The sequence below is a fragment of the Tamandua tetradactyla genome, chromosome 22 (genome assembly GCF_023851605.1).
Source record: "Tamandua tetradactyla isolate mTamTet1 chromosome 22, mTamTet1.pri, whole genome shotgun sequence".
NCBI lineage: Eukaryota > Metazoa > Chordata > Mammalia > Pilosa > Myrmecophagidae > Tamandua > Tamandua tetradactyla.
The window spans coordinates 3,263,882-3,335,970 of NC_135348.1; the positions used below are offsets into that span (position 1 = coordinate 3,263,882).

The 72,089-nt window shown below is 35.1% G+C and overlaps 1 pseudogene; it reads right to left on the reverse strand.

The window, feature by feature from the left end:
• Positions 1-9,115: 9,115 nt before the first annotated feature.
• On the reverse strand, positions 9,116-57,254 carry LOC143665958 (FMR1-interacting protein NUFIP2 pseudogene; annotated as a pseudogene).
• Positions 57,255-72,089: the final 14,835 nt, after the last annotated feature.

The following is a 72,089-nucleotide window of genomic DNA, read 5'->3' on the forward strand; positions in this document are numbered from 1 at the left end:
GCCATGTATATTTGCTGTTCAGAAAAGTGTCTATTCATATCCTATGCTCATCTTATAAATGAGTTGTTTGTTCTTTTGTTGTTTAGCTGTATAATTTCTATATGTACACAGGACATTCAGCCTTTATCCAATATGTGGTTTCCAAATATTTTCTCCCATTGTGTTGGCTGCCTCTTCACTTTTCTGACAAAGTCCTTTGAGGCACAAAAGCTATTAAGGAGTTTGCATTTATCTAATTTTTTTCTTTTGCTGTTTGTGCTTTAGGTGTAAAGTTTAAGAAGCTACCTCCTGATACTATATTTGGAAGATGTTTCCTTGAATTTTCCTCTAGAAGCTTTATGGTATTGGCTCTTACATTTTGAATTAATTTTTGCATAGGGCATAATGTAGGGTTATTGAGTCAATTTTCCAAGAGTTTCTAAAATAAGTTCCTAATATTCCCAGTTAACACTTGATTCAAAATGGATAACATTCATAATATATTTTTAAACTGTCATATATATCTTTTGTGGCTTGAGTATGGTTTGATTTAATGATGTACAAAAATTTAAAACTTTAGAAGAAACTATCTTGAAGCATTGTTTTTAGCTTCAGGTTTTAAATATTTCATTTCTCTGATGCTACTCTCAATCTTTTCTTTTGCTTGTCCCATTTCTTTCTCTGTTTCACAGAAAATATTAATTGTAGATAAAGTAAAATACTTGTCCAATAGCTCCAGAATTTAGATCACTTAACGTTATATGTCTATTGCCTGTATTTTCTCTTAGCTTTTGGTATTTCAGTACTGCCTCTTGGCAAGCCTACTAATTTTGTTGAATGCCAGAAATTGTTTGAAAATTATGTCATTCTCTTTCAAAGAAGAGTTAACCTTTCTCTGCTAGGAAGATAGAGTAGAAATTTGGCAAAATTAGGAGTTTGGTCATTCCTGCGAATAATCTGCCCACTACTGGCTTATACCCACTTCTAGGGCAAATCTCTCCATCCATTACAATTGGAAACCTGAAATATTTTCTGTGCTCGGTCCCTCTTGGTTCTGAACTTTGTCATTTTTGTTTCTTCAACAAAGCAGCTTGTTGAAAATTCTACTCTGCTTTTCAGAAATTTTGGCATACCTTCTTAACCTATTATCTATACAGCTTCTTAATTTTGCAAATGTCCTGGGAGGAAAATTGCCTGTATTTATGGTTCAGTTCTATCACCCTCATTTTTATCAGAAAGTCAGTCAATCCCAATCTCCAAATTTCAGGTTATCAGGCACACAAAAACACCAAAATATTTGTGATTTCTCTTCTTTCAATAGCAACCCTTTTCTTAGTCCCTTTGCCTAAAATCTTGGCCTGTTTCCATAAACCTAGATTTAGCAATATCCTAAAAGAAAATAACATTGGTTATAGAATGTTACATTAGCCCCTCTCTTCAGAATTTGGGTTTTACATCATCTCAACAAAACCCTGGAGCCTTTAAATACAACTAAGTATATGAATGCATTTTCATTTTACTTAGTTAGTTTCTCTCCATGGAAGGAGAATTTTAGCACTTGCTCCTTAGTCATAGCCAGAATCAGAAGTTTCTTGCTGACCTAATTTTAAGAGGGCCTGATTTCTTAGCTTAAATTAATAAGCAAGGACATTGGCCTACTGAATTTGAGGTATGAGTTCAACTACAGAAATAAAGTAAGTCATCTGCACAAATTTATTATTACTGCCTAGATGTCTTGCCTTCTTGCCTTCTATTTCCAAAGTCACAATATTATGTAATAAATCACCTGTATAAACAAGCATCTAGGTCATCTTTTAAAAATCACATCTAATTTTTGGTGATATCCTACAAAGAGATTCTTAAAAAGCATTGTTTAGTGGCATATAAGGAATTTAGAGTTTAAAAAACTGTAGAAAATCTTTTACTATATCAGAGCAATTAAGTATTTTTTTCAGTGGTGCTAAAAATTGTTCTTTGCTAGTTCTACATTTCTATAGTATAGGTAGAGATTGTGATTGATCAGATGAGCAGGTTTCATCACACAGTCATACTGTGAAAATTACAAAGTTATACAATCACTTCAAAAATCAAGGCTAGTAGTTTATGGTTCAACAGTTTCAGGTATTTCCTTCTAGCTATTCTAACACACTCCAAATTATAAAGGAATATTTATATACTACATAAAATAACCTCCAGAATGACCTCTTGACTCTATTTTAAATCTCTCAGCCACTGAAATTTTATTTTATTTCATTTCTCTTCACCCCTTTTGATCAAGAACTCTTTCTCAATCCCATAATGCCAGGTCCAGGTTCATGCCCAGGACCCATGTCCCACATTACCAAGAAAATTTACACCCCTAGGAGTCATGTCTCATGTAGTGGAGCGAGGGCAGTGAGTTCACTTTTAGAGTTGGCTAAAAGAGAGAGGCCACATCTGAACAACAAAAGAGGTTCTCTGGGGGTGACTCTTAGGCATAATTAGAAGTGGGTTTAGCTTCTCCTTTGCAGAAATAAGTTGCATAAGAGCAAGCCTCAAGATCAAGGGGTTGGCCAATTAAACTGGTAGTCCCCAATGCTTGCAAGAATATCAGGGATTCCCCAGGTGGGGAAGTTTAATATTTCCACTTCTTCCCCCATTCACCTAAAGGCACCCTCTAAATGCTGTTTTTTAATTTTCTGCCCAGATTACTCTGGGATCTTTTGGGGCATTACGTTAACTTGTAAGAACAACTACATTTAATACAGAATATCTATTTACCTACATATATTAATACATATATTCACAAATGCAGTACCATATCACAAGAAATTATATCTCATTTTCATCAGCCTACATAAAATTTCACATGCATGTGTTTGGCTTACCATAAGTGTATTCCTTTCTTATATGTTGATATTCAGTTTTGATTTTCTTGAGGCTTATGAAATCAGTTTTGATTGGGGTTGAGAGTGTCATTAAGCTACTTTATAATTAATAGCACTGTAGCAACTTTTATCTTTTACTTATTATTCCCAAGCAAATATGTTTTAATAACTACATGATAATGCTAATTTCAGTTGCTTCATGAAAATAGAAAACAATGAACAATATCATCATGGAAAATTTTGTGTTATAATAGCAAGTCACCAGATAAAATTATGTATAGAGATTATGGAAGAAAAGGAAGTAGAAAAAATATGAAGTTTAAAGCTTCTGTCAGATGGGTTTTTATTAGAATTCTTGCATAATAAAGGCCTTTATGTTAGCCCACTCATGCTACCCTTAAGACTCACTCAACATTTTAAGAATGTCATTCCTTTTAAAATGGTGAATAAACATGAGACTTCTGAAATAAGGAATACATTTTCTCTTACAAACATATAATAAATGTAGTGATTATCAAAAGTGAACATACTACTTTAATGTGACCTACTTTTCCACCAGTGTTTAATAAATGTTGAACCAGGTGTCTACAACAAAATAATCTATATCTTTATCATATGTGTTTCATCAGATTATAAATTTGATTAGCCCATTTTTCAAGAAGCCATGATTATGGAAAATATATTTGCTAGTCATGGTGGGACTGTTTATTTTCTCAATGGTTTTCTGATGATATATAAGATTAATGATTACTGGTTCTTGAACCATCATTATTAAACTGAGTGCCACCATATTCCAGATGCTATCGGATACATATTTATATATTGGTTATTTTAAGATCTATGAGTACACAGGTAGTTCAGTGGTGGAATGCTCACCCTTCATGTGGGAGACCCAGCTTCGATTCCCAGATGATGGATTCTCCCCCCAAAAAATCTATTAATAATTTCTTCATTTAAAAAATTCCTCTCCCACCTTGTGTTTCCAACACATCCTGTGTATTCTCAGAAATATATGTCCCCTTATCAAGAAGACAGGGATGCCTTATCATGTCATTTCAGTTGTACAGGCCATGTCACTGTTGTTAAAGTGTTTTCCCTGTAGAATACAAATAAGAGAAGAGATTTAAATCTAAATATGTCACCATGGGATAACATATAAAGCTTAACTTGAAAGAAGAAGATTTGAGTTATGCATTTAGACGAAGAAATTGAAAGCAAAGCAAACCCCCTGAAAGGTAGAAGGATTTATCTACCATAAAAATACAGCATGACAGGAGACATCCTGGTTGTAGCAGACACAAGATAAAGTACTGCTGATTTAAAAAGCTGAGGCTTTTAGATTTAATGGAAAATTTGTGGGCAGGTAAGCTGAAAGCTCATACGAGTACAACAACCAGCATTAATGTAGAATGGAAAGTTCCCTGCTGGTTAGGAGAGTTATGGGTGTGCAGAGGGAAGCATATCATCGCTGTGTCACAGTGTCCTTAAGGAAGACTTCTTATTAGACCTAATGTTTTGTCTAGGCTGAAAGGAGGGGCAAGCTTTCATTCTGTAGGAAGCATAAGAGCACTTCAAGAATGGAAAATGGATAAACCAAAACACAGCTATGAGGGTGAATCTTAGTGCATGACGGGAAGCATCTATAAATGAGGATGGGAGGTGAATTGCAGTCAGGTTGTCAGGGGTTCTGAATACAGACCAAGGTCTTTGACATCACAGAAGAAAAAAAGAACCTATTATTTGGGACTTTGTAACAGTATTCCTTAATAGCAGTACTTGCATATTCAGTTTCAGATGAGAGAAACATTGGGAATTTATTGTGAGCTACTGGAAATCAAAGGCTAGTGTGATAACCCAGGCAAAAAAACAAAACAAACAAAAAGCAATGATGCCTGAATTTGGGTAATAGCAATAGGAATGAAGAGGCAAAAAGGCCATGAGTGATTAATTAGTAGGTTAATTTTGCATATTACCTATATTTCCTCAGTTTGTCTTAAAATTCTTAATTTACTTATGTGCAATAAAGGAGAAAAAATATCAGGTAATTTATGACAGATAGTTTATGCAAAGTATGATTATATTTCTTAAAACATTTCTCATACAACCACAGACATTTTGCGGTTGAGGAAACCAAGGTCCAGGGAAGGGAAATAACTCCCCAGATAAATAATATGGCCAATATTCTAATTTTCTAGCTGCCAGAATGCAATATACTAGAAACAGAATGGCTTTTAAAAAGGGTAATTTAATAAGTTACTAGTTTACAGTTTTAAGGCCAATCAAATGTCCCAATTAGAAAAAGTCAATAGAAATGTCCAATCTAAGGCATCCAGGGAAAGACTCCTTGATTTAAGAAAGCTAATGAAGTTCAGGGTTTCTCTCTCATCTGGAAGGGCACATGGTGAACACGGCATCATCTGCTAGCTTATTCTCCTGGCTTCCTGTTTCATGAAGCTCCCCAGGAGGCATTTTCCTTCTTCATCCTCAAAGATCGCTGGTTGGTGGACTCTGCTTCTCATGGCTATGTTGTTCTACTCTGCTCTCTCTGAATATTCCCCCATTCTCCAAAATGTTTCCTTTTATATGACTCCAGAAACTTATCAAGACCCACCCAAATGGGTGGAGACATGTCGTCACCTAATCCAGCTCAACAACCTCTCTTGATTTAATTATATCTCCAGGGAGATGATCTGACTACAGTTTCAAACATACAGTATTGAATAGGAATTATTCTGCCTTTTATGAAATGGGATTTAGATTAAAACATGGCTTTTCTAGGGGACATACATCCTTTCAAACCAGCACAGCCAGTAAGCAGAATAAACAGTGCTATTTCCCTTCAAACTTTTTACATAATATTTTTGCATAATTCTTTTCCTCAGAAGCTCCATATATATTTTCCTTAAAGAAATTAAATGATTTTGTAAAAATATATTTTTAAAAATTTGACTTTAAAAGTGAGCAACTTTTTTCATCATTTGGTTAGCCACCTAAAGGCTTAAGGACAGTTAAATAACATGTGCCAAAAATAATCATTGCAAATAGCTAGCAGGTGGCAGTACTTATGGAAGCCTAACTGAATACACCATGATATAAAACAGCACTTTCAAAGTAATGAAACTATGACTCCAAACACTAAAAATTGATCATATTGGCAATAAAGAGTTTTAAAAATGGCAACTGGAAATCTAAGTGAAGAAAAATACAATCAGGACAAGAGAAGTGTTATAAAGTAAAAAAGGAAAAGTGAGGTGTCGAAGGTGGATTACCACTTCTGGAGGGCCGTGTCCTTGCTCAGAGTGGTGAATAATGGCTAGTTCCAAAGTAATTTCTCTTGAAACCAGAAATCAATGTGCTTCATTTCTGAAAAGCATTTTTTAAGAAAAATATGCTTAAATATCATGGTGTTTTTCTAGCTCTATTAATTTTTTTCTATTGAGATTATTAAGAAAAAGAAATGTGGGTGAATGTCAAGGGTATAGACCTACTGGGATTTTTCTGAGTGGGCTCTTGTCTAAGTTATTCTCAAAATTTAATTTCTACTTCAATGTTTTGGCTTGTTACTCTATTACACCAACATATGCACAAACAAAATGACTCTTACTAGTGTTTTATTGATATTCTTTCCTGTTTGGCTAAGGATAGGTTAAACTAGGAAAGGTGTAATATATTCCTTTTAGGGGAATAACTTGCTACTGGAAAATAATAACAAAAAGAAACCTGTGTGCCAGTCACTGTTCTAGGCACTCTGCATAAATTAACTCACTTCATGCTAATTATAATCCTTAAGGAGGAGACTGTTAAAATAAAGGAACCTGAGAAGCAGGGAGGTTAAGTAACTTTCTCTTAACTTCTGCAGGGTGTAAATGACAGAACTGGGATACAAAGCCAGGTAGTATAGTGCCATAATTCTCAGTTACTATTCCAATGCTGCCTTCTGAAATACTGCAACAAAATACTGCACAATTTTGGTAACTGCTTAATAGGGGGTAAAATGTAAAGATACCCCAATTTTCTGTTCCGAATTCTACTAAAGCATAATCGAAATGGTCTAATATATAATGGTTCAGTGAGGGAAAATTATCATAGAATAGGCACAAAGCTAATCCATTCTATTTTTTTCCCTATCAAAGTGCAAACTATTTGTCTTTGCAGCTGTTCATACCGACTATTTTATTCAGTTTTCTGTATCTGCTTTGTTTTCCTAAGACATTTTTTTAAACTTTTTGAAAATTTTTATTTAAAAAAAAAACACCAAAACACAGACCTCTTTCACTTCAGTATCCAGTATGCTGCATTTTCCAGCTTGTTCAAATGCTTTAAAGCTCAAGGATAGCTTTTAATTGTACATGGGACTGAAGCATCCTAGCGTTTGGTAAGCAGGCAGGAGACTCAACAAAAATAAAAACTGGAACATGGCAGATTAAATGCAGGGCACATCTGTAAACATATTATAGCTTTGAAAATTCCAATCTCAGTAAAAGTGATACAGTTTACAGGTGAAATGAAGCTATCTGGAACTGACCTACCATAGGTTTCTGAACCTACACTGATGCAGTAAGAGTAAGTTATTACATATATTATGATTACATCAAGTGGGATTGACAATCCGTGCTTATACTTTAAAATCCAAGCAAGGCATAAATAAAACAGACTAAAGCGATTGTTTTAATTTCTCTACTCTGTTGAGCTCAACAGCTTCTTTCATGAACTGCAAGTTAAAAGCCTCAACCAACAAAACAAGGAAATCCAGCCATGCTATGATTTCTCAAAATTGGATGTTTCTTAAGCAAAGGGGTAGAACAAAAGTAGTTGCTTTCTCCCCAGCATAGCCCAGGGGAGCCAGTCTACTTTTATTACAAGACTAATTTACACCCTGCAGAAGTTAAGGAAATTTTACTTAACCTCCTTGCTTTTCTCTATATAAATGCCCTGCTATTTTAACCTGGATTTGCTGCACATGGATATACTAATTTTCTCCGTTTTGATATGATGCTGTGTGAGCCCAGAGAACCTGTTTTTATGCCATTAACATCATCCAATCTTAAATCTTAGTTTCTAAACACACACAAAAAATTTATTTTAGCATGCTATACCCAAGCTTCAGTGCAACAGGATGGAAATGTGACAGGGTTTAAAAGAAAAATTTCCAGAACTTTACATTGTTTTCCTTAAAAAAATCATTTGCTACAGTAATAAAATATATTTGTTAAGATATAATTCAAAGCTAATAAGCTCAGGAGATAGTTTGAATGAAAACACACTTTATAGACAGGATCTATTCCTTATTTGGTTAAAAATAAAAACATAAAAGTTTTCATGGGCTTTTTCTTTCTTCCCATTTTAGATTTTTCTGATAAATTCAAAGGGGGAGAATTTACAGAAAGGTACAGTAGTTTTTCTTTAGATGATTGATGAAAATACAAGGAGAACAGCACATTTTGTATTAGTGACAGAGAGCAAGTTTGAAGCACCTACAGTCAAAAAACAGAATACATTTTTGCTCCCAGTTATACAATTATATTAAAATACTGGAACAGGGGTATTGTTTTTGTGCGTTGAATATCTAAGCCAATTGCTTGTTCTGTCACTTTTCTTTAAATGGCATTCATGGAATTTTCTGTTGTAAAAGTCCAATGTGTAACAGAATTCAAGTGAACTATGTACCACCAACTATTCCAGAATTGCAGAATGTCAGTGCCCTTCCCCAACCCAACTCCACAAAAAAAAAAAACCAAAAGGAAAAAAAAAGTATTTCCCAGATACCCCACAGAGGCTGCTGAACTTCTGGTAAGACATGCAAATCATATTCACTGAAAAAAAAAATCCTTGCAAACTCCAGCATTCTTGCAGGGTTCAATGTAAAATCAAAAGAGCAAGGGAGGAGTGTGGAAAATGGTGAATCATTCTGGATTCCCCATGATTTATGTGTCACTTTTCTCACAGAACAAGGTGCAAAGATCTTTTAAGTGATTTGCTTTTCTGGTGGATCATTTGTTGCCCAAGCTGATGACAGCATAAATTTAAGAACCACTCTTTTTAACTCTGTATTCATTGATCACTTGCGTTCACTCTTAAAAATGAAATAATAATAATAAAGAACTATTTAGTACCGGAGATTAGAAAACCTTGTGTTATTTCTTATAATAAATTTGCCTCCTTAAGAAATCTAATTACTTTCAGTTGTCTCTCTTTTCTGTTGTTTTTTTTTTGGGGGGGTGCATGGTCCAGGAATTGAACCTGGGTCTCCTGCATGGAAGGTGAGCATTCTACCACTGAACCATCTGTGCACCCTGCAATTTTTTAATAACTATACATGTGTGTGTATGTATATATATGTATGTATGTATCAGGTCAAAAGAAGCCCAGCTATTATTCCTTTCTGGGCCTCTCTGGGATCTCTGTTCTTTGGCAGAGACTAGCAAAGTGTTTGTAAGAGAGACCAGAGGATTTTCCTTTTCTGTCTCCTAGTCCTTTGAGAGACACACTAAAGCACCTTGACTACCGGTGTCTGCTTTTGGCAGGTCACCTCTGTGACTGTGCTCCAAGGATAAGGCTCCACTCTCACTAGTAGCTCTAGGTTTTAGAATTCTATCCAGAACTTGAGGTCCTTTTTCCCAGCTCATAAGCCACGGGAAACAAAGGATGTTCAGTTCCTAAGGGGATTATTTCAGCACCTGTGAAACCAAGTGACAGGATATTCCCTTGAAATGTCACCACCATCACTTTATGATGTGATGCCTTCTCATTAACAGTTTCAGGGCCAGTGTTGTGCTCATTTATAAATGATAAACTCCAATGATTCTGGAAGGTCTCCCCCAAGTTTTGTGATCTGAGGGGGCAGTAACTTGTGTTATACTCAACAGCACAGTTTGCATATTTGGAGGGTAGATAAAAAGGCTAGACTTAATTTTTTCAATAGCTGCTGAAGTTAAACTCATATCCTGGAGAACTGAATCAGTTCCAGAAAAGATGGGAATATTAGTAGCAGTAATACGTGGTGACTGACCCCCTGGAGAGTATCCACTTGCATCGGTTCCTGCTAAGGCAGGTCCTTTAGAAAAACCGGCAGACGCAACAGATTTCAGTTCAAACATAGGGACCTGAGATAACCAACTTGAAGATTGGATTTGAGTTTCCCCAGGGGATGATGAAGAGAATGAAGATGAAGATGGAGAATCAGAAGAATTCTGCAGAGTTTTGCTGAGCTTTTCCTTAACTTTGCTTTGCATGACTTATTTTGGGAACTACTTTAGCACTGCTGTTGTCCACTGGAAAAACTGGGGGTGGTTTAAATAGGGTCCACGAGTCCTCCTTGGAGGCAGCAGCTGAAGCATGTTTTCCTTTGGGCCAATCCTCAAAATTTTTGCTGCTCACATCAGGTTTAATACCAAAACTCTTCCACAGCACACCACCCACGGTGGGTTTTCCTCGGCTTGTTCCTCCAAGTCTGGTTTCATACTTGTAAATGGGCTTAGAACCATCTACTCAACTTCTCTTGTTCACTGTAGTCAGGTTTGAAAGTTTTAAGTCCCTATTTTCAAGTTGGGGCTCTGGTCTCTTGCTGTATTATTTTGTCCTGCATGCTGCAGTTTGCTAGCTGCCAGAATGCAAAAAACTAGAAACGGAATGATTTTTAAAAAGGGGAATTTAATAAGTTGCTGGTTTACAGTTCTAAGGACAAGAAAATGCCCCAATTAAAACAAATCTATAGAAATGGCCAATCAAAGGCATCCATCCAGGGAAAGATACTTTGGTTCAAGAAGGCCGATGAAGTTCAGGGTTTCTCTCTCAAGTGAGAAGGCACATGGTGAACACAGCATCATCTGCTAGCTTTCTCTCCTGGCTTCTGGTTTGATGAAGCTCCCCGTGAGGTATTTTCCTTTTTCATCTCCAAAGGTCACTGGTTTGTGGGCTCTCTGCTTCTCGTGGCTATGTCATTCTTCTCTGCTCTCTCTGAATCTCTTTCATTCTCCAAAATGTTTCCTCTTTTATAGAACTCCAGAAACTTATCAAAAGATCCACCCAAATGGGTGGAGACATGTAGTCACTTAATCCAGTTTAACAACCACTCTTGATTAAATCACATCTCCAGGGAGATAATCTGATTACAGTTTCAAACATACAGTATTGAATAGGGATTATTCTGCCTTTATGAAATGGGATTTAGATTAAAACATGGTTTTTACATCCTTTCAAACCAGCACACTGCACTAAACTAAGGTTTTCACCACCCTTAACACTATTGCGTAGCTTTCCTTTTTTAGGAGTGGTATATCCTCTCTCAGACCCACTACCATCATTATCTGCCCCTTGGCATCTAGCCATTAGTATTATAGCCAGAATTATTTGCCACAACATCATTTGGAACTGCTACAGCATCGGTGCTATCTACAGATGGGTTCTCTCCAGTCTTATTTTTGTAAGTCTTCCCATTCTTTTTGTCCTTACTGTTTTTCTGAATGAAATTCTTGGTTTTAATTCCTGCTTTTCCAAAAGCGTTGGCCTTCATGGGCTGCTTCAAGTTAGTGTCTACAATTTGCTGGTTGCCATTGAGGACTCTGGAAACAGGATTAGCTTTAGCGAAACCCAGTCTCTTTAAAATACTTCTCTTTCTCCAGCGTTACCATTCAGTTCACCATAGCCTGGTTTCTCCTCTGGCATTTCCTGGTGTTGTTGGGTGCTGGGGTGGGGGTGGGGAGATGTTTCTCTTCATGTTTCAGGTGCTTTGGCTGGGCCTTGGGGCTGCCCTCCCCACGGCAGTGAGGCTGCTGCTGGTGGTGCTTGTAGAAATAATAACGGTGGTGGTGGCGCAGAAGGTGGAGGCTAGGGCTGGCCAGGTGTCTCCTCCACTGAAAGCACCTGGGACTCCCTGGTTGAGGCTGCAGGTTGCTGCACCCCCAGGATCTGAGCTGGTTTTCTAATACTTTTAAAAAACCTATTAGAAAACACTTAAAAAAGTGCATTTGTCTTCAAATTAAAAGTAATTATTCTCATCTTTTTTCTCTGGTTGAGTCATTGGGATAATTGCTAGGAAGCATTTGGGAGATGGAGACTTGGTCCCTGGATTATAGTTTAGACACATCACTGGGGTTTGGTCCTCTCCTAGGCTGTTCTTTTTCTTCCTGATGTTGTGGAATCTACAGCAGGTTAATGAACAGCATCCCACCTTCTGCTTCAATAGAACACGGTGCCAGAAATTTATCTGAATTGTTCACACAGGCTATTGTGAGCGCTTGTCATTTCTGCTCTTTTATGGGAATTTCTACACTTCATCACACTAGCTCTGAGCTTGTTTGTCAACAGAGGAATAAAATAAAAAATAATTGACTACAGTTTTGAAAATGGCACCATCAAAACACAACTTGAGGTAGGAAAATATACTACAGATTCTCATTATTATCATAATTGTTGACTTAATTGATTTCTGGGGAGAAAAGTAATCATAAACAGACCTAAAATGATTCAAATAACTAAACATCAGCATAGAGCAATGAGACAGCACTATGTGTTTCACCCTAGAAAATTAATTTAATAAGTTAAAGTTGCTATGTGTTTAAAATACTTATTTCAGAGGTGTTCACTTCTGCGGTTTATTAAAAGCAGAACCCAGTCCATACAAATTATTATTGGTAAAACACCTAGAGAAAGATCTGGCACAAAATAGACACTGTGTATTAGAAACCACATAAAATCTAATACACAAGATTGTGTATTAGAAACCACATAAAATATCCTGGTTTTTGAATTGACAAACTTGGTTCTAGACCCTTTTATGCCAAGATCTAATGATTTAGGGGAATTCATTTACCATTCAGTTTCCTTTTTCATGAAATGAAGGAGTCACACTGGATGATGTCCAAAGTCACCAGAGACTGTGACCCACTGTCCAATGATTTTAAGAAAATCATTGAAAGTGAAAGGAATGAGTTTTGGTACAGCATTCTGACTCAAAGAATGAGATTTTAAAAATCCTTTAAAACAATAATACCATTTCTATAATTTAAATGGATTGCTAAAATTGCATATATCAACAATAAATTCGTTTCCAGAATAGCAAAAATCTATTAGTTCTCAGAATTAAAATTCACAATGTTTAATGTTTTTTATGATTTCATATTTTTTAAAGATTCTAGAAAGTTTTACATAGACAGACACATAATATTGGCACCTCAATCACAGACATCTTGACTACCCAGCACTTGATGGTTTTCTTTACTTCATGGAAAAGGAAGCCTCATATTTGGCTTATTTTACAATTACTTTCAGAATGTAAAGAAATGAATGAAGCCAAGAGGTGAATTAGAAACTGTGAATTTTAGTTCTGAACTAAAATTTATATATATTTTATACATGTTTGGTTTAATATATCTTAATGATATTTTGTAGATTGTTCCTTCAATTATTTGCAAATCTTTGTATAATTTGTTCCTAGATACTTTATTTTTTGTCAGCTGTGAAGTTATATAGTTCACATCTATTAATGGTTATTACTAAGATATAGGAGCAGTACAAATTTGATTTATTCATGTTGTACTAATTTGATATTTCTTTCTACAATCTATGTAAATTTGGTTTTATTTTTAATATAGACAGTCATTATTTACACAATAATAAAAAATAATATAATTTATTATTTTTCCAATCTCAATATATCATATTTATTTTTCTGTCTTATTACACTGTCCAAGACAATGGCAAATGATAGCAGTGATTGGAAACATCCTTACCTTGATTTTAAAGAGAAAACTGTAATTTTACAAACTAATGATTATGTATATGTGTATATCTAATATACACAGTATATCATATACTTTTTTATTAAGAAAGAACATTAAAGTTTTCTGTATGAACTAATGTATGATTATCATGTGTTTTATTTTCTTTTGTTTATTTTTTATTTGCTCATATGGTAAATTATACTGATAATTATTTCTAAAGAAAAGCATCCTTGAATTTTGGAGATTTACATATAATAGGTCCCACTGATTTCATTTCAACATAGTTCTAATTTAAGATGATGGTGATTTTAGTATTGTTTCTTCAATTTATATAAGCCAGACCACTGTAGAGTTTTCTATCAATATCTCCTTTTTAAATTCACAACTGGGCATAGTATAAGACTCATCTTTTTGCCTTTTTACTAATCACGGCTTTTACTTGATAATATTCTTTTGATCTTTGAAGATAGGGTGAAATTCACTTTTAAGAGCTCTCTGTGATTTGTTGCATAGGGGTGACAAAGCAGGCAAGAAAGACATTTGAGAATGTTCGTTCACATATGCAAATGTAACTCTTTCATATCTTTTAAGTCTATGGTCAAATGTCACATTGATAATGATAATCCAATTAATATAGCTGCACCTATCCCACAGCACTCCCAATTGTCAATGTTTTGCTTTTTCTATAGCCTTTATCTACCCTAGTATAATTGCAATACATTTATTAAGCTGTTTTTTTTGTATTGTCTATATCAACTGCTAGAATATATGACTCATGAAAGCAGAGCTCTTAGCTGGTTTCCAAATCCTGGAACACTATCTGACACAGAGCATAACTCAATAAATAGTTACTGAATAAATACATCACCTTTGCTTGTTACTGATTCATTCAGTTAATTTATTAGTGACTCTATTCTGGTACCTATATTTTTTAAAGAATTGCCTCTACTTTGGGCTTCCATATTCATTGGCATAAAGCTGTTCATAAAAATAACTTATAATTTCATATCCCCTAGGATATCCACAATTCTCTTTCTATCAGTTACTAATATTATCCGTTTATTTCAACCATCTCCTTAATTAATCTAGCGAGATTTTTGTCTATTTTCTCAGTCTTTTGAAAAATCTAGTTTTTTATGTACTTGATTAGTTCTATGTATTTTCTTTGAAAATTTTGTTTTCATTAATTTCTACACTCATATTGGCCTTTCCATCATTTTTCCCCCATTGGGTTTCATGTTTGCTCTTAGCTTCTTGTGTTGAAATCTTAACTTACTCATTTAAAATCTATTTTGTTTTTCATTGATGCATTTAAGTCTATAAATATCCTTTAACAAACTGTTATTGCTTCTTCCTGCAGGCTTTGTATTGTACTATTTTCTTTTCAGTTCTGAATATTTCAAAATTTGATTTGTAGTTTCTAGTTAAAATGTCATTTTCAGAATGTTTCACATTGCTTAAAGTATAATTTTATTATTAATTTCTAATTTGGTACAGGTTTTGTCTGTATGATATCAGTAATTTGAACTGCGTGATACTCCTATAAGATTGGAAATTTTTCATGTGTTCCATGTTTGTTGGAAATGAATCCATATTCTCCATTTTTAGCTTTATCTATTAGCTCAATATCATGATTATTTTGTACTTGTGAATTCTGAATTCATAAAGACATAGATTTTATGTCTTTTATCAAAATACAATCTTAGTGAATTCACCTAATTGTAACATATCATCCTTGCTGGAATGAGCATATGACACAATTCTGGATAGATAGCACAATTTTGGCCAATGAAAAGGAGGATTCGTTTACTGGTGGCTTCCGAACCAGTTTGTGGAGAGCCGCCTCCCGGGTCTGGCCTAGTGGACACGCTGCGGCCTGCTCTAGAGTTCCCCCCGCCCATCGAGTGAGTCAAGATGGCGCCCGCATCCTGTTTCCGCGTATGACGCATGCGCCCACCAACCCTATCTTCCAATCACCTCTGTATACGTGGCACTAACCTATTGGGTTTGGGCACAGTATATAAGAGGTTACCCGGACAGGGTGGGTGGAGACGACCCATAGGGAGCCGTACCTGACGGCCGCATAGAGGTTGTTCCCCCGCGGGGTATTCTGTCCCGCGCGGAATTTGTAACAGAGCTTGCAAGCTTAGCTCCAGTAAAGGTCTGTGCTCACAACTGCAGCGTGTCTCGAACCCGTGTCTGTCACTTGAGTCGGTTTGTCTGCGTCTGTCTCTCTCTCCCTCCTGTTCCCTCCGCCGGCCGGGGACCAGAAGCTGAGCGAGACGGCGCCGGACACCAGTTATTTAGAGAATCCAGGAAAGCTATCACTATTGGAGATGCATGTATCAGTGTAGATACATTTAGCCGTGATTGGTACTGATAACCATCCTATGAAGAAAAGGGAAAATAGTCTCAGAATGAAGCTGTTACTATACTCACAAAGCATAAAAATAGGAAAAGAACAGGTCTTGGTGACATTTAGAACGTCCAGATCAACCAAACTTCAAGTTTGTTCTAACTCAGGGTTTCCTCTTACATGAGCAGTTTGCACTAACAATAAAATAGATTGGTAAACCTACCAAAAGATATACACATTTGCAAAGGAAATATAAGATTCTATTAATATGTACTAAAATACTCAGGTGAATGGAAAGGAATGTAGTGTTCATGAATATGAGTATCCAGCATCATAAAGATGTCAATTCTCCCCAAAGTGTTAGTATAATACCCAATAAATATACTTAAGTACTTTTTCTTAGAAACTGACAATCTGAGTCTAATATTCATATGGAAAGTTAATGGATCAAGAGTAGTCAAGAAAACAAAAAACCCTATAGCTCAGATGCAGCTTCATTCAGTGTTTTAACATGATTACTTTACAATTAGGTATTATTGTGCTGTCCATTTTTGAGTTTTTGTATCTAGTCCTGTTGCACAGTCTGTATCCATTCCGCTCCAATTACCCATTATCTTACCCTGTTTCTAACTCCTGCTGGACTCTGTTACCAATGACATATTTCAAGTTTATTCTCAAATGTCCGTTCACATCAGTGGGACCATACTTATAAACACCTGTATGTGTGCCTCTACACTTTGTCATACTTGCTTGGCAATGCAATCACTTATTGAGTTAATGGTCCAGTTAAACTGTCTAGAGAAGCTATGGATATGAATGTGGGTAGAGAACAACGTAAGAACTTCATGACTTTTCTCACCTGTAAGAAAAATTATTTAGAAATATCAACTTCCCATTTATCCAGAGCTTAAATTTTAAAATAAAATGTAATTTATTTCAGTAAAGGTATTTTTGAATATCAACTTGATATAGGGAAGTAATTTTTAAATGCTAACAATAAAAATATGGAGATATTTTGTTTTCTTTATTCAAAGAACTGTCATTTATCAAAATACAATCTCAAAAAACATAAATATAATATACAAACAGAAACATGGTTGACACACACAAAACCAATAAAACATTATTATCATAAACACATATTAATTCTTAAAAACCAATAAACATGCAAAAATTGTGTTAGTGGTATAAAGATAGATATACGTACTAACAGGATAGAATTTAGAATTCAGAAATAAACCAATACATCCATGACCAACTGTTTTTTGACAAGGGTGCAAGTACACTAATTGAGGAAAAAATGGTCTCTTCAACAAATGGTGCTGGGTAAACCAGATATCCACATGTAAAATAATGAAGTCAGAGCCCTAACTCACCTGCTATGCACAAACTACCTCTAAATGGATCAATAACAAACATAAGAGCTAAAACCATAAAACTGTAAAAGAAGACACAAGTGGGAACCTTCATAATCTTGGATTTGGTAATGATTTCTTAGCTCTGATACAAAAAGTACAAGAAAAATAGATAAAATGGACTTCTTCAAAATTAAAAACTTTTGTACATCAAAGGACATTATCAAGAAAGTGAAAAGATGACAAATAAAGGCAGAAAATTATTGCTAACCATATATCCAATGAGGGTTTCATATCTTAAATATATAAAGAACTGTTACAACTCAACAAGAAGGCAATTAACCCAATTAAAAAAAGAAGTAAGGGACTCAAATAAACATTTTTCCAAAGATATATAAATGGCCTATAAGCACATGAAAACATGCTCGACATCACTGGTGATCAGTAAAATGCAAATAAAAATCACAATGTGATATCATTCCACACCTACTGGGGTGGCAATTCTTTTTAAAACCCTGATAATAACAAATGCTATTGAGGATGTGGAGAAATTCGAGCAATTATACATTGTTGGAGGATTATAAAATGGTGTAGCCACTGTGGGAATCAGTCTGAAGTTTCCTCAAAAAGTTGAGCATAAAATTACCATATGACCTGGCAATCCCATTTCTTGGTATATAGCCCCCCCAAAGAAAAAATTGAAAGCAGGGACTCAGACAGATATTTGCACACTGATGTCATAGCAGCATTATTTACAATAATGAAAAAGTAGAAGCAATCCAAATATCTATCCATAGATGAATGAATAAACAAAATTTTAAATATGTACACAATGAAATATTATTCAACTTTAAAATAGGAATGACGTTCTGATACACTCTGCAATATGGATGACCCCTGAAGACATCATATGGAATAGCATAAGCCAGATACAAAATGACATATACATGATCTCACTTATATGAAAAACCTAGAAGATGCAAATTCATAGAAACAGACAGTAGATTAGAGTTTTCCAGGGCCTGGGGGTAAGGAGAAGGGGATTCTGTTCCTTAACAGGTGCAGAGTTTCTCTTTGAGGTGATGAAAAATTGGGATAATGGATGTTGGTGACAGTAGCATAATATTGTGAATGTAATTAATACCACTGAATTGTACCCTTAAAAGTGGTTAAAAAAGGAAGTTTTGAGTTCTATACATACTGCTACAATAAATAGTTCTGAACAAATTGAAAGACTCTCTTCTTTGGAATGCATATGCTGTGACAACAATGCAAAAAGCTGCCCAGGATTTCTCTATTATATGTGCTTTTCATATCTGATGATCATCAGACTATGGTAAACTTCATTTTCATGCTCTCTGTCCCACATCACCAATTTTTCCTTCTGTAGACTATAATTCTCTGCAATATACAAGCATTCTCTTCTTTCTCCCACATACAGAATAGACTTCTTTTGATCTGACATCCACTTCCACTCTGTTACCCTTTGCAATGAAATATCTGGGAAGAATCTGTTATACACATCTTCAATTCTTCTCCTTTCATTTTCTCTTAAACATACCCAACAGGTTTTTGCCTCCACAATTTTACTCAAACTGCACTTATCAATGTTACAAAAGATTTCTGCATTGCTAAATCCAAAAGCAGGTTTTCTGGCATTATCTGATTTTATTTCTCATCAACATTTATATCTCCTTTCTCCTATCACATTTCTTTCTCTTAGCTTAGAAAGCACCACACTTAAAGTTCCCCTTGTAGGAAGACTCCCTTTTGATCTTCTTCATTGCTTTCTATTCATCTCCCCAATCCATTCCTTCCTACCTTGTTGATCTCATCCAATTAAAGATCATCTGTCTGGAAATAAGACTATCTTCAGCAGAGACATCTCTTGATCTGAGAACTTAGATAATAAATTGTCTGGTGCTGGAAATACAAAGATTGAGAAAGAGATAATCATATCCTGCAAAACATTTAGTCAAGTAAGAAACACAGGTATTTTGCCAGGTGGAAAATTGTTAAAACTATATGAATTATCTAAAAGCTTAAAATAAGAAAATATAATAAATATTACATAAAAGAATAGGGTTGGGTGTTGAGGGAATGAGGGAGATAACAAGTGAGAGAACTAATGCATGTGAACCTGTGAAAGAGTGCTGCCAAAGATTTCTCCTAAAATTACCTTTTGAATAGCATTTCATATAGTTATAATTAAAATTAAATGTCTGGATTGATGGTATAATTGTTGATTTAAATGTACACAGTATAATTTGGCACTGTAGAGAAACATACTCTTTGAATCTTACAGAGAGCTGGCAAATGGCCACATGATCTCTTTTCTACCATTTTTCTTATGCCACCTTCACATATGATTTATCTTTTAAATCTTTAAGTCATAGAAATATTTGTGTGCATATGTGTATATATATATGCTATGCATTATATAAGAATATTTCTACAAACACAAACATACACTTGATAAACATACAGTTATGTCAGTATATAAAGCTATAAAAATAACGGGAGAAGAATAAGAGGTAACCGTTTTATATTATGATTATTTTCTATTTCTCTTGGGTCAATAACTCTATTAGCTGCATATTAAAAACAATCCTTGATCACGGGGATTGCTGTAGGAGACAAACATCTCAATTTAATGGGCAAACCAGGGAACAAGCTGTCACATAATCTTACTCCAGGATTTTCAGAATGGCATAGCAATTATAAAGCAGGACACCCTGTCTAATGCAGTGGACAACTAATCAGCTTCCACTGTTGTTTTGGCCAAAATAATGTGCATTAACTTTGGAAGAAAAACATCTTCATTGAGCAGGAAATTATTTTTAAATGGCCTTGCATTAGGTGAAAGAGAATATAATTTTCCTTTTATAATGTTTATTGTAATCATAATGCCATTTTTGAAAGTCTAGTACAAAAACCTTCACTTGATGGAAAGAGCATCTGTCTATAACCTATTGCGATTATTTCAGAAGCCAATATGTGAAATGTCTATATTTACAGAAAATTAAATATATTAAGAGGACAACAAAAACATCAAACATCAAATGAAGAGCTGTAAAGATACTGAAAAGCTATGATATAAATGTCAGCAGTTTCCTTTTTACATATTTATATTTAACATATATAGAATTTACTATGTGCTGTATAAATACTAACTCATTTAACCTTGACACCATCTCTATGAGGTCCTTATCTCATTATATTCTTTTTAAAGATGAGGAAGAGAAAGCACAGAGGGGTTATGTAATTTGCCCAAGGTTGAATATCTAGTAAATGGCAAAACTAGGACTTGAATCTTGGCATTCTAACATTTGATTCTATGCGCTTAAACACGGCTTTATGCGGTATGAGCACTATGACAAATTTGAAGAGGCTGCCTATTATCTCATAAGATAATAGGCTGCCTATTATGTTAACTCATAAGATCTACAGCTCTTCCATATGTTGGGGGAAATCAAATGTGAATAATGATAAAAGGAGAAAGAATATGGGGCAAGAGACAGTGGCTCAGTGGCAGATTTCTTGTCTGCCATGCCAGAGACCCAGGTTCGATTCTCAGTGCCTGCCCATGCAAAAAGAAAAGAGAGAGAGAGAGAGAGAGAGAGAGAGAGAGAGAGAGAGAGAGAGAGAGAGAGAGAGAGAGAGAGAGAGAGAGAGAATATGAGTAATGAAACTTGAATGACTGAATCTGGACAACAAAAATTGAAAGAGGCCATTGTAAAGAAGTCCTACACCTGTTTCATGACCACAAAATAATCTTAGTTTATAACAGAGAGATCTTTTTGCAATTCTCTGTCACTTCCAGTAAAATAAAAAGAAATTGGATTAAAGAAAAGAGAATAAAATTCAAATTCCATGTCTGCCAAGTTCTCAGTTTTATCTAGTGCAACGATCCTCTTCAGAGCTTATTCTCTCATTTTCATAAGGTTCCTTAAGTATCTACTTACACATCACCAAGGAAGGAGTGAGATTGCCACACTCCTAAAGAGGAGACTGACTTACGAAGACCTGGAAAAGTGTAACATGCATTTATGAAATTTATATGTTATGCAATTCCAGTAAGTAGATGCTATAATAGTGCATAAGTTCAAGAGTAAAAAAATGCAAAAATATTTTAAGTTGATCCTCATATGTGTGCCTACTTATGAAGCACAGCACTTTTCGTATGACTCACAGTCAGGCAGCAAATTTGCAGACCATCTTCCTCGGCTGGTTTTTCTTCTGTGCACATTTTTGTTTTTACCCAGTGATAGTGATGTATTCTTAGTATCTGTTGTTACTGCTGTGAGACCAGTTTTGTTTTTTTTTGTTCCCAAAGGAACAGAACGTTTTTCTCTCACACTGTTCTGGAGGTTATAAGCCTGAAGTCAGGGTGCTGGCAGGGCCACTCTCTCGTTTAGGACTCCAGGAGAAAATTCTTCCTTGCCTCTTTCTATCTTGTGAGTGTTCACTCGCATCCTTGCATTCCTTGGTTGGTGGCAGCAAAACTCCACTCTCTGCCTCTGTCTTCATAAGCCCACCTTCCTTCTGTGTGTCTCTGCACCTGCATCTCTTCCCTTTCTAATAAGGACACTAGTCATATTATATTATTGTCACAGTGTATCAATGACTTCATTTTAACTTACTACAGCTACAATGAAGTTAAATAAAGTCACATTTTGAAGTATTGGGTGTTAGGACTAGAATTTAAGAGAAAAAAATCCAAACCATAACACTGAGTTATACAATTCTTCCACATATTATAAAATGTCAAAAAAAAAGAACATTTGTTAAAATTACCACCTATCTTATCAGAAAGAGACCAGTTTTAAAAGTGAAGTTTATATACTACCATAAATGTAAATAACCTACAATCTTATTATACATTCTTGTTTAATGGGTGGAAAATGACTATTTTTAGATGTCTTTGGGTGCTTGTTTATCTCATGTAATTTGTTTGGGATTTTGTTGCTGTGCAATTTAAATCCTAGCATTTTCTGATTATATGTACATGTTTATTTTGCCTGGCAAGCTCATGTGAATTTTCTGCCCATATTTAACAACTGAACAGTCATTTGTGGTTTTCATTTTTAAGTAGTCAACCTTCTCCTGACTTCATGGTACTTGTCTTCCCTTATTTTCACTTATTCTCCCACTGTTAAAATTTTAATTTTATTTTACATTTCCCTAGAAGCCACTTCATATTTTCCATGATATAACTTGATATAAAATTAATAAAAATTAATGAAAACATGATTTAGAAAATAAATCTAGAGTAGACACTTAGGGGTATAAAATGTTTGCTTTTTTAATAAATCCAGCTTTGCCCTCCTCTCTACTTCATTTCTAATGCCAACTGTTATCTAAATTCATCATTGAGTTTTACCATAGAAAACTCTGATCTGGTTAGTTCTCAATAATATCATCATGCCAGGAGTCCAATTACTTTCACTCTTAACTCCTAAGGTTTATTGTTCAGACAACTAAAATATGTGATGATCCACTTGTCTAGAAGGAAACATTCTAATTGATAATTTTCTTTAATTTCACTATACTATGATAAGAATAGTTTCTATCAAATCCCAGAAAGAGATAAAGTTATAATTGGCTTTATGGATGACATTGCCCAGACAGAAAGAGCTAAAGTAAAAAAAAAAAAAGAGGCTATAATAAAAACCTAAAGAATTCTAAAATTCAAAAGAATAGGAAGTAAAATTCAAGAAATATGATTATGTTTGTCAAGAGAGTATAGTATTATAGGAGCAAATGTTTTAAGGAAGAGAAAATAATAAATTTCAAATAATGCCAAGATGCAATTGAGACGAACTAATCTGGTGACAGGGCTGTAGTTATCTCAAGGGTCAATTAAGGGAAGAAGTATTTTGGACCTTTGCCACAGGATTGTTTATAGACTTCAGGTCCTCACTAGCTGTTAGCTAGAGACATTAGTTCTTTGACACATGGGCTCACAATAAAATGGCTGGCATATTTCAGAATAAATGAGAGTGAAAATGAGAGAGAGTGAGCAAGACAGGACATGTATCTTTTTGTAACCTAATCCCGTGACTGACATTGCGTCACTTTCACAATCCTTGTGTTTGAAGGGAGTAACCAGGTATGCTCATATTCAAATGGAGAGGATTAGCCAGTGGTATTAAAACCAAGAAGCAGAGATTATTGAATGCCATCTTGAAGGCAGCCTATCTCAATCTAACCTGGGGTCCCCAACAATTCATGTCTTTCCCACCTGAAAAATCTTGCTCTCCCAAGGTCCCCCAAATTCTTATCTCATTACAGCAACAGATCAACATCCAGCATATCATCTAAATAAAGTCAAGTACTGATGAGGTAGCCTAGATGTTTAGCCACAAGTATAAGCTAACATTCTAATTTATTCTTGGTGTGGCAGTTTGAATCCCAGTCCATGGGATTTATATATTGAATTATTTATCCAATAATTTTTTAGTAATACACTTTAGTTTTAGAAGTTTAATGAGTCTTAGACTCATTAAAATTTAACACAAAAAGTACAGAGAATTCTCATATACTCCCTTCCTCCTATACCCTGTAAGCTGTAAACTGTTCCCCTATGTTTTAGTTCCTGGCTACTCAAAGCAAATACCATGAAGTGGGTTGGCTTTAAAAAAAATGGAAATTCATTAGTTTACAGTTTCCAGGCCAGGGAAATGTCTAAATCAAGGCATCACCAGGGCAATGCCTTCTTCTTGAAGACAGCTGCTGGCACTCCTTGGTACTTCTCGCATGTGGCAAGGCACACAGTGGCATCTGCTGGTTTCTCCCTTCTCCTCTGTGGTTTTCAGTTTCTTGCATCTGTTGCTGTCTCTTTCTCACTCTATCATTTTGTTCTTAAAGGACTCCAGTAGTAGGATTGAGATCCATCCTGAATGAGCTGGGTCAAATCTTCAGTGAAGCAGCCTCATCAAAAGGTCTTACTTACACTGGGTTTACACCCACAGTAATAGATTGGATTCAAGAACATGTTTTTCTGGGACACAGGGCTTCAAACCCTTTATTAATTTCTGGCATTGATGTGGAGTATTTGTTATGATTGATGAAACAATACTGAAACATTATTAGTAACTGAAGTGCACTGTTTAACTTAGGGTTCATTCGTTGTGTTATAAAGTTATGTGTTTTCACAAATGCATTATGTCATATATCCATTATTAGTGAGTAAGGCAGAATAGTTTCATCTTCCTAAAATCACCTGTGCTCCACTTATTTTTAATTAATATTATCTCTTCTTTCTTCTCTCCCCCTAAACTCTGACAGCCACTATGAAATCTATATTTTTTCCTTTTCCAGAATGTCATAGAGTTGAAAATATAGTCCTTTCCAGACTGGCTTCTTTTGCTTAGAAGTACACATTTAAGTTTGTCTTTGATGGCTTGATAGCTCATTTATTTATCGTCATTGCTTTCTATTCCACTGCCTGGATGGGCCTCACTATTTTTATCCATTCACCTATTTAAGAATATATTGATTGCTTCCAAATTTTGACAATTATTAATAAAGCTGTTATAAACATTTGGGTGTAAGTGTTCATGTTAATGTAAGTTTTCAACTCATCTGGGTAAGTACCTAGGAGCATGATTGCCAGATCATATTGTAAGCCTGTTTGTAAGAAACTGCCAAATTGTCTTCCAAAGTGCTGTGCTAATTTTTCATTCCTACCAGCAAAGAATGACAGTTCTTGTTGCTTCAAATTCATGCCAGCTTTTAGTGTCAACAGGGTATTGGATTTTAGTCATTCTAATAGGCATATAGTGGTATTCCATTGTTGCTTTAATTTTTAATTTCTTAATGATATATGGTGTTGAGCCTCGAACTCTGTACAGAATCCTTGTCCATTTTTTAAATCACGCTGTTCATTTGTTTGTTGTCTTTTTTTTTTTTTTTTTTTTTTTTGCATGGGCAGGCTCTGGGAATCAAACCTGGGTCTCCCTCATGGCAAGCGAGAGCTCTGCCACCGAGCCACCACTGCACCACCCTCTTGCTAAGTTTTAAGAGTTCTTTTTATATTCTGGATATAAGTTCTTTGTCAGATATGTGTTTTGCATATATTTTTCCTAGTCTGTAGCTTATCATTTCACCCTTTTAACATTGACATTCTAAGAGCAGAAACTTTTAATTTTAATGTAGACCAACTCAACAATTTTTAACTTCATGGTTCATGCTTTTAGTGCTGTATCTAAAAAAAGGCCTCATCAAACCCAAGGTCACCTCACTTTTATCGTATATTTTCAGCTAGAAGCTTTATAGTTAGTGCTTTGCATTTAGGTCTATAATCCATTTGGAGTTAATTTGTTGTGAAAGTGTTAAGGTCTGTGCCTAATTCTTTCTTTTTCCACATGCAGATGCCTAGTTTCGGTCCATCACCATTTTTTGAAAGACTGTCCTTACTCCATTAAATTGCTTTTGCTCCTTTGCCAAACATCAGTTTAGTATATTTGTGTGAATCTATTTCTGGGTTCTGCTTTCTGTTTCATTGACCTAGTTTTCTAATGTTTTCACCAATAACACACTATCTTCATTTTGTAGCATTATAGTAAGTATGGAAGTCAAGAGTAGACAGTCCTCCAACTTTGTTCTTTTCAGTATGGTGCCTACTATTCTGAGTCTTTTCACATGCTATGTAAATTTTAGACAAAGTTCGTCAATAGCCACACAATAAGTTTCTGAGAGTTTGATTGTGAGTGCATTGACTCTATAGATCAATTTGGAAATCACTGACATCATAACAGTATTATGTCTTCTCACCCAGGAACATGGAATATCTTTCCATGTATTTAGATCTTTTGTGCTTTTTCATCAGTTTTGTTATTTTATTCATATAGATCTTATACAAATTATATTAGATTTATAACTTTCTTGTTTTGTGGGCTAATGTAAATGCTGGTGTGTTTTTATTCAAATTCTAATTGTCCATTGCTGCAATAGAGAAAAGCAATTGACATTTGGATGTTATGCTTAATTATTTCCAGTATTTTTTAAAAATTCCTTAGGACATTTGGAATTCACTAGTGAAATCGCTTGGCATGGTGATTTCTATTTTGAGAGGTTATTAATTATTGATTCTGTTTTTGGGATAGATTTTGGCTTATTCAAAGTATCTATTTCTCCTCCTGTGAGTTTTGGTAGATTGAGTCTTTCAAAGAATTGGTCCATTTTATCTAAATTATGAAATGTAAGGGCATAGAATTGTTCTAGCATTCCTTTATTATGCTTAATGTCAACGGCATCTATAGTGATGACTTCTCTTTCGGTTCTTTTGATGGTACTCCTTTATTAAGGGAACCAGAATGTCGTGGGCAAATATCAAAAATGGTTACTTTTTCCCTCCCATTAATGGAAGCATGGATGGATTTTTCTCCTACCTCCACCCTGATAATCTAAGGAGGGTGGAGGATCCTGGAGGCAAAACCGATGAAAATGAGGTGCCCCATAGAAATTGGACCAGTGGAGTTTTTAACTTTCAAACTGGTTCACATGGAGCCCCCAGAAACTCATCAATTACACCTTAAGTCTTGCTACAAGCACTGGCTCCAGCAGTAGGCTTCTGCTCCTGAGCTCCTGCTCCCAGTAGGGTGTGATTCTCGGTATTGCCTCTGTTTCCCGTTTTTATGGCAGTGCTTTACCCAAGGCCCTCAATTCTCTGACGGATCTGAGGAGAATTGTTGACTTTCAGTTTGTCCAGCCTCTTGCTTGTGATGATGGGAGTGAGGACTTCCAAGCCCTTTACATGTCAGACTGGAAACTGGCAAGAAAATTGTGTCTCCATTTTTCTTTAATGCAAATTAAATTCCATTTCAAGACACTATCCCACTAAATGACGGGACAATTAAATTTAGCAATTTAGATGATCTTTCTGTGATGATGCAGTTTCCTATACAGTGGCCTATACAGCGTCCATCCTTGGAGAGGCTTTATATAATCGCAGCATTTGTCAGAATGGATTGTCACTGAAAACTCCAAGGAACGATGTAGATTGTTACCCACATGTGCTTGAATGGTTATCTGTAATTCAGTCTCCCCAGACATAACCATGCCTCTTCCTTAAAACAATTTCAGAAGCAGAATAAAAGCCTACGGTTAGATATATCAAAATGTTATCCAGTCATATGCTTTTCCTGTATGTAATAATAATAAAAATGAAATAAAAATAATTAATTTCCAGATAGTAGGATTATATAAAGGATTCTTGACATGAAATAATCCTAAATTACAATGAAGATGAATATTATATGTTAGAAATAATCTTTTTTGGTTTCTTTTTCTTTCAAAGCTAAAGGGGAAACATTACCTCCTCTCTTTTCACTTTAAAAATGAGAGTAAATTCATGCTTAGCTGGAATAAATTTTAAAATGTGTTATATATTTAAAATAAATTTTTCTAGAAACTCCAACAGTACCGTTGATTTTCCTATCCACAATTTGAAATGCGGAAACATTTGTTTACATTTAAAAACTAATTTCTTCTGAAATATACTACTTTTGTTTAAATATGACATGATTAAGCATACAAAAATGATAAATCCTAAGACTGAAGCTTTGTTGTCGCCACAGATTTTTACATCTTCTCTTTTATTGTTTTGGATTTGTAAAAATCCCAGTACACTTAGAGTTTTTAGGATAATTTACTGTTCACAGTAATCACTTGTTCAAATATAAACTAGCAAGTATACCTATGTGCATAATTAAACGAATCAAATTTTTATTCTTCTGATAAAAAGAATATAGCAGAATTTAGCTGTTCAAATATATTTAAATGTGAAAGCTCTTCAGCTGTATAATTATTCTGCTCTTACATCCATGTAAATATGCTGAGGATACTCAGGTAAGTCCTTCTCAATACTGCAGTAATGGTATATTTTTGGCTGACAATTATTGAAGCATGCCAAGATCATTACTAAAATAGGGTTAACAAGATATGTGGGAAAAATGTCTTAGTTATGAATATTGTTTATTTTCCAAAGCAAGAATATTTATATTTGGCCCCTTTGAGCATTCCTAAATGTAACTGCCATGTAGGACATAAAAAGATACAGGTCAGTAATTCTAACAACGTCTCACAATTAAGGGAATTAACAACTCACTAGTAGCAAATTAAACACAATTCTTGACTTCTTGCTTATAAGGGATATAATTATGATCATTTTTCCTGTATAAGAAAGCTCTGGTTTCTTATATATTCATAAAAGAAAATTCCCTTCTATAAAGAGAAGTTACCAATTTGTTTATCAAGAGTTGCCCTAATTATTTTTTTCTTGTCTGATGTCTATCAATATTATGCCATAACTTAAAAAAATCCAACTCTCTTGATTAGTCATGTGATAATATTAGTATTTTCTAAAGTAGTTGATAACTTTTTTTTCTATACTTGATGATTTTTTCTCTCTGGATCATTGTTTTCCTCTCTAAGGATGGATTTTTATCCCATAAGAATAAAAAAAAAATGGGAATTTGCAGTTAACATCCTTTATGGTCTTTAAACCTTCAGAGTGGAAACAAAAGCAAAAGTCATAATTTAAGAATATTTTAGTATTTGAAATCTGGATGCTTTCACCTTATTAAAGAAATGTTCTACTTGCATTTGGCTTTCATGGATAATTATGTGACTGATGCAAAATAACATCTAAATTGCTAATGAAACTAGACATTTGTTGTTATAAATGGAATGATTAGGCAGCTAATCAGTTCTAGAGCAGATCATGTTTGTCGTTATTTGCATTGTTCATATTTGATTGAAACCAATTGTATAACTAGAAGAAAACATTAAAATTGCTTTTACTCATTTCCCTTGAATCGAGAGCAAATTTCTAAGCACCTAGTTTTCTGTTTCTTCTCTGTGGCATTATTCTCCATACTGTGTATCTGTCCGGAACAAAAAGACAACAACAAAGTAATAGTTACAGGTCTCAGATTAAAAAAAAAAAATCAGTTTCTCTTTTTTCCCAGTAAAGTAGCAAGCAACAAAGTTCAATACAATTCTCTCTCCTGGGATTTCGACTCTTGAATAGAATGGCACTAAAAAGTTCCAAGTGCTTATTAGTTAGTTCCTTGTTATCTAGATCTGGTGTCTGTAGACCGTGATTTTCAGGTCAGTTTCCTATTTTTACAGTTTTATTGGAAGACAGCTGCCATGCTCATTTGTTTCTGCCTTGTGCATGGCTGACCTCACACCCCGAAGGTACAAGTGAGTCGTTACAACACAGACCACATGGCTGGCCGGTATAGTATTTACTATCTGCCCCTGTAAGAAAGACATGCTCATCCCTGACCTAGATCACTAGGGCTGCTGTAATTTCCAGGTGAGCCAGTCTGCTCAGTTATTATTTTATCTGTGAAATGTCTAGAGGTCTATTAAAAATTCAAAGATTTGGGAACAGTAGTCAGAATGTGAGGATATTTCTGATAAAAGGGGGAAGGAAGGCTGAAAAGACTTAATATGATACACTTCTGTTATAGACAATACACATGATTTGTAATTCCCTAGTAAAATATGTAAAAGGCTGGCACTAGTTGGCAGACACACGAATAGATTTCAACTATTCATGATGGAATCTGCATAACTGTGACGCTTTGCCATTTGAAATGTGCCTGAGCATAAAATAGATGAGAGGCTGAAGTTATTTAGATAATAAAGAAGCCTGTTCAATGGTCCAGCATCTAAACCTCAATAAAAGTTTGGCGTTGACTATCCAAAAGCAACAAAGTAATTTTTACTATGAATCTAAATAAAGGTCACTTAACTATTGTAGCACTATATAGTTGTTTTTTTTTTTTTTTTTTTACATGAGCAGGTACCAGGAATCGAACCCAGGTCTCCAGCAAGGTGAGAACTCTGCCCCTGAGCCTGACCGGCCCTGTAATTGCATTTTAAGCAAGAAAATGTAGGTGTCAATGTTATGGTTGAATTGTGTCCCCCAAATTATATCTTCAAGTCCTAACCCCCCCAGAACCTGTCAATGTGGCCTTATTTGGAACTAAGTTCTTTATAGATGTAATAAAATTAAGATGAAGTTGTATTAAATTAGTGTGGACCCAAATCAAATGCGCCTTAAAAGGAGAGGAGAAGAGACACATATCAGCACAAGGGCCATTTGAAGAAACAGGCAGAAATTGAAGTGATGATTCTACAAGTAAAGAAGTGCCAAGGATTGCTGGCAAGCCCAAAAGTAGAAGAGGCAAGGAAGTAAACTCTCTTACAGGTTTCAGAGGGAGCTTGTCCTTGCCAGCAACTTGATTTTGGACATCTAGTCTCCAGAACTGTGACAGAATAAATTTCTGTTGTTTTAAGCCACCAGGTTTGTGGTAATTTGTTACAGCAACCCTAGTAAATTAATTCAATCAGAGATATTTATGCAGTCAGTAGAGGTTCTCAAGCTTTATAAAACTGCTGTGCTAATGGGTATCTATAACTACACTACGTTGCTTTTAGGCAAACAAGAACAAAAACTATAAAAATATAATTACCTCTTAGAGACAAAGGTTCTGTAATATCACATCACTATTGAATTCAACCAGGATTTGTGCATTATCCAGAAAAAAGCTGCATTCTATTTAAAGAGTTTTTAATTGCAAGGTCTGAATTGGATTGAAAATATATGTGTGGAAGCATTAAAGGACATAATTATCTATAGCTCACAATTGGTCCAGATGTCAGATGTGCCACACCAATAGCTTTATGTGCAAGAAAGAATGGTTTTAGTATAAGAGGTTGCTTTAACTATTTCAAGCAATTCAGGCACAAACAATATTTTCAGATGGCACATAGATGGTTAGAGTCAGATTGTTTAAATTTTGAATTTGAAATGCATATTTACAGAGTAACAAGTACATTACAAGATTTCTCAACATTAATTATCACTGTTCAAAAATTAATACACATAAATTTCACTTTTTTGGCTTGAAGCTTACATGTGGAGGACTAGAGGTCTCATTTTATAGGCTGAAAAAGTGGTGAAAAACATGCAATTAATTAAAAAAATTGTATAACTCTATTATTTACAGGTTTACTGTATTTGGCCTTGCCATTTATTAAAAAGATGTAAAAAGCCAAAAAATTATTTGTACTGACAGTGTATACTTTCACGTATCATGCTTAAAATAGAGGTATATGTAGTGGTGTATTTGAAGGTCTTGTTTCTACCACGCTTACTCAAATATTAATGTCCTTAGGATCATATTATTCTATTAACTTTTTGTATTAGAAAACCAGGAATAATTGTATATATATGCTTATGAGTGGTGCAGATGAGGGATGGTTAGTAATTGCTACAATCACTTTCAGTCTTTGGAGTGGCTGAGTTTCCAATACTAATTTGAAGCAGAACAAAGTAAATGCCATGACAAAGTTCATTATGTCATGTTTCAATCATTAATTCATTTATTTACTAATTCATTAAGCACATTGAGTGCCCATGCAAAATTTTTAATAAGGCAGTTTTAGCCTTCCAAGAACTTTTAGTCTCATAAGAGACCAAAATTGAACACTAGTGTTCTTTCTTCTGGCTATAATTCCATGAACAAAGTTAATGAAAAGATTCCATTTCATCCTTTTAATCAATACTATTTTTATGAAATAATACATTGATCTTAATAAAATTGACTATATCGGTGAACCAAAGATATTTCTTCTCAGTAGTATTGCTGTTGAATAATTCCAGATATTCATGTGCCTCTAGTTATTTGTTGCTGTGTAAAAAATTACCCAAAGTTAAGTCATATAGAACAACTACTTGTTAGGATCTCAGATTCTGTGAGGCAGCCAGGAACTCAGGGAAGGGGAGGAGAATTTGCCTTTGTTTCAAACTGACGCCTTGAAAACTTGAATTGGATCTACTCCTGGACACCAGTGTCATCTGAGGCTTTTTTATTCAGATGAATGGTAGTTGAGACTTGCATTGGCTGTTCTTTTGGCTTTGCCTTCAGCTGCAATGCCTACAAATGTTCTTTTAATATAGTCTGGGCTTTTCCACAACCTGGTAATTGGTTCCAAGGGTGAGCATCCCAAGAGTCAGGGGGAATTTCCTCCTCTTATAACACAGCTTCATTGTCATGCTACGTTACTTCTGCCAAAATCTGCTTGATTGATAGAGTTATAAAAACCAAACCCGTTTCAGGAGAAGGGGAAACAGTTCTCTCTTCTGACAGGGCAGTGGCAAGTTTCTGGGAGAGCACGTAGGTAAGAAGTATTGTGGGAACTATATTGGGGAAACACCACCTGCCAAAGCCTACCCTTTAGTTACAGTTCATATTTGAGCTGATGTTCGTGCTAGAGCAGAACCTGAAGAAGTAGCAGAGGTTTTGGAACTAGGTTTCAGGTAGAATCTGGAAGGACCCGGAGAAGAGAGTTTAGTGAACATCTGAAGGCCTTGAAGAGACTGTTATAAGAAGCCTAATTGCTTTCAAAGGACTTTTCATGAGGATGTAAGTGAAAGTAAGGAAAATGTCAGAGGAAGATGGAAGGCAGGACTCTTTGTTAACGCAGTGAAAGAAAAGTTAGGAAAACTTTCCTGTGGTATTATGGAAAACATAAAATGTACATAATGAACTAGAAGAAATAGTCAAGGGTAGTTTGAGGGAAAAGCGTTGAAGATACCACCTGGCTTCTTCCAGAAGCTTGTAGTAAAATATGAGAGAATGCAAATTAGCTAAAAGAAGAGCCATAGCATACAAATCCCCTGGATTTTATTGGCTCAAAAATAAAACCATTTCTTAGGCCCAGCCTCTCAATATGATAAATATTTCTAAAACTAAAAATGGCCTCAAGACACAAGTCAAATCCAAAGCACTGCTAAGAAAATGTCTTCTGATTTTGGCCAAGACCCTGACTGAAAAGATTTCATTAAGACTTCTGAAAAATCTGAGGTTGTGTCTCAAAGATCTTCTCAAACAAACAAAGGCCCTTTAGATCATGCCTTACATTGATTCTTTATTAAACAATAGGGCTACTAAGCATCTTGAGAGCATTGTCTCATGCCAGACTTTCAGGGATATCAATATGCAGAAACAGCTTATCACAGTGAAATTGATGGGTTTACCTTTTATCTAATGGAATGGATTATCAATTGATTCATAAGCAACCCTCAAAAGCTTTAAAGGGATTGCATCAGCTAAAACTGAAAAGCAGAGATACAGTCCAAACTAAAAATAAGTATTTCAAACTTAGAACATCCCAAAATAGCTGCAAACACAGGCTACAGTTTTGGAAAAGGGAGGATGATTTAGAGAGCAGATATAAAACCAAGAATAGTGGGAAATCATTCCTAGGCCCTAAATAATGAGATGCTACTGTGTGTTCAGCTGGACTTCAGAATTTCTATGGATTGTCACTTCTGTGTGCCTCCAATTTTCCTTCTTTGGAAAAAAGATCATCTATAGCAATTATCCAATTACTGACTCTGAATTGCATATAACATATATAGGAGTCAGATAATTTGGTTTTGTAGTTAACAGGTTTCAATACTGAGAGGGATTTTATTTGTTGAGAACATGGGTGACTTGTTAATTCCTATCTTGTGATTTCACTCCAGATAAAGTCCTCTACCTTTTAGTGTACAAGTAAACTGTGACTTGCTTCTAACCAATAAAATACAGAAATTGATGGACTGTAAGTGATTACCCTTATGTGATTACATCATTACATTACATAGCCTAGCCAGAATCTCTCACCTCCTTGCTCACTCTAAGAAACCATGCTGATGTTGTGTTTGCGCCTGTGTTGGAAGGTTCACACGGGAAGACACTGAGAACCTCCTCACAACAACAGCAAGCAAAAATCTGAAGCCCTCAGTTCTACAATTGCAAGAAATTGAATTCTACCAACAAAAGCGGATACATACCTCAGTTAGCCTCAGATGAGACTGCAGCCCTGACGAATCCCTTGACCAAAGCTTTGTAAGTACATAAGCAGATGATAGAGTTAAGCTCCACCTTTAGTGCTGAGCCACAGAAACTGCAAGCTAGTGAATGTGCTTTATTTTAAGCCCTAAAGTTGATGATACTTATCAAAGAGCTCAAGGAGATTTACTGAAAACAAAAATGTTCTCCATTAGCCTCATCTGCCCTGGGAACTTGGCCCTCAAGGCTGAAACAAATCATAATGGAATGACCTTTTATAAGGTCTTGGAGAGTGGGATGAACACATATGGGAGAGATGTGAATCTTTCTTTCTACTGGGGAAACTTAGGCAGATTGTGTTTTTTTGTTTTGTTTTGTTTTATTTTTTAATGAAAAAACATGGCCTCAGTCATATTTCCAGTCCTGTATTCTCTTCTGGGATCTTGCTGCTTCACCATCAAGAAGGGGAGTCTATTCCCCCTTCCTTGAGAAGCTTTGTGACTGACTTGATGGATAGAAGAAGGAAATTTCTGCCTGGATGTTTTTTTTTGAGATTCACAAGGAGAACCTAGATCCTAGGTGGTGAGAAAGCTCTGGCCACCTTACCAGGTTGATGCTGACCTAAGGTTCCAGTGACAGCTTCAGTCTTCTTTTATATGAGTGAATGAACATTTGGTTGATAGCAGCCCCTAGCTTTTTGTGTCACATCAGGTCTCTGAACTTACAGCTGAGTTACCAGACATCAATGGAAATTACCTCCTTCCACAGTGCCAAGTCTAATTTCCTGATCTTCGGAAGTCTTGAGCAAAATAAATTTCTGTTTTGTCATTAACCTTTGGGGTAGTTTGTTAAACAGCAATAGTTAACCAAAGCATTTACTCTTACTGTGGTGTTAACTAAACCACTGATTTTCCTAATTGACTTGATTGCATTTACTATGCAGTATCTCTCCCAAAGATATTTAACCTTAGCCTATATAATATTTTGTATTATCTTCTCTGGTTGTTTCCTGTATTCTCATCACATGTAAAATTTTTATTTGCTTGGATCATTTCTAACATAACTCGTGTCTTTGACTTTACCATCAAATACTTAAGCATGCATGATTAAATATTTATAGAATCTCCTTAACTTCCAAAAGTTTAAATGTAGAATTTCCATAAATATGAACCAACCAATGGCCAGAACCAGAGGCTCACCAACAGATTATGTCAGAAACAATGTGCTATCATTTTAGCTTCAACCATATGTTTTTAGTCCTAAGCATTTACAGAGAGTTTGGTTTTTGCACATTATATTAGCAATGATAATTCTTTATGACAGTAGTTGTATACATTGTGATGAGAGAAAAATCAAGATGATTTCTTTTTATCAAAATTTGGGTTTTTGCAAAAGAAAAACTGAAGTTAAATAAAACAAGAAAAGAATTTTAATTTATAATACATGGAAATGCTTATAAATAAAATAACACAAATATGCCTGAGAGAAAAGAATCAGCATCATGTGAAGTAACTGGAGTTAAAGAATCCTTTGAGCTCCAAAGCCAAATGATCAAATGACTTCTTAAGGCAAAAGCTAATCAAATTAACCTTGGACTTGTCCAAAGAAAATTCAGTGATATAAAACAGTGGATGAAAAACCATACAGAATATAACTCATATATTTTGTATTATTCAAATTAGATTTCATTTAATAAGGTAATAAGCAAATGTTTTGAAACCCAAGCTTTCTATGAGTAGTAATCAAATAAATTATTAGCAGATAAACTTCACTCAAACAAGAAATGCACAAAAAACTACATTAAAATACCTAGGCAGTGATCATAAACTAAGGAAGCCTAAGAGAAATAGATGAACAAAAACTTACAAAGAAAGCAGAAGCCATAATTTAAGAAGTTTAATAATTCGATTCCATTGAAAAGTAACCTGCAAAGAACAAAGGCGAAGTCAACAAACTAAGTTTTTTAACTGAAAATTCTTATTTTTGTTATCACAGGAATAGGCAAATATCTCTAATTATTACTCATGTCCAAATTTTAATTTTTAAAAAGAACCATATTGAAAAACAGGCAAAGGACAAGAACAGGCAGTTCACAGAGAAGGAAATACTATTATTTTAAGCATTTGTAGATGTTCAACCTCAGTCTTCAAAAGGGGAAATATCAATGGAAACTAATTATGTGCCTTTTTTTTTGCTTATCAGATAAGTACATATAAAAACATAGCTAGTACACCTAGTCAGCTTGGATGTGGAGGACAGGTACTTTCATCCTTTCTGGTGGAACTATACACTTGCAACTTTTTACTGCTACTAAATCACCCAGTTAATTAGCAAGGGAGCAGAGATAGTAGCACCCCAAATCGTCTAGAATTGAAGATTATATTTCTTTCCCCAATATATAGTGTTGCCTAAGCATATACCATTCTCTGGAGAATATGACATTCTTTAGATTAATTGTGGAACTATCTTTATTGTTTGTCACCTATATCTACAAGAAGACTATATATTACCCCCTCTATTCATAGTTGTCTTTAAATGAGAGAATCCCTTCATATACTCAGTTGCACAGTCTTACCTAATAGGTTCCTATTATGAAAACATTTAGGCACTGTACTTTATTATTCATCCTATATTCTATAACTAATTTTTAATATTTATTTGCAATTGAAGATACCTGATATTTAATTTGCATTTAAATTTATTTCTCAGGAATTGTCCCTGTAATAATCAAAAGGTGAGACTTCTTCATGATAATTAATGGATACTAGGGACAAACTAGATCAATAAACAGGAAATATTAATGTCTTGAAATGTAAGTCAAATATTGACCCTTTGTGAGAATTATTAGCTTATACTAAACTATTATATATTATATAGAATATGCATATATATATAACATTCATATATTTTTTATTGCATTTGTTTATTGGTGCGTATGTTATCCTAAATAGAAAATTTGTTCTTATCTTAAATTCATTCACTTTTTCAAAATGTATTATGTAAAATATGTATATCGCTAATATTGTTTCAATCAAAGGTAGATTTTGAAACTTTTATTAATTTAATAACATAATAGAATTTAGACAATTATAATAAAACCAAGCACTTTAAATAGCACCACAATCAAATATTTATAGCCATGGTAATTTATTGAATAGAGAGGCAATATATGTACATTTTAGAAAATGCAGAAAATATAAAGAATAAGTGAAAAATATTTTCCCATCCAGAAGTAACTATGGTCAATGCATAAATGCTTCTTTCTATTTATTTGAAATACATAATTTAAATCTGGATAAAATTAGTAGATAATTACTTTGCGTTGAATGATTATATAGTTACATTAGTGTTTAAGTGTTAAAGGCCCTCTGAAATTGCCAAACTTCTAGCCAAAGATTAAATCTTATTAAGCAGCATAAGCAACTTATATGTTTAAAATTTTTTTCACCACACTGTGAGTATATAAATACATCATGATAATGCACACATAATACTAACATAATATAAAAATGCCTCTTGATAACACTAAATTTTCCTGACATATCACCACAGTTCTGTTAAGGAAGATAATAAAGATAATAAAAATAAATAAATAAAATAAAATAAATTTAAAATTTACTTTTTAGCTACTGTAGCATAATTGATTTTCCAGTAAGTAATTCAATATTATTCAGCCATGAGGTATTTGGGGGTGGGGAGTGGGGGTGGTAGTAGAATCTAAGTTTCCTCTCAATTTCATTTGAGAGGAAAGGGCCATTTATCTGCATACAAATACCTCATTCAAAATTTTGATCTGAGGACAAAACATTGTCAGAATAAGCAAGAATATAGAAACATTTATAAAGAACTGGCTGTTTTTCCTTCAAGAGATAATGAGCAACAGGTTTTTCAAATCTTGGACAAACAATAATGGGATTAGCATAAGCAATGTGATTTGCATCTCTCCTTTCTAATACGCTTGGAAATTGAAGGCAGCAAAATGTTTATTCAGACATAAGTAGGTAAGATAGATTTTGCCATGAAAGTTTAAACTTCCAGAAAGAACATTAAAGTCTGAAAAGGCCTGGGTTTGACATCTACTTTTTTTTCTTCATGCTGTGTCCTTGGGCAAATTATTTATATTCTAAGTATTTAAGTTTCCTCGTATATAAAATAGGCATGGCATGACTGCCTACTTTATCATATTATGTATGATCTAAATGAGATCATACACGTGCAGGGCTCAGCCTGAACCTGGTTTCACATGGAGTTGTCATGCTTTTTTCCCTTTCTTCCAGTATAATCTGAGGTTGAACCTCTTTTTCTCCTTTTGCTGGCAGGTACTTCAGTTTTCTACTGGTGTCTGTTGTTTTCCTGCTGGTTTCTGTGAGGTCAGATTCTTAAGTATTAAGATATTGGCAAGAGAGTAACGACTTATTTCTGGTGTACATTTCTCATATTTTACAGGGAAGCTAGTTTTAAAAATGGCAGCTAGATCTCAAGCCTGGTTGCATGATTCAGGAGATGGTGTCTCAGCTGTAGTGTAAAGCTAATGGGTGGCACAAATTAATATTGAATGCATATCGAAGCTCTCAAGTATGGACCCTTCAATGCTAGGTTCTCTGAGACTGTGCTACTCTGATCCTTAATCTACCAGTTGGCAAAAGACTATTGAGCACAGCCTTTTAAGCTAAAATCCAATGTTGAAAAATTGTGGTATTTTGTTTGGTATTTTATTCGGACACTTTGATGGACAATGTTAGAAATAGTCTGCGTTGTTACATTTAGCCAATATAGACTATATACCCTCACTCAAAGATCTATATGAGATAGGTAGATACATGCATGCATACATACATGCATATTATAGATAGATAACTGATTTGAGGAAGGGTTATTGGTGAGTCAGGAAAACTATGGCTTGACCAGGGCTAAGATCTGAGATCATACATTTTCTTGTTTAAGCTCTAAGTGCTGTTCTGATTTCAATATTTTTTTATTTGTTCATTCAGTCACCTAACCAATATTTATTTACCATTACCAAATACCAGGCAGTGCCCAAAGCTCTGGAGATTTAGCAAGCAGACTGACAAGATTCTTACTCACTTGGAGATTATGTTCTACTATGGAAAATAGTATAGAAACTAATTTGGAATTTAAAATATATATATGAATATTTAATAAAACACCACATAGCATTAAGTGTGCAGAGAGAATGAAAATAGGGTGGTTTGATGGAGAGAGACAAGGTGTCCACTTATTATGTAAGGGCCATGAAGGACTCTCTGAGTAAGTTACATTAAAGAAAACTCAGTTCAGAATTCCAAAAAGACAGATGAGCAAGGACCAAAAGCAATAGCATCTATCTTAAAATGGGGACCAATTTGGCATGCGCATGGAATACACAGTGTGGCTGGAGAAAGACTACAGGTATAATCTTCAGAGATGAGAACCCAGAAACCTTAACATACAATACTCTGTAAATTATCAAAAAAAAAAAAAAAAACAACAACAAAAAACATTTCGTTTGAAGTATCAAGGGACGCGATTGGAGAGTTTTAAGCAGGAAAGTGATCTGATCTATTTTCAAAGATAACTCTAGCTATTCTTTGAAGAATGAATTGCAGGACAACAAGGCTAGAAAGAAGAAAGATGGAGAAAAGGGAATTAGCTAAGGTGGATGTAGTGAAGGTTGTGAGATAAAGGAAATGAGATTTAGTTTTTGGGTAACAGACAGGACTTGCTGATAGGATGGTGTCTTAGTTCTCAGGGATAAGGCAAATACCATAAATTAGGTTGGCTTAACAACAGGAATTGATTGGCTCAGTCTGAGAGGCTTGAAGGCTTGGTCTGGGGTTGATACCTTCTGGCTGGCTGGAGATCTCTGGGGTTCCTTGGTTTTTTCCATCACCAGGCAACATCTTCTCTTTTCTCTCCTGGTTTCTTTTGATTTCCAGCTTCTAACTTTTGCTCCACTGTGTGATTTTTTGTTCCTAAAGCCTCCAGTAATAGGATTGGATTCAGTTGTGGCTCACTGTAACTATATAACATCTTCGTAAAGGTCCTATTTGCAATGGGTTCAAACCCACAAGAATGGACTAAGAGTAAGTGTCCTCCCACCCTTTCAGGAGTGCATAACCCAACATACCATTCATGAATATGTGGATCAGGAGAGAGAAGAGAAAATTATTACATTATAACCTTCCTCACTCTCTCAGAGCTATCGGAGGAGATATGGTTGGGAAGATTCATTTAGCCCAGAAAAAAGGTTGTCGTTAGTGTGAATTGGGAATTTTGTTTTAGCCTTGTTAAATTTGAATATTAAAATCCCATTAAAGATGTAAAGAAAGAAGATGAATATATAACTGGAGTTCTTGGAAAAGGTGAATATTGGATTCTTAGCCTCTGAAGTTATGGCACAAAGATTATTTTTTGTACCTAGAAGATGAAGTAACCTAGACGAAGTAACTAGAAGAGAGATGAAGTAACTTAGAAGAGAGAGATAGACACAGAAGTAAACCTTCACTATTTAAAGGATGGCAAATGATCAGAAGACAGGAAAGGATACTGAGAATAAATACTCTAAAAATATGGTTCTGAATGGTGACAGTAAAATTATTCCGGGAGTTCACGTAAGGTTAGAGTGATAAAAGGAATTAAGACCAGTGGCTACTTGAGGTCATCTGACTTTACAGTCTCAGTGGAATGGCGAGAGAAACCAAGTAGAGCTTTTAAAGGAAAAATGTGAAATGAGGAATTATATACAGAAATTATAAAAGAGCTTTAAAAGAAGTTTTGCTGTAAAACATTTTGCTAGGATAGCAGTTTGAGGTATGTAGGATAATGGAGGAGTTTCTGTTTTTGTTTTTATTTATAGGAACAAACAAAATGTCTGCATGCTGATGGGAATGCCCAATGGATAAGGGAAAATGGATAATCGAAAATAGAATTCATACTAGAAGTAAATTCCTTGACAAAGTGAGAAAGCACGGGGAAAGAACTTGTCTCATGGGAGTAGGAGAACTTTCATCTATAGTCATAGGAGTAATCATATAATCCATATGCACAATTTTAAATAAATAGTAATGTTTTACTAGATAAAACAACACAAACTACTGTGATATTTTTATTAATAAGAAACCTAAAATCACTCAATTTTCTTCTGTCATTAATGATGTACCTATAAAGCAAGTTTAACTTGGAAACCAATTGCAGGATTGTGCTGTATAACAGATTATTGGCTCACTGACTTCATAGCCACATACCTTACATGAGTTCATCATGAAAACAATTTCTCTAATATTGACAAATAATTCATATTTATGTGAAGTATTGCTTTGGAAGATGTAATAGATGCAATAAATGTAATATATTGTTAGTATAAATTAAAATGATTCAATTTTTAAAACTATAAGCAGATTTATCTTCACTATTCATAAGAAGACTCATTATTTTAGAATTAAAAATCTAAAGCTAGCGTAAGTTCACAAACTTTTATATTAGTAACAATTGAGTATTTTTTTAAATTAGAAATAAGATTCCTTTTTTGTTAAAAGAAACACTATAATATTTCCCTTTCTCTTGATAATCAGTTTTTCTAGGATTATAGATTTAAAAAAATTAATTAAAAAATTAAGTATTCTTGAAACATTACTGTCAAAAGGATTTTAGAATATATAAGTATTATTTACCAGTTTTTATATAGTACTTATGAAGAGATACATTTAGATACGTTTAATGCTTCAGAGGTGCTTTTCCAAAAATGTAATTGCCAATGCTTTATTTATCACCTATTTTTTGTTACCAGCTACTTGTTGTTTTGAACAAAATTGCATATGCTGCTTTTATTATTCAAACAATACAGGTTATATTAGGATAGGTTTAGCAATTTCTCCAGCTTACACTCTTTATCACTGTCTTTTGAAACCTATCAGGTAGTTGTGAGTCTTTGAACAATTATTTCTATGTTCATATGAATATATCCTACATGAATGTACACATAGTAGTTTTCTTATTGTCGTTTTCCCCTTGCTTTTTTTCCTCCTTCATTAGAGTAGTTGGGCGTTTACAGAAAAATCATGCATAAAATGCAGGAGTCCCAAGGACCACAATACTATTCACACCTTGCCTTGGTGTGGGAAATTTTTAACAAACGATGAAAACACATTTCTACAGTTGTAATATTTTATAATTGGACATTAACAATTCATGGTTTCACTTAGGGTTCTCTGTTTGTATAGCATAGTTTTATGGCTTTTTTAAAAATAATTTTATTGTTACCACATTTACAACCTAACATTTCCCCTTTTAACCTGATACAAATCTTTCAGTATTGTTAATTATATTCACAATTTTGTGCTGACATCAGCACCATCCATTTCCAAAATATTTCCATTATTCCAAACCAGAACGTACAAGTTTTAAGCCTTGATTTCCCATTTTCTGTACTCACCCCATCCTCTGATAACTGATATTCTATATCCTGATTTTATAAGTTTGCTTATTCTAATTATTTTGTATAGTGAAATCACGTAATATTTGTCCTTTTGTGACTGGTTTATTTCACTCAACATGATGTCCTCAGGGTCCATCCATGTTGTCGCATGTTTCAAAGCTCCATTCCTTTTTATGTCTGAATAATATTCCATTGTATGCACATATCATGTTTTATTTATCCATTCATCAGTTGATGGATTCTTAGGTTGTTTCCATCTTTGGCAACTGTGAATAATGCTGCTACAGATATAGGTGTACAAATTTCTATATGAGTGCCAACATTCAATTAATTTGAGAATATGCCTAAGATTGGAACTGTCCCGTCATATGGTATTTCCATTCTTAATTTTCCAAGGAGCTGTCAAACTGTCCTCCACAATGGATGTGGAATCTTACATTCCCACCAGCATGGATGAGTCTTCGTATTTCTCTGCATCATCTGTAATGCTTTTAATTTTTTATGTTTCAGTAGCAGCCATTCTAGTAAGTGCGAAATTGAATCTCATTGTGGTTTTGATTTACATTTCTCTGTAAGCTAATAAAATTGAGCAACTTTTTATATGTTTTTTAGCCATTTGTATGTATTCTTTGAGGAGATTGTTATTCAGCTTTTTGCTCATTTTAGAATTGGGCTCTTTGTCTTTTTGTTCTTAAGTTGTAGGATTTCTTTATATATTCTGGATATTAAACCTTTATCAGATCTGTGGTTCCAAATATTTTCTCCCATTGTGTAGGTTATCTTTTTACTTTCATGATGAAATCCTTTGTGGCACAAATGTCTTTAATTATTACATGGTCCTTTTTTTTTTTATTGCTGTGCTTTGGGTGTAAAGTCTAAGAAACTATTGCCTAACATAAATCCTTGAAGACTTACCTGCATTTTCTTCTAGGAGTTTGGTAGTTCTGACTCTTATATGTAGGTATTTTATCCATTTTGGGTTGATATTTGTATACGATGTAAAATAAAGAAGGTCCTCCTTCTTTATTTTGCAAATAGAGATTTAGTTTCCCCATGCACCATTTGTTAAAGAGGTTCAACTTTTTTTATTCAGTTAACATTATATTACAGAATGTAGATTTGTTACCATGCAAAATATACATATATTTATGTAAACACTACCGTCAATTAATGTATGAATAGGAATGATTTTTTTAAATATTATTTAAAGCATATAAACTCCTTTACTCCTTTCAAAGTATCTTAGTCATTATTCCTTATAGTAGTACAATGAGAGATAATGAATGAAAAAAGAAAAGTTATTTTGAACATTGATTTCTTGTCAGGTGGTCTTCATACTCTCTCACAATATCTCCAGTTCTCTTACTGCAGGGATGTGTGCATATTCTTAGAATATCCTTTGAATGAAAAAAAATAAAATAAAATGAGTTCCACATTATAATCATATTGTTCACTTGAGTTTTTAAAATTCATTTATCTCATTATTAGAAGACACAATGCCAAAAGCTTCAAGCTTGTTTTAATTCCCAAAGTGACTATAGACAGATCTCTTTTAGTATTAGAAATAAAAAGAAAAATGTAAATTATTATCCTGAAGTATCTTAATTACAATGAAAGAATGAAAGTAGCCCTATTTCAATAAGCAGGTTATGCTAAAATAATTCTAATTACCTTTTTGATATTGTGATTGTTAGTTCATCAGGGCTAAGGGAGAACATAAGTAAGATTTCCTGAGGCTTAGATAGTTCCAGGTGCTATATAGCTTTGAACACATTATCTAATTTTGACCCAATAACAAACTTATAAAGGGCAAATGTCAGATAAATTACTATCCTCATAAATTATGCATTCATGAGTTTGGAAAATGAACATAAAAAATAAAACATTAGAGATACATGTATAAGTATATTTGTTTAATTCCTGATTTATAAAAAGTACAAATTTAATTTAAATATTTAATATTTAATAAATATTTTACAATTGATGATACAAATAAGTTTCTAAATTAATTTGTCTTTAAAATTAGTTTCTAATTTGCATTTTTTTTTGTTTGTATGGGGTTTTCTTCAATCTCATAGCAAACCTCAGAGGAATTGTATTTTCTTATATGCCTTATCTGCAGGGAAAATCTACTTCCAGTAAGAGTTACAGGTGATATTAGATTTCAATTAACTTGAAATATTGGTTGATAATCAGTATTCTACTACTAGGAAGAAGGGATTGTAGATTGAGCATAGGGGGAGTTTCAGGAGAATTTAGGACAAAGATGTAACCATAACAATTTTATTGAAAAGATGCTCTTGTTTAAATATTAGGTTCTTTTTATGAATAAATCAGGGGCAAAATGCATGGTTTCAAGAGATATATGTAACTGTCTCTGTTATTTTATATTTGGGTAATAAGAATTATTTTATGTGACTCTGATATCCGTTTTTATATCTACATTTTTGTCTTTCATGAATAATTTTGATGATGTATTTCAGCTTTATTATATGTGTGTAGCTTTGTGTTCCCTTTTCTTTTTCATTTGAATATACTTTCGACTGGGTTACAGGGTTACACACATGGAAAAGCATTGAAATGAAGCTAAATACAGCTTGTGCTTGCATGTCTAATAATTTCTAGCTTTGAATAAATTGTTTTAGCACTAATAGCAGGATGGCCATTTTAATATTTTTACCCCTCATCCTTATACCATAGCAAGAGCAAGAATCAATAGAATAGCCAAGTCATCACTGATGTACAAAAATTAAGGGCAACTTTAGAATTCATGTGATTGATCGACAGTGATTAAAAATAATCTGAACCATGAGTTTAGGACTTTATCAGAAAAAAGTTAATTAGGCAAAGCCAATAGGTACTCTTTGAAATTGCAGCTGGTACTGAACACAAATGTATGGAAAATAAAGTTACTTTACCATATATTATTTTGACCATTCAGCAAATGAGAGCTTTGAAGATTAGAGACATTAAGTAATCTGGCTAAAGTAATACAAATTTAAATTAATTGAGCTATGATTTGAATTTCAGTTCATTTATTTTAACATCATGTTTCTAAATATATTTTGTTGCCTTTTACTTAAATTGCAAAGATGAAATATACCTTACTTTTATATTGTAATTAATGTAAAATACAATACACAAAGTCTATCTGAGGAAAACCATAAAATTCTGATGAAATAAATAAAAGAAGATCTAAATAAATGGAAAGATATTTGATGTTCATGGATAGGAAAATTTAGCATTATTAAGATGTCATTTTGCCCCAATTTTACAGTCCAAATAAAAATTCCAGCAAATTATTTTCTGGATAATGACAAACTTATTCTGAAGGTTATGTGGAAAGGTTAAAGACCAGCACAGCCAACACAATAGTGAAGAAGAACAAAGCAAGAGAACTGACAATATCCAACATTAAGACTTACTATAAAGCTACCAAGATCAAGATAGTATGGTATTGGCAAAAGGATAGGCAAAAAGATCAATGGAACATAATGGAGAACCCAGAAATAGACGCACACAAAGTCAACTGATCTTTGCAAAAGAGGCAAAGGAATCCAAATGGAGCATGGATAATTTCTTCAACAAATGATGGTGGGACAACTGAACATTCACAAACAAAAAATGAATCTAGAACAGAATTTACATGTTTCGAAAATCAACTCAGAATGGACCATAAAACTAAATGTTAAATGCAGTACTGTACAAATTCTAGAACATAGCATAGGAAAAAATCTAGATTACCTTGGGATTAATGATGACTCCTTAAATACAACGGAAAAGGCATGATGCATGAAAGAAAATACTGATAAGTTAGACTGCATCAAAATGAAGAATTTCTGCTCTGCAAATGATAAGACAATGAAAAGACAAGTCACAGACTGGGAGAAATTATTTATAAAACACCTATCTGATAAAGAACTTGTGTCTAAAATGCATAAAGAACTCTTAAAACTCAGTAACAAGGAAAAAACTCTATTTTAAAAATGGGGGGAAAAGATGAGACACCTCATCAAATAAAATACACGTGGTATCTAAGCGTAAGGAAAAATAATGAATATCATTTATCATTGGGAAATTGCAAATTAAAACAATAACGAAGTACTACTATACACCTAATAGAGTGGCTAAAATAAAAAAACATTGACCATATGGTGGCAAGCATTGGGAGCAATAGGATCTCTCACTCATTGTTGGCAAGAAGGCTAAATGGTACAGCCATTTGGAAAGAGTTTGTCAATTGTTTACAAAGCTAAAAATAGCCTTACCATATCATATGATCTTGCATTTGTGCTTCTAGGTATTTACTCAAAGGGATTGGAAACTTAATGTTCACCTAAAACCTAAACATGAATGTTTATAGCAACTTTAATCACATTGTCAAAAATCGAAAGCAACCAAGATGCCTTTCCATAGGAGAATGAATAAACTATGGTACATCCATTAAAGGAGTATTATTCATTAATAAGAATGAACAAACTTTCAAGTCATGAAATATCATGGAGAGCCCTTAAATACACATTGTTAAGTGAAAGAAGCCAGTCTCCCAAGGTTACCAACTATATTATTCCAACGATACGGCATTGTGGAGAAGCCAAAAGCATAAAGAGAGTACAATGATGAGTGGTCGCCATGAATAGGATCAATAGAAACACTGGGATTTTAAGGTGAGGAAAACTACATTTTATAATACCATAATGGTAGATAATGCATTTGTTATAACCCATAAAACTGTGCATACAAAAAGTGACCTCTACTGTAAACTATGGACTTTAGTTATTAATAATGTATCAATGTTGGCTCATCATTTGTAACAAGTATACCACCCTAATACAAGATGTTAATAAAAAAAGGAAACTATTTGTATTGGGGGTGTATATGAGAATTCTCTGTATTTTCTGTACAGTTTTCCTGTAAATCTATAATTTCTCTAAAAATAAAGTTTGTTATTCAAAAATAAAGCATACAAATTAGTTGGAAGCAACACCATCAATATGGCAGCATAAGACACGCCCTGGAATATTATCCTTTCAGAATCAACCTATATAAGGACAAATTCCACATGCTTGGAACTCTGGAAGATGGTAGAAATTGGAGAAGGTCTCCACAGATACTCAATTGAAGAAAAAGAAATCTCCAAAGTCAGCAAGATCAGGTAGGATATTTACATCCTCCTGGGAGTCTGGACCCCTTCCCCTCACTCAGGACCATGCAGCTTGGGAGACACGCAGAGGTAACAAGGTGTGGTAGTTAGATTCACCTGTCAACTTGGCCAGGTGAAGGCACCTAGTTCTGTTGCTGTGAACATCAGCCAATGGTACATGAACCTCATCTGTTGCTGATTTACATCTTCAGTCAGCTAGGAGGCATGCCTGCTGCAACGAATGATGGGGGTTTGACTTAATTGGCTGGTGCTTAAATGAGAGAGCTCAACGTAGCACAGCCCAAGCAGCTCAGCATACCTCATCTCAAAACTCACAGCTCAGCCCAGGCCTTTGGAGATGCTGAAAGTAATCATCCCGGGGAAAGTTGTTGGAACCCAGGGGTCTGGAGAGAAGGCCAACAGAGACCATCCTGTACCTTCCCATGTAAGAAAGAACCTCAGTTGAAAGTTAGCAGCCTTTCCTCTGAAGAACTAACGAAATAAATCCCCTTTTATTAAAAGCCAATCCATCTCTGGTGTGTTGCATTTGGCAGCTAGCAAACTAGAACACAAGGCCCAGGTCTTCTGCCATGGAGGCAGGCTACAGCCACTCACGGCAGCAAGTTAGAACAGCATACATAGCCAAAGACGAGAGAGAGAGAGAGAGAGAGAGAGAGAGAGAGAGAGGGAGAGAGAGAGAGGGAGAGATAGATAGAGAGAGAGAGAGAGAGAGAGAGAGAGAGAGAGAGAGATAGAGAGAGAGAGAGAGAGAGAGGGAGAGAGAGAGAGAGAGAGAGAGAGAGAGAGAGAGAGGGAGAGAGAGAGAGAGAGAGAGAGAGAGAGGGAGAGAGAGAGAGAGAGAGAGAGAGAGAGAGAGAGAGAGAGAGAGAGAGAGAGAGAGGAAGGCAGAGAGAGAAAAGAGAGAGACGCTACAAAACTGTTGGCATGATGTGTGCACATTCAATCAGGTATCTCTTTTCTGTACCCTTAAATGCAAAAGGGATCTTTTGGATTGACCCCATCCGGGTCCCTGGGGTGGGGTATCCTAACTGGAAAGAAACAAGAGGAGGAAAGCACTCACAGGAAAAAAAATGGAGGGGCAAGACTGAAATGCTGTAAGACAGGATCGGTCCCAGAACCGAAAAGTGTAAAAATAAGGGGGCACTGTGTGAGGGAGAGAATTTAAACAAATCATAGGAGCTGTGGGGGGAAATTCCATACAAAAACAAACAGAACAGTTCAAGAGTCCTGGAGAAGGATCAGAGGAAAGGAAGATTTTCTCCTGGAGATGAAGCAATTGCACAAAAAGTGCAATCTTAAAAATTGTACCACATCCAGGGCAAGTATTAGATGAAGAGGAGTTGAGGAAATATGAACACTTAGATACAGGACACTGTTTAGAGCCTTAGCACAAAGCTGGTCAACCAAAAATTCCTAAACAGGAGGGAGAAACTAACCTCAGGAATTAACACATAAAAATTATTGGATGCCCAGTTAGCAGCAAAAAATTATAAGCCATACTAAGAAAAAGGAAGATATGGCTCAGTCAAGGAAACAAATTAAAATTTCAGAGGAGACACAGAATTTGGAACAACTTATCAAAGATGTTCAATCAAATCTCCTAAATCAACTCCAAAAATTAAGTAAAATATGGATATAGAGCTAATGGATATGAAAGCAGTAGTTTCCTCATGATAATGAAAATACATAAAACATTTTTGTAAGCTGAAGTCATAAAAATGCATATCTAAAAATATGTACAATGTATATATAAAATGTGCAGATGTATCTTGATATTTATAATTGCACATTTACTATATATGATCATTTATATATTCATACACATGAATTTGGATATGTTATGAGTGCTGAATATGGAAGTATAAAATGGTGGAAACTTTCAGCAGTTGCCGCAAACCTACTTCTGCTTGATGATGATTTATTAGTTTAAATTTAAACATTTGTTTATTCATAGAACTGGTTATCTTTGAAGAGAATATTATTATTTTCAAAGCTTATTAGTACACTATATGAATTTTGGAGTGATTTAAGACATGATTAAAAAATAGTGCATTAAATGTAAGATTCTAAACATCAAGGCCACCTTCTGTTTTATGAGATCAAGCATCAAACATTTTAAGGCACTTTCAGGTATCTTTAGGGATGCATTTGTAGTTGGGGACAAAGAAAAGAGAAAATCATCTCTTGAAGTGAAAATAAGGCCCATGTAATTCATCTGAGAGTGCTGTATTTTTTATTGATTTTTTAGCTTTTATTCCAATACAATGTATGCAACCTAAAATTTCCCCTTTTAACCACATTCACATATATAATTCAGTGCTATTAATTACACTCACAATGTTGTGCTGCCATCACCATCATCTATTTCCAGAACTTTACAATCAGCCTAAATAGCAATTGTATACAAATTGAGCATTAATTTCCCATTCACTACTCCCAACCAAGCTGCTGGTAACCTATATTCTAACTCTATGAATTTCCTTATTCTGATTATTTCGTATCAGTGAGATCACGCAATATTTGTCCTTTTGTGTCTGGCTTATTGCACTCAACATAATGTCTTCAAGATTCTTCCCACGTCGCTGCATGAACCAGAATTTCATTCTATTTAAATGCTGTATAATATTCCATTGTATGTATAAACCACATTTTGCTTATCCATGCTTCAGTTGATAGACAGTTGTGTTGCTTCCATCTTTTGGTAATTATGAATAATGACAATATATACATCAGTGTGCAAATATCTGTTGGAAACTTGGCTTTCCGTACTTTTCAGTGTATTTTTGGCAGTGGGATTGTCATGTCATATGGTAATTCATACTTAGTTGTCTGAGAAAGTACCAACCTGTCTTCCAAAATGACTATACCATATGATGTTCCCACCAGCAAAGAATGAGTGACACTATTTCTCTGTAGCCTCTCCAATACTTGTACTTTTCTGTTGTTTTTTTTAATAGTCATTCTAATGCATGTGAAATTGTATCTCATTTTGGTTTCGATTTGTATTTCTGTGATGGCTAATAATATTGAGCGTCTTTTCATGGAGTTTGTGGTCATTGGTATATCTTCTTTGGAGAAATACCTATGTGAGTCTTTTGCTCATATTTGAGTTGGGTTCTTTGTCTTTTTATTGTTGAATTGCAGGATTTCTTTATATATTCTGGATCTTAAACCTTTATAGGAAATTTGGGTCCAAATATTTTATCCCATTGATTAGGTTGCATTTTCACCCTTGTGATAGAGTCTTTGATGAAAAAAGTTCTAAACTTTGATGAATTCCAGTTATCTATTTGTTTCATTTGTCACTTGTGCTTTAGATGTAAAGTCTAAGAAACCATTGCCTAACACAAGATCTTGAAGTTGTTTCCCTATATCACCTTTTAGGAGTTTCATATTCCTGATTCTTATATTTATGTCTTTAATCCATTTAGAGTTAGTTTTGTTTAAGGTGTGAAATTGAGGTCCTCATTCATTCTTTTGCTTGTGGGTATCTAATTCTTCCAGCACTATCTGTTGAAGAAACTATTCTTACCCAGTGAGTGGACCTGACAGTTTTGTCAAAAACCAATTGGTCTGAACTTCTGGAGAATGTGGTGGAGTAGGGAGCTCCAAAACTCACTTCTTCCTTCAAAACAATTAGTTAACAATCAGGCACTGTCTGAAACAACTGACTGAAACTACTGTTATGGGGCTCTAGAGGCCAGGAAAAGAAGACTGTAGAGCATCCAGAGAAGAGAAGGAGAAAGAGGCTGAGAAACTGCAGTAAGAATTTTAAGTAGCTCGCTCTGAGTGATGGCTGCTGGTGCCTACCCCTATTCTTGTGGCAGGCTGCCTTGGTGTCCAGCACCTGGACAGCTGTGGTGGAAAGAAAGGGACATAGAAATTCCCTTTCCCAAGAACAGGGTGAGGCATGGCTGAGCACTGATCCTGGCTTTTGATTAGTGGATTTGGATCACTGTGTCCCAGCTCTGCACTACAGTTCATTAGACAGCTCAGAATTATGTAAAAACTCCAGAAATGAAAAGAAAATGAGGAAGCCATAAATCATGGTCAATAAACATTTCTGTGTCATCCCAACTCATAGAGCTCCAACTCTATCAAGTTTTAGCTGCAATAACCTCCAAACCCATTTACTCCTTTTGGATGTTCCTCTGCATTCTTGTTACAAGAACAGCAAATAGCTAGGATTGGCTTGCAGCTGTCACAAGGCCAAGCAAAATCCAATCCTTACAACCCAAATCAATGACTATACTAATACAATGTTCAAAAAAGCAAGTATGCCTAAGGTTTACCACTAAATGGTGAAGCTTTTGCACCCCATTAAGTTCTACTATTTACTCAACCCAGGAAGCCAGGAATTTAGAATTTACAATTTGTACTGTATTGTAGCTTCTCCCATGAAGGTTTTCAGAAGTTGTTCCTGAAATATTTTTCTGGTTGCACAGATGGAGGGAACTATTTGATTCAATGTATCAGTGCTAATGAACTGCAGTTAGCAGTAATGAGCTTTTATAAATAAAATAAATAAGTTTGGTGTTCCAGTAGTGCTTTAGATGGGTTACATATATACCTATTTTTATCTTTATGGAACTCCACTATGGGCAGAATCTGTGAACAAAAACTTGAAAACTCTATAAAGTAATATCAAAAGTCAGATTGGAAAAAGATAATCAGAATTTTGAGTGCCACCAAACCAGTGGTGTGTCTATCCTTTGGTCACCACTCTGACATCTAAAAACCTGGCTTAAACCCAACTTCAATAAATGCAAGTCCTGTGGAGTAGACAAAGCAAAAGCTAGGAAAATACTCTCTCCCATAGAATTCTGCCTCACTGGGTAGGAGAGGTGATTCTTTGAGCTCAGAAAGAGGGGAGGAGATCTTTTATTCTTCTTCCCTTGCCCTCTGTCATTTTATGATGCACACAGGTGGCAGCAACAGTAAATGCAATCAGAAAAAGAATATAGGAGCCAAACTCCATATTGGCCTAATCTGTAAACCACAAACATCCATTTTTTGGATGTTATTTCCACTTTCCATAGAAGTGGGTATTTTCTGACTAGAGGACCAAAGGGACCCTGATGCAACAGGAATGTCATAGAGAGATGACTAGGAAGAAAGAACTTGAGAAATTAACCCAATTAGGTTGTTTTTAAACTCCTGTGCTCTAAGTGCTAAGCTGTACACATGTGTATCTAATATAATTATCATACCAAAGTCTTTGAGAGCTGAGCTGACCAGTAGAATTCTGCCGGCTCTAAACAGAACAGCACAGGATGCCACAAGCATAGGACGAAGCCAAACAGCACTGCGAAGTCTTTGAAAACAATTGGTATTGGGTCCACAGTCTACAGAAAACTAAAACAAAAGTGTCAAAAATAAAAAAAATGAAAAAGTGTCAACATTTTCCTTAGGAAATAAGTAAGACCCAGCATACAAAGAATATTGGAAATGATAATCAGTAGATTCCAAAGATAATAAGACACAGACATTGAAATTATCTGGCAAGAACTTATAGCAGCTATTATCAAATGATTAACACATTCTTGAAGCAAATCTTAAAATAGAAAGTATAAGCAAAAAAAATATGTAAATGGTGACATAAGGAAGAACAAAATGGTAATTTTAGAAGTGCAAAACATAATAAACCAAATAAAAATATTTGAAAACATAATGACTGAAAACTTCCTAAGTTTGGCAAAAAACATAAACCTACAGATGAAAGAAGCTGAGCAAATCCAACTAGGATAGGCCCTAGGAAGTCCATGACCAGGGCATTAAAAAGTGTTCTAAACTAACAAAAAAAGAGAACATCTTGTAATCAGCTAGAGAACTATGACCCATTACTTATGGGCAGCAATTCAAATGACTATGAATTTCTATTTAGAATCCATGGAGCCCAACATTGTTTTTAGTGTTGAAAGAGAAGTGTTATCAACCCAGTATTCTACAATCAGTGAAAGTATCCTTCAGAAATGAGAAAGCATAAAGACTTTTTCAGATAAAGGAAAACTAAGAATTTATAGCATCCAGACCTGCTCTAAATAATCATCAAAGGAAAATTTTCAGGCAGAAGGGAAATGATACTAGAAGGCAACTTGGAAGATCAGAAATAAATAAAGAACAACAAAGTTGGCAAATATCTAGGGAAATATAATAAACTATTTTACACCTGATCTCTGTAACACGTTTGAGAGTAGGCAAAACATGTAACACTGTCAGATAAAGTTCTCAGTGTATGCCGATGTAACAGATAAGACATTATAGCATAAAGCAGACTGAGTAAAGGTATCTACATGGCGGTAAGATTCTGAAGTATAACTGAAGAAGTTAAATATGTATTTTGGAATCTCTAGAGTACCGCTTATATCCATATATTGTGTGTGTGTATATATATATATATATCCATATATATTGTATATATGGATAAGGATAAATGGATACTTATATTGATTGTATATGCACATATAATCTAGAGCAACCAGTAAACAAAGAAATACAGCCAAAATCACAATAGATAAATTAAAATGGAATACTATCACAAAAAAGTATAATATACAAAATTACTAAAACTAATGTTCAAAAAAGCCCAAAAGAAAGATAAAGAATGGAACACAGGAATGAAAACAGAAAGAAAAGTAGAAAACAAATAATTAAATGGTAAACTAACATCCAAATATACGAATAATTACATTAAGCTTAAATGATCTTGACACCTATAAAAATTAAAAAGTTTTCCTATTGATCAAAAATATCCTAACATTGTGATGTCTGCAAACATAAATTACCAATATTGGGACTGGTTACTACAGACCCCACAGACATTTAAAAAAAAATAAAGAAGCACCATAAATTCAGAAACAGATAAAATGAACTAATTACACAAAAAGGACAAGGTAACAAAGCTCACCCACGATGAAATATCCTGAAAAGACCTCAAACTATTAAAGAAATATAATTTGTAATTTAAAATCTTCCAAAAAAGAAATTTCCAGGTCCAAAAGTTTTCAATGTAAAATTTAGCAAACATTTAAAGAAATAACATGGACATTCACAATCTTCTCAAAGTAGAAACAGGGTGTATTAGATTTTCACTGCTCCATAACAATTATAACAAACTCAGAGCTGAAAATAACAGACATTTATGATCTCACTGTTTCTGTAGGTGAGAATTCTGGTCACGACTCAACTCTGTTAATTGCTCAAGGTCTCACCAGGCACATAGAGAGATGAAAATTATGAAATGGAAACATACAGAGTTGCAGATCACAATAACAGAAATTAAAAATTCCCCACAGGAGTTCAATAGCAGTTTGGAGCTGGCAGAAAAAAAAAAGAATCGGAGAACTTAAAGATAAGTCCATTGCAATCCTCGAGTCTGAGAAACAGAAAGAGACAAGAATGAGGACAATTGAAGAGAGCCTGAGGAACCTATGGGACACCATCAAGTGTACAAATATACACATTATGGGAATCCCAGAAGGGGAAGAGGGAGATAAAGGAGCAGTGAGTATATTCAAAGAAATAATGTCTGACAACTTCTGAAATTTAATGAAAAGCATGCATACACATATCCAGATGGTCATGAGCTCCAAATAGGATAAATCCCAATAGATGCACACCATGCAATGTTATAATCAAACTATCAAATACCAAAGAAGGAGGAGAAAATTTTGAAACCTGAAAGAGAGAAGCAACTTGTCATCTACAAGGAACCCTCAATAAGATTAGGTGCAGATTTTTCATTGGAAACCTTGGAGCCAAGAAAGCAGTGGGGAGACATAAAGTGCTGAAAGCAAAAATATTGCCAACTAAGGATTCTACATCCAGCAAAGCTGTCTTTCAAAAATGAGGGAGAGATTAAGACATTCCCGAATAAACACAAGCCTAGGGGCCTCATCACCACTAGACAGTCCCTAGAAGAAATGCTAAGGGAAGTTCTGCACGTTGAAAGGGAAGGTACTGGATGAGTGACTGAAGCCACATGGAGAAATAAAGATCTCTGGCAGATATAATGATGTGAGTAGATATAAATATCAGTACTACTGTAGTTTTGATTTGTTACCCCTCTTTTTACTTCTTATAGGAAAAAAAGGCAAATGCATAAAATGTAATAAGAAATCAAATTTTGGACTCATAATGTTTAAACATGAAATTTGGGATAAGAATTACAATAAGGTGGGGGGAATGGAGGAATATAGCAACATAGTTTATGTATGTTATTGAAGTTAAGTTGGGATCAAAAGACACAAGATCGTTATAGATTTGCGACATTAAATTTAAGTTCTATGGAAGCCACAAAGAAAATATCAGGGAATATGCAAACTCATAGAGACAGAAAAATTACAGGTTGTAAGGGTGGGGGCAGGGATAATGGGGGTTAATGCAAAACAAGTATAGGGTTTCTGTTTGAGGTCTGGTAACGGAGGGTGGTGAGGGTACTACAGCGGTGTTAATGTGATTATCCCACTGAACATATGCTTGGGAGAATTTGAAATGGGAAGTTTTATGTTGTTTTCATGTTTCCATAATTAAAAAGAATGAAAGAGAAACGAAAGAGATAATGACAACTAAACGCAACACATGATACTACACAGCATCTAAGAATGGAGGAGAAAAAGCCCATTAAAGACGTAATTGGGAAATAAGAAAAGAATTGGAATATAGAATTTAATCTTTATATCAATGTTAAAATTCTTGAACTTGATAACTGCACTTAAAGTGATTACATAAGTGAGTGTCCTCATCCATAGGAAAAATAAATGGAAGTTATTATGTGTTCAAGAAATATGATGCATGCAATCATCTCTCAAATGCTGAGAAAATAGATTAAATGATACATATAGATAGATGATAGACAGATATATAGATAGATAGATAGATAGATAGATAGATAGATAGATAGATAGATAGATAGATAGATAGATATAGATAGATAGATATAAAATAATGTGGCAAAGGTGTCAAAATATTAACATTGGTGTATCCTAGTATCCTGGGGTGGGGGCGAGAGTTTGTTGGAATTCTCTGCATGGGGCTTGTGTTATTTTTCAACTGTTCTGCAAGCTGGAAATTACTCAAAAATAAAAAGTTAAAACATATTAAAAACATTTGCTCTACAAAAGAAATCGTAGAAACCGAAAATATGAACCATTGACTGATAGAAAACGTTTGCAATTACATATGAAATAAAGGACTTGTATCAAGAATATATAAAGAACTCTCAAAAACTCAATAAAAATATACCTATAATTAACTCCGTGGGGTGGCCATACAAATGATCACAAACTTGGTGGCTTAAAACAACATAAATGAATTCTTCCACAGTTTGGGAGCCCAGAAGTCCAGATTGTTGGTGTTGGCAGGGTTGGTTCTTTCTAGAGACTCTGAGGAAGGATCTGTACTGTGCTTCTTTTCTAACATCTGCTGCAATCCTTGCTGCCTCTTGGCCTGTTGATGTGTCACTCCAATCTTTGCCTCCAAATTCACAACGCCATCTTGTCTTTCTTCTCCTCTCATCTAAGGATATTTATCAGCGGGTTGAGGGCGCTCCCTAATCCAGGATGTTCTTATCTAAAGATCCATAACTTAATTATCTTTGCCAAGACCCTTTTTCTAAATAAGGTCACATCTAAAGATTCTGGTTGGACAGATCTTTCAGAAGGCACTGTTCTACACACCTGCAAAAAGCCACTTTAAAAATGGGCAAAGGACTGAAACAAAGACTTCACCAAGGAGGACATTAGGATAACAAATAACACAGGAAATGATGGCAAACATCATTAGCCCCGAGATAAATGCAAATTAAAGCCATTATACTGCTACAAACCTATTAGAACTGACAATTCAAAGGGCTGACAATAACGCAAAACAACTGGAACATTTATACATTTCTGCCAGTAATGCGGAATGGTACAGGCAGAGTGAAAAATAATTTCAAATCATTTTAAACTTTATTTTTATAAACTTTCCCAGAATTATAGTTTTAATATGATTATTTGCAATTTTATCTTTGCTCTGATATTCCTAATATGTGCAAGTTGAACCTACTTCGCCTGTCTTCTGTATTTTTACTTTTATCTAATCTTTTTCTTTTCTCCACTTCTTTTTCGTATATTAAATTGTTCTTCTATTTTATTCTAGACTTCTCAACGCATAATCTCTGTGTATTTGTTCTCATGTTCTTTCTAGATTAGACCTTTGTCTCTTTTTTTCCTGTAAAAACAATGTACAGGATTTGACTTTTTTTTTCTTCACTCTGTTGCTCCTTTGCATGAATAATTTTTTCCCTGAGCTTCTAGACATGAGGCATAATGAGATTTTTTTTAATTCATAGCTTTTAGAGTTCTTCTGTACTGTTTTCAGTATTTGTGGCTTTATATTAGAGACCTCCTGACTGTGTTCTCATTTTATCTGAATGTCCCTTTCTCTTTGTCTCTATCGTCCCTGCCTATTCTGTTTGAAGTTTATTTTTAACAATTTTTAACATATTCTTGGAGTTTTTTCCAAGAGTTTGTTCCTGCAAGTGTACTGTGGCTTCTTAGTTTTGAGCATTCACGAAACTTAAAATACTTTATCCCTTACTCAAACTTTACTGTAGCCCTTTGCATTCACCTGCTGTGAGCAGGTGAACTCTTTCTGGTTTAACTCTTTTCAAATCAGCTTGTGGAATTTTTCCATGAATACTGAGCAGTTATTTTGAAGATTTTAGGTCTGTCAGACATTCTGTTGCATTCCAATACTTCTTCCTGCTCAAACCTTGATTGCAGGGAGCTTTTGCATTTGGTGGTGGTTTACCCCTGACACTCATAACGTGCCTTATGTGAGGATGTTTTTCAAGTAATCTTACTGAATGTATTCCATGGATTTTTGGTTTTTTCCAGAGGTTCGTTTCATTACTCTTTGTCTGCCTGTTACTCTTTCTTCTCCTTCCAGGATTTTTTCAGATTTCACCAATTCTCTGAAAATCTCCTTTCAACTCTTTCTTCCCATACCTTATCACTACCATCTCCCAAACACACTACACATCCAGGTCGCTATTCGCTTTTTTTCTTAAAGTGAGAAAATGACTTGCAAATTGTATAAAACTGTCTTTTTACACCCTTAAAATTCAGTTTTCTAAAAGGGGAACATTTTTGCATCTCTGATACAATACAGCATAGAATATGACTCTCAAAAAGTATATACTAAATGAATGACTTGAATAAATAAAAAAAGACATATAAGTAATTTGAAGAGGAATAAATCATTTCACCCTGAAAACAAAGGGAAGTTTCACAGGGAAAGTAACATCTGAACTGAGCCCTCAATTCTTCAAGTAGTCAAAAAGCATTTGAAAAAGGGGAAATTTTTCTTTATAATCATGATCTTCCTTCAAGGAAGATGTTTTATGTCTTAGCATGATTTTAATTTTGTTGTAAAAGGGTCCTTTCTATTCACTATGCCCCCCATAAAGTAAATAACGTGTTCTAAACAGCTCTTAAGTAATATATCCTTGCCACTTAAAAGTTCACAATTTAGTGAAGCTATGAATGTTTCATCACCATATGTCTATTCCTTTTAAGTGTCATTTCTGGGAATCTACAGTTGATTTTGTTATGGGAATAATGTCACTATTAGCAGCTATAGACATTTCATAAAACTGTTCCTTTTAAGCCTCTCAATTTCATGAATCTTTTTAGTTTTTAAAGGCTAAATTCACTTTTTCCCACAATGGCTCCAAGCCATTATATTTTTCCTTCACAATATCTCTAAATTGCAGTTCTCCTTCCCTTTAGACTTTCCTTTCTACTGACTAATGCCTCTTCATTCTTTCTCTCAAAATTAAACATCAAAAATCTTTTTTAAAAAAATCTTGATACTTTCACATATTACATCAACTTCTGGCCAATGTAATTCCTATATTATTGTTGTTGTTGTTGTTCTTTTAGTTAAATAGTCTATCTCTTTTTCCTTATAACATGTTACTTATTGATTGCAATATAAATAAAATTTTGTTTCTTTCATGAACATGAGTCATAATCGTGAACATTTGTGGTATATTGAATCATATACCCCAACAAAAACTGTGCTCTTATTTTGAAAATTCACATTTCTATAGATATAAGTCCCTTTGAAGTGTGTTTTCAGTTAAAATTGGGCTCTGTGTTAGTTAGATTCAGTTATCAACTTGGCCAGGTGAGCATACCTAGTCTTGTTGCTGCGGACATAAGCCAACCGTACATGAACCTCATCTGTTGCTAATTACATCTGCAGTCAACTCGGAGGCGTGTCTGCTGCAATGAGCGACGTTTGACTTAATTGGCTGGTGCTTAAATGAGAGAGCGCAATGTCGCACAGCCTAGCAGCTCGGCATTCCTCATCTGGGCACTTGCAGCTCAGCCCAGGCCTTTGGAGATGCAGGAAGAAGTCACCCCGGGGAAAGTTGTTGGAACCCAGGGGTCTGGAGAGAAGACCAGCAGAGACCATCTTGTGCCTTCCACGTAAGAAAGAACTTCAGTGGAAAGTTAGCTGCCTTTCCTCTGAAGAACCAACAAAATTAATCCCCTTTTATTAAAAGCCAACCCACCTCTGTTGTGTTGCATTCCGGCAGCCAGCAAACTAGAACAGGCTCATTTGTGAATAAGACCTGCTTTGACTCTATTTATGTGTGGCCATAATGAATCGAGGTGAGCCTTATTCTGTATTACAGAAGGGTTAGGGTTAGGGTTAGGGTTAGGGCCTTGTGGAGAGAAGCCAGGAACCAGAGAAAGATACAGGAGGAAACTAGAAGTTGGTGGAGAACAGAACAGCAGGTAGAAGGAAAGAAACATCACCATATAACAGGGCAGAGTTACAAACCAACAAATCCCAAGGATGCAATGAGTCAGGACCAGAACTCTGTAGACTTTGGGGAGAAAGCATGGCCTCGTCGCTGGCTTGATTTTGGACTTCTAAGCTAATAAATTCCTATTGTTAAGCCCACCCATTGTGTTGGTATTTGTCATTGCAACCCTGGAAAACAAAGAAAGTATTAAAAAGCCTATGGATTTATAAACCAGTGCCCCTATAATTCTATTATCTTTTAGTATCTTTGGACAGTTAAATAAAAGCAAAATATAAAGTCCTTAAAAATTATATCAGATCATAAGCACCTAGCACCACTCTCCTACCCCCACACACAGACTGATCCAAATATATCCTCTTTTACATAGAGTCAGAAACAACAAATATTGATGGGAGTTTTTACATTCCTCATGGAACTTGGGCCCCAAAATACTGAAAACAGAGGTATAGGATGGTATTTCAAGAGCTGCAGGTTTTTTCTCTGAATCATGCACTGTTGCTGAAACTACACAAACATTTTTTTTTTTAATTGAAGGGGGTACATGTATTTTTGTACTTGTATAATATATAAGAGATTCTCAAAGGGACTTAATCAATAAACTCACTGCAAAGTATAACTAGAGAGGAAAAACCACATTATTCCAAAAACGTGTTTTTCTTAAGATTCTTAAACATCAAAGAAAAGTAAATGATAGTGATGATATATTTATCTATAATTTATGAGAATGATATTCTTGGTTGATATATACATTGGCTTACTGAAAACTTACATAACTCTATCAGGTAGATACTAATATATTTTTTACCAATGATATAACCGAAGCTAATAAACTTTAGATAAATAGCTCACGGCCATGCAATTAGTGAGTGGTGGTAAAGGGTTTGACCTTAGATCTGGCCTATATACAGCTTTCTCCACAAGAGCGTGCTATCTATGTGTAATGCTTTGTATAATTCAATCAAGGGAGACACACAAAACTCATCAATCTTTATGCAAAATTCCTAAAATTTCACTTTGTTTCATTTTATCTGCATCATTCAAAATTAATCACAAGAAAACACAAGGTTTTATGTAAGGAAAAGATTGTATACTGTAATCGACTAGCACTTTCCAAAGTGACATGATCACAAAACATTTAGTTTTGTAGCTCGGGCTCTGTATTAGCATTCTCCAGGGAAACAGAACTGACAGGATACATGTATCTGTTATAAGATTTATTGTAAGACCTGGCTCACACAACTGTGGGACATGTAAATCCAAATTCCTGCCAGCTGGGAACTCGATTACGGTTTTAGATGAATTCCCCAGAAACATCTGGCTGGCTGAGATAGAGATGGAAATTCTCTTTCTGATTGCTGAAATCATCATGTCTCCTTTCAAAGCCTTCAACTGATTGGATGAGATTTCTCTCATTTTGAAGGCGAACTCCTCAGTTGATTGTAAATGTAATCAGCCGTCAATGCAAGCAACTCACTGATGATTTAGGTCCAAGAGATATTCTCACAGTGATAATCAGACCAGTGCTTGCTTGACCAAATAACAGGGCACCATCACCTGGTCAAGTTGACATAGAAACTTAACCATCACTTGCTCCTTGGAGAAAACAGAGTGAAATCATTGTCACTTATCCCCTCTGATTCATCCCCCTCATCTCTAATGTCCACCAACATATTCCTCTCATAAAGAGTTGTAGAGGAAAATATCACCTTGAAGTGATATTTTATTTTAGATTATTAATGTTTTGTTTCTAGAAACATCTATAACCGTTAGATATCCTCAAGGTTCTTAATATAATTATGTACTTAAAAAAAAAGCACTAGCATTCCTTTTATAAGTCAACTTGGTCACGTAGTTGCATTATTTTGAGTTTGTAGTTAGTGAAGACAGAGAATAATAATACTCAGAGATAAAACTAAATACATAAGAAGGCATTTCAAGAAGAAAACTGCTCCTGGGAATAAAACTAGAGATCACTTTTAGCTACTCCTTGATGTCCAACTTTACTTTCATAAAAGCTTAGAATATAGACTTCCTAAAGAAAACAAACACACCAACCTCAGAATGAATAAGACCACATCAATACATATCCTTATCCTAATGTCACAGCAGAATACTTTAAGAGGCATTCACACCCACCATAAGGCAGTGCTATTTTCAATAGAATTAATCATGCTTAAGAGAAGAATAAGAAACCTAACAGAGCTAGTAAGACAATGGCATTACTGGACTGTGAACACTCCTTTCTTTGAGCTCCCCAAATCATTTACACTATGAGTATAGAACTAATGTCTTGGAATAACTGACTTCATAGAGGTTTAATTGAACATCACCTCGGGACCAGAAGAATAACTCAGCATCACATATTCATTAAGCAGCTTATATGTGCAACACTTGCTTCAAATGCCATGGGGGAAGATAAAAGACATTCTAACTCCTGAGGATCCTGAGGTAGAATTTTAGACTTAAATACCTTGTAATACCATGGTAATCAGTTATCAAGTTGCCATCAACCAGAACACGACAGCATTTAATGAGATACGTATGATAACGTTTAAAACAGAGCTATTTTAGTTTATGCTTTAAACAGCAATAAGATTTATAGAATGATTTCTGTAAGGTTTTCTAATCATAGGATCTATGCCTGATTTGCATTGCACTTTTAATATAATGGGGTCCATTTTCTACATTCAAATTTTCTAAACAACCAAGCAGTCATCCAGTCTGTGCCTTAAAACCAGCAATAAGTGATATAAGGAGCATATTCTATACAAGGGGAATTTTCACTGCCTGAAAGGTCTTTTCTTGCTTTCCCTTGTAGTACTTCACCAAGTTACACATTTACATTATTTGTGAAATTATCTCATGAAAATATTTATCACTAACCAGGCAGAACGTTTCATGAAAGTAGTTTTTGTTACACTGTAGCCCCGACATCCACAGTGTCTGAAACATAATAAACATTCAGCAAATAATCAATGAAATGATACCTGTTTTACTTGTAATTTCATCAGCTGATCCTAATTTTATCCTTGGGAACTTTCAAAGCAAGTTGGTCTCCAAGTGGCAATGATTTGAATGAATGTATTGTGAAAAAGAAAGCTGATTTTCCTCTGTATAATTTAGAATTAGTTGTGCCTTTGACAGAAAACTTAAAATAAGAATAGCATGAAAAAAACACACAGAAGTTAATTTCTCTCTCATTAAATGCCTGGAGGTAGGCAACTGGGACTGATAGCTTATATCTCATAGTTCCATCCCTGTAGCTTCTAATCTTAAATTCTCGTAGAACAATTTGGTGATACTTGCTCTAACCATCATGCATTCAGCTCAGCCAACTGGAAAAAGGACAGGGAAAAGATTCCCATCTCCCAGAAATTACACACACCACTTCTTCATTGACCAGTACTTCATTTCTGAGTACACTAACTCAGAAATATTTCACAATTCCAGTCTCCTCTCCTGCAGCACTGGCCTCCCCAAATTTTAGCAGTGTGGAGATGACAAGAATAAAGATGGTATTTCCAGGCCTCCCAGGGAGTTCGATGTGTCCATGTGGTTGGGTTTTGCCCAGTGAGATTTTACATAGAAGTGGTAAGTGCAAAGCCTGGGGTTTTTCGTATTAAACAGAGAGGCATGCCCTTCTTGTCTCATTCCCAACTGTATGGTTGGAACTATGATGTGCTGAATGGAACTGAAGCAGCTTTTTTGGCTCATTTCGTAAACTTGAGACCGTCCATGGTTACATGGAGCATGCCAGCAACAGAACCACCGACTCTAGAATTTTCCATGAGAGAAAACAAGACTTCCTATATTACTTACATCATTTGGTTTTTATTCTCTCTGATTTGCAGCTAATCTAATTCAAATTGAAAACTTACCATGCCCCTAATATTTCTGTTCCCTCTTAGATAAGCATTCAGTATTTTTTAAATGCCTTATTTCCTTTGAAAACTTATGTTCATACAAAAACCTGTACACAGAAGTTGATATTCATTGTCATTAAAAACCTTAAGTGACTTGGGAAAATGGTGTTTTCCCTGGAAACTGTAAGACTAGAGACAAAATAAACTGAATGTAAACACTGGACTCTAGTAAGTAAATTTGTTTTTCATACCTATTCTGGAAACTGTTTTGCATATATACCAAAGTAGGAACAAAGAAGTAATTGGATGCTAGATTGCAGGAGCCATGTTTCTCACTGTCAAAAAGGGAAGTTACAGATAAGCAAGAAGAGGAGATGAGAAGACATCCTGTTTTTCTACTTACACAGCACATGACCCATCTATAATACAGTTAATAAAGTAGGATGTTTGAATCTGATATTGTTCCTCTTGAGAATATTTTTCATTATTAGCCTTGATTAAATGAGGAGATATCTGAAAAGGGTGACATTTAATTGTTTCTGAATATGATTTTACTTAATTTTTCTGACGGGTTTATTGAGCATGCCATTACAGCAAGCCATAGGATAGTGATTAGAAGCCCTAGTTTAAACATCTCCTACTTAGTTTCTAATTCTCTTTTTTTAGGTTAAAGGAAAATTTCTCCAAGGAACATCCTTCATTAAGAAGTCTCTAATCACACTCCTATGCTACTCAACTAATCCCATAGCATATATTCTATTCAAATAATCCCATAGCATACTGAAGAGCACCCAGAGACCTCGCCCTATTATTCAGAACTGCCCATGTTTCAGATCAAACTTTTCTTTATGGCCTGTTTGTAATGTCTCTGCATGAACCATATGTACTATGCAAATTTCCCAAATATATCTCCTCCTTTCTTTCTTTTTCTTCTCATCACAACCTCTACTTTAATTGCAGTTCCCATACACTATTCATTTCTGGTCTTATCCTCTCTCCCCATGAAGGCTCAGATGAAAAGTTTCATGTTCCAAGAAGATTCATCTATTCTGACCTTTTCAAAAAGAAATGATCATCATATTCTCTTCCCAGGTTATATATCTTAAGAAATCTATCTCATTCTGCTTGGCAATTTAGTTGTGTATGTGTGTATGTATGCATCTCTGGTCTAGTTCAAAGGATTAGAAATTATTCTGCACATTAATAAATATTATTGACCAAACTAAGGCTAGTTAAGCAGAGATGACTCCAACCAATCACCTGTCATGAGACACATTCCCTTAGCACTCAAGGATTCATTAATTCAGTACTCAGACTCTAAAAAGGATTCATTAATTCAGTACCCAGACTCTAAAAAGGATTCATTAATTCAGTACTCAGTTTAGATTCTGATTGTTATTTATCCTGTTAACTGTTTCCAAGTTACTTCACCTTTGTCAAGTAAGCAAGGACTGTACCTTTCCATATGAACTCATAGGGGGATTGTGGAAAGAATACACATGATCAAAACAAACAGTATGCTTTTCTGTGGAGGCATTGCACTAGAAATGCCAATAAAGTATCATTCTACCCACAGACCCTCTAAGGGAAAATTTCCTGAACTTAAAGAGGCAATCCTATTTTGATAATTTCACATTATCAAAACCACATGGTATTTCCTTTTCTACTCAAGTTCATCTCTTTGATATTTATTGAGCCAGACACTAATGATACAGTGTGAGCAACAGAATTCTGTCCCTTGACCTCATGTAGTTCCTCATCTACTAGGTAGAAAGAGACTACTGAGCAAGCAATTGCAATAGTGTAGCTTTCCTGGCAGGGGGCGTCTTGAATGCTGGTGCTAAGAAGGCAGTGAGGGAAGGCATATGATCCACACTGCAGAGGTCAAGTTTACCTCCTTGAAGACTTTATTTAGGATAGGATCCAGGAGCTTTCTCACATGCTGTGGAACAGAAAGAAGCACAGTGAAAACAGAACTTATTTTTTAATGAGAAGTGGTAGAAATAAATCAGATGGGAAAAGTAATTGTGGCCAGTGAACAAGGTTCAGGAGGATTAAGAAAGTATTATTTATGCATGTGTGTATGCCTTGTGTGGTTCGTTTTGTTTTGTTTTGTTTTTACAAAAGAAGCATAACTGAGAATACATACTGTATAAAAATTTGTGGCAATAAATTGTTTTCATAAATATGACTAAAGCTTTCAAGAGGATAACATTTCACTTCTCTGAGAATTTCATAACTACTGTAAGGGAGTAAAAATTATTCCCAGTGTAATGATTATTTTTATCATCACTACTTTAAGAAGTACGTATTAATTATACAAATTATTATAATAATAATTAATAATAATGATTCATAGTGACTCATAATGATGATAAATTCATGATAATTTACTCAATAGTTCCCAAAACTGATTTTGTGAATTCAAATTATCAATATGTATTAGATCCATGCCATCTCATCTTCTATCTCCCCAAAGGTGAATTTCATCATGAAGAAGGTTTAAAGTTTTGATTCATAGGGCATAAAAAATACAATATACATTATAGTAGATAACTCATTGACTCCCTCTTCCCATTCTCCTCTGAGGGCTTGAATCTGTGTGCCTGAATTTGTCCTCTTATTTTTCCTCATCCTTCATTGTCTTTTATTTCTTGACACTCTTTCTTTTGGCTTCCTCTTCCTTTTTCTCATCAACTGCCTCATAGTTACCAAGCATATCAGTTACACTAATAAGTTATTAACAGGTAATGCTTAGTTGGCACCAATATTTTCCAGTTCCTCTGTATACTTTATTTCACATATTCATCACAAAATTCCTAGCAGGTGAAGAAAATAGTATCAGGAAAGTTTAAAATGACTTATTTAAATATCTTTCACCTAGTATGTACAAAAAAAACACACTCATATTTGTATTGTTCCAAAATCTCTTCTCCTCATTCTTTGATAAACATATCCCTGAAGCACTTTAGATCAGTATTAACTGTTAATGTGGATATCCTAGACATTAAAAAAAGGGGGGTATGGTATGTATGAATTTTTTTATCTGTTTTCATTTTATTTCTTTTTCTGAATAGAATGCAAATGTTCCAAGATATGATCATGATGATGAATATGCAACTATGTGATGATATTGTGAATTACTAAATATATATGTAGAATGGAATGATCAAAATAGGAATGTTTACGTTTGTTTGGTGTTTTGGTATTAAAAAAATAATAAAATTTAAAAATTAAAAAAAAGCAGACAATAAAGATTGAACATTGGAATGCTGGAGTACATGGCAGTTTGCCAGATTTCATTCTGAACAAAAACAAAGCTCTATTCTTTCCACTTCCTTGTCCCCAAACACCCACCAACCGAGTGAATGCCCTTGCATGATACTTGGTTAACCCAGCAGGAAATGTGACATTTGAGAGGAGACCCAGCAATAGATGATTATGGTCTGAAGGCAAGAATGAAAGGCTTACTGTGATGTTTGGTTCTGAAAATAGGGTTGATATAAATTTTAAAACTGTACAATCCCATTGATGTCTTTTAAATTGCAGCCTAAAACCACTGCTTACCTACATGAGCTTCACATGTCTTAGAAAATTGTCTTTTGAACCTGCTTTCTTCATGGAACTAAATTGGAATGTCAAAACTTAGGGAAAGAGGATACTGTTCTAGTTTGCTAACTCCCAGAATGCAACACACCAGAGATGGATTGGCTTTCAATAAAATGGGATTTATTTAGCTAATGTAGAATTCTTCAGAGGAAAGGCAGCTAACTTTCAACTGAGGTTCTTTCTTACGTGGGAACGCACAGGGTGAAATCTGCTCGCCTTCTCTCCAGGCCTCTGGGTTCCAACAACTTTCCCTGGGGTGATTCCTTTCTGCATCTCCAGTGGCCTGGGTTGAGCTGCGAGTGCAGAGATGAGGTATGCTGAGCTGCTTGGGCTGTGCTATGTTGAGCTCTCTCATTTAAGCACCAGCCAATTGAATCAAACATCATTCATTACAGAAGGCACGCCTCCTAGCCAACTGCAGATGTATTCAGCGACAGCTGAGGTTCACATCCCATTGGCTCATGTCCACAGCAACAGAACTAGGTGCCTTCACCTGGCCAAGTTGATACCTGAATCTAACTACTACAGATACCAAAGTAGACATTGAAATTTGACACTATTGTCTACCGAGAAATATTTGAATGGGAGAGATCATGGAGAGTCATGTACCTCCTTGGCTGAAGAATGGCTGAAAGAAGAAAATATGTTTGAGTAGGCTGACTGTTAAGCACACAAGCAAGTTCAAGTAACATTTAACAAGCAGCCACTATTTGCCTGGTGATGAGGATAACAGAGGGAAGAAAAAAAGAAACTCTCATGGAGCCTGTATTCTAGAGACAAGAGAGGTCAGAAGAAAATTAACACATAATATAATATAAGATAGTGAGACTTCCAGAGAAGATGGCGGCTTAGTAAGACACGTGGATCTTAGTTTCTCCTCCAGGACAGCTACTAGGGGAGGAGAAACGATACAGAACAGCTCCCAAAGCCACAACAGAGATAAAAAAGACAGCGTACCCCATCCTGGAATGGCTGGCTGGCTGAGAGAACCCGCTCTGGTGAGATCGCCGAGGGGCGCGGGCTTCACGGGGCGGGGCGGCAAGCGGCCGGAGTCACTCCCTTCCCCCTTCCCGGGCCGGCTGGGAGAATTGGACAGGCGGTCCCCTTAAACCGCAGTGGCTGGCGCCCACACCACGCGCGGCCCCCCCGGACCAACTGAGAGAATTGGATCGGAAATTCCCAGGCCGCGGAGAACGGTGACGGGGGGGGCCCCTTCCAAACCCGTGACTCCCCGGAACGTGCACTCTCCCGGGTGAGCCGCTGCGACTGGCATCCTCCCACCAAGCTTGGCGCCCCGGGTCGACTAGGAAATTCGGACGGGCGCTTTCCCAGGCTGCAGCGGCCAGCGACCCTCCCCACGTTCGGACCCCGGGCCGGCTGGCACTCTTCCAAGCCACTTCGGCTAGCGAACCTCCCGGATGGCGAGAGTTTTCCAAAGTTAAAGGACCCACAGCACCTTTTACTGGTGGGACCCGCAGACAAACGTGTGCCACGAGCGCCAGCTACTGGGCAGGATAAGAAAAACAGAACCCAGAGATTTCACAGAAAAATCTTACAACCTTGTTGGGTTCGACACCCAGGGAAATCTGACTAAATGCCCAGACGCCAGCAGCAGAAGATAACTGTCCATGCTCAGAAGATTGAGAATATTGCCCAGTCAAAGGAACAAACCAATAGTTCAAATGAGATACAAGAGCTGAGACAACTAATGCTGAATATACGAACAGAAATGGAAAACGTCTTCAAAAATGAAATCGATAAATTGAGGGAGGACATGAAGAGGACATGGGCTGAACATAAAGAAGAAATAGAAAAACTGAAAAAACAAATCACAGAACTTATGGAAGTGAAGGATAAAGTAGAAAAGATGGAAAAAACAATGGATACCTACAATGATAGATTCAAAGAGACAGAAGATAGAATTAGTGATTTGGAGGATGGAACATCTGAATTCCAAAAACAAACAGAAACTATCGGGAAAAGAATGGAAAAATTTGAACAGCGTATCAGGGAACTCAAGGACAATATGAACCGCACAAATATACATGTTGTGGGTGTCCCAGAAGGAGAAGAGAAGGGAAAAGGAGGAGAAAAACTAATGGAAGAAATTTTCACTGAAAATTTCCCAACTCTTATGAAAGACCTAAAATTACAGATCCAAGAAGTGCAGCGCACCCCAAAGAGATTAGACCCAAATAGGCGTTCTCCAAGACACTTACTAGTTAGAATGTCAGAGGTCAAAGAGAAAGAGAGGATCTTGAAAGCAGCAAGAGAGAAACAATCCATCACATACAAGGGAAACCCAATAAGACTATGTGTAGATTTCTCAGCAGAAACCATGGAAGCTAGAAGACAGTGGGATGATATATTTAAAATACTAAAAGAGAAAAACTGCCAACCAAGACTCCTATATCCAGCAAAATTATCCTTCAAAAATGAGGGAGAAATTAAAACATTCTCAGACAAAAAGTCACTGAGAGAATTTGTGACCAAGAGACCAGCTCTGCAAGAAATACTAAAGGGAGCACTAGAGTCAGATACAAAAAGACAGAAGAGAGAGGTATGGAGAAGAGTGTAGAAAGAAGGAAAATCAGATATGATATATATAATACAAAAGGCAAAATGTTAGAGGAAAATATTATCCAAACAGTAATAACACTAAATGTCAATGGACTGAATTCCCCAATCAAAAGACATAGATTGGCAGAATGGATTAAAAACAGGATCCTTCTATATGCTGTCTACAGGAAACACATCTTAGACCCAAAGATAAACATAGGTTGAAAGTGAAAGGTTGGGAAAAGATATTTCATGCAAATAACAACCAGAAAAGAGCAGGAGTGGCTACACTAATATCCAACAAATTAGACTTCAAATGTAAAGCAGTTAAAAGAGACAAAGAAGGACACTATATGCTAATAAAAGGAACAATTAAACAAGAAGACATAACAATCATAAATATTTATGCACCGAACCAGAATGCCCCCAAATACGTGAGGAATACACTGCAAACACTGAATAGGGAAATAGACTCACATACCATAATAGTTGGAGACTTCAATTCACCATTCTCATCAATGGACAGAACATCTAGACAGAGGATCAATAAAGAAATAGAGAATCTGAATATTACTATAAATGAACTAGACTTAACAGACATTTATAGGACATTACATCCCACAACAGCAGGATACACCTTTTTCTCAAGTGCTCATGGATCATTCTCAAAGATAGACCATATGCTGGGTCACAAAGCAAGTCTTAACAAATTTAAAAAGATTGAAATCATACACAACACTTTCTCAGATCATAAAGGAATGAAGTTGGAAATCAATAATAGGCGGAGTGCCAGAAAATTCACAAATACGTGGAGGCTCAACAACACACTCTTAAACAACGAGTGGGTCAAAGAAGAAATTGCTAGAGAAATTAGCAAATACCTTGAGGCGAATGAAAATGAAAACACAACATATCAAAACTTATGGGACACAGGAAGGCAGTGCTAAGAGGGAAATTTATTGCCCTAAATGCCTATATCAGAAAAGAAGAAAAGGCAAAAATTCAGGAATTAACTATCCATTTGGAAGAACTGGAGAAAGAATAGCAAACTAATCCCAAAGCAAGCAAAAGGAAAGAAATAACAAAGATTAGAGCAGAAATAAATGAAATTGAAAACATGAAAACAATAGAGAAAATCAATAAGGCCAGAAGTTGGTTCTATGAGAAAATCAATAAGATTGATGGGCCCTTAGCAAGACTGACAAAAAGAAGAAGAGAGAGGATCCAAATAAATAAGATCAGAAATGGAAGAGGAGACATAACTACTGACCTCACAGAAATAAAGGAGGTAATAACAGGATAGTACAAACAACTTTACGCTAAGAAATACAACAATTTAGAGGAAATGGACGGGTTCCTGGAAAGACATGAACAACCAACTTTGACTCAAGAAGACATAGATGACATCAACAAACCAATCACAAGTAAAGAAATTGAATCAGTCATTCAAAAACTTCCTAAAAAGAAAAGTCCAGGACCAGATGGCTTCACATGTGA